The sequence below is a fragment of the Cetorhinus maximus genome, chromosome 32, assembly GCF_964194155.1.
Source record: "Cetorhinus maximus chromosome 32, sCetMax3.hap1.1, whole genome shotgun sequence".
Taxonomy (NCBI): domain Eukaryota; kingdom Metazoa; phylum Chordata; class Chondrichthyes; order Lamniformes; family Cetorhinidae; genus Cetorhinus; species Cetorhinus maximus.
The window spans coordinates 9,990,644-10,043,169 of NC_135910.1; the positions used below are offsets into that span (position 1 = coordinate 9,990,644).

At 45.4% G+C, this 52,526-nt stretch overlaps 1 protein-coding gene and 3 pseudogenes across 1 annotated transcript; 3 read left to right on the forward strand and 1 right to left on the reverse strand.

Annotated features, from left to right (window-relative positions):
- Positions 1-266: 266 nt before the first annotated feature.
- LOC144671496 (thioredoxin pseudogene) lies at positions 267-1,937 on the forward strand (annotated as a pseudogene).
- Positions 1,938-10,952: 9,015 nt separating this feature from the next.
- Positions 10,953-11,674, forward strand: LOC144671313 (thioredoxin pseudogene; annotated as a pseudogene).
- Positions 11,675-20,427: 8,753 nt separating this feature from the next.
- Positions 20,428-20,803, forward strand: LOC144671377 (thioredoxin pseudogene; annotated as a pseudogene).
- Positions 20,804-30,345: 9,542 nt separating this feature from the next.
- Positions 30,346-42,739, reverse strand: blvrb (biliverdin reductase B). The gene is made up of 5 exons (XM_078533349.1): positions 42,552-42,739; positions 37,677-37,838; positions 36,537-36,626; positions 34,248-34,379; positions 30,346-30,610 (listed from the first exon to the last, which is right to left on the reverse strand). Exons 1-5 carry the CDS (start codon positions 42,625-42,627, stop codon positions 30,450-30,452), a joined length of 621 nt encoding a protein of 206 aa, XP_078389475.1. The 5' UTR covers positions 42,628-42,739; the 3' UTR covers positions 30,346-30,449.
- Between the last annotated feature and the right edge of the window lie 9,787 nt (positions 42,740-52,526).

Consider the following 52,526-nt stretch of genomic DNA (forward strand, 5'->3'; position numbering starts at 1 on the left):
ACACTTTCCTCTCGGGGCGGCGTGAGTCGGATTGGGGGAGACCGCAAGCAGGGTGAAACCCACTTGGGAAGCCTGCCTGATCCATCAGCCCCATTGCAGCCAGTGGAGCTGCCACCTTTCTTACCCATTCACTAAAAAAAAAGTAGCAATCTGTAGTGGCCAATGAGAACCAGCCAATGGGAGGTTGACGTCGGCCCTCGTCACAATGGGGTGCGGGTTGAGGGCGGGGCCAGTGGGTGGGGGGGTGGCACGGAGCAGGAAGCAGGATGGTGGTAAAACACGTGGAGGACGCCAAACAGTTCCAGAACCTATTGAGCCAGACCGAGCAGCTTGTGGTGGTCATGTACTCGGCCGAGTGGTGCAGCAACTGCCGGATGATCCGGCCGCACTTCTACAACCTCTCCGAGCAGCTGATCAACGTCGTCTTCGTGGAGGTGGACGTGGACGACGCGGAGCCCTTGGCCCGGTCCGCCGGCATCACCTGCATGCCCACCTTCCACTTCTTCAAGCGCTCGATCAAGATTGGAGATTTCTCGGGGACCAAGAGGGAGAAGTTGGAGCGCCTTTTGGACGAGCTGCAGTGAGGGACCTGTTAAAAGCTAAAACGAAGAAGAGAAATAGGCAGAGAAACACAAACGAACAAAAATTAACTTAAGTTTGAATTTTCTGAATAAATAAAACTGCAACTAAAAATATACAGCCAGAGAAAGTAAGGGAGGCAATTTTCAAAATTCATTTTTGCTATGTGCCCATCCCCAGTTGACCTGGGAAGGTGATGGTGGGAGGTCTTTTTGAACACTGTAATTATGGTGATTTTGATGCAACTTGCTTGGTCATTTCAGAAAGCAGTTAAGAGGCAATCACAACGGCAATGGGCATCAAATGGGGTTTTTAGAAAGCTGTGGATTGGAAAGGGAAGCATATACACCAGTATTTTGGATCAGGACTGGTTTATAGTGGAGCTTGTATTACACATTAAGAAAGAGTTAGCATTTATATAGTATCTTCCACGTTCTCAGGATGCCCCATTGCACGATATTGGCTGTGGTTCAATGGTAGCACTCTTGCCCCTTTGTCCTGTTTCTTATGTATGAGAAGGTTGTGCGTTCTGGTCCCATTCCAGAGAAGTTCCAGGCTAATACTCTAGTGGAGTGCTGAGGCAGTGCTACACCATGACTTTCAATTAAACGCTAAACCAAGACTTGGATGTGAAAGTTCCCATTGCACTGTTTTGAAGAAGGGAGTAGGGAAGTTCTCCCTTGTGTCCTGGCTGATATTTATCCCTCAAGTAACATCAATGAAACAGATTATCCGGTCATTATCACCCTACCGTAATGGGAGCTTGCAGTGAGTAAATTGGTTGTCATGTTTCCTACATTGGATGCACTTCAAAAGTACTCCATTGGCTGTTAAGTGCTTGATGTGAAAGGTGCTATATAAATGCAAGTGCTTTCCTCTCATTATTAATTTATTTTTGAAATGTAATCTAAGCTTGTATCTGCCTAAGTATCAATGTTGCCTGGTGATTTGTAATCTTTGGATTTAGAATAAAAATGTTGTTCCATCATCCCCACTCACTCCAAATAAGTATCTTAATAGTCTGATATTTAGCTAACAAGTAGGAACAAAGGAAATAGGAAGAGGAGCATGAAATATGAAATTTTGGAACCATTCATGGCTCAGATTAGTCCAGTAGAGTGCAGGACAAAGAAATTCTGAGGTGAAAATGTGTGGTGAGGTGGTACTCTCAGCCCCTTCCTTCATGCTGTCCTAATTTTCTCCTGAAAACATTGCCCCTTGAAGGTGTACAATTTCCCCAGGAACTGGTAGGTATTCAGAAACCTGCGCAAGTCACCATCCTTGATGTGTGAGTTGGTGAGGCATTTCACTTGTGGAATGTCATAATTCTGCCCTCACCTGACATCCACACGCTTATCCAGCAGGGATTAATGGATAGCAGTCAGCAGGAGTACGAACCCCTTACTGATTTTTCTCTTTAGCCCATGGTTATAAGGCTAATTGTAGCTTCCCCACAAACGCCCTGGAATTGAGCAGGCTCATTCTTAACTGTATGGTTAAGGTAGTGTCTTTATCGCATTATCGGGGAAGCTCCGCCGTTTTATTCATTCATTATCAAGTGCTGACCCAAGTATGCGACTGATCTTTGATCTAGTTTCTTTGTCAACATGTTTCTTCTGAAAATAGGAAAAGCCCCTCAAGGCTGTTCTGCCATTCAGTTACATTGTGGCTGATTTGTTCCGTGCCTTCATCTATCATAAAGGCCTGCTAATTGAAAAAGGAGAAACTCTTTATAGACCGCAGGCAGGATGATGCCTAATGGGACCAGACTCAGTAATGAAGGAAACAACTGTACCCATCTACCTTATTGCAGTAGAAAACACCATTATCCTCTTTTCCATATACATCTAAGTTCCACAGCAGCGATCTCCAAGTTTCTGCCTCACCATCTTTCCAGGTATCCATTCTGGATAGCAATCACTCCAAGTGACAAAATGTTTCCTGTTCTCAGTCTTGGACTCACCTTTAGCCAACTTGTGATTTAACTTGTAAAATTGCTCCAGATTACGGTTTTTAAAAAATATATATTTTCAGTATCCCTATAAGGACCTCTCTCCTTTGCCTCCTTTTAGTACTGAAAGAGTTTTCCTTATTATTTTGACTCTAGAAATCAGCTTTGTGGTCCTTCTCTCCACCATTGCCAGAGTCTGGATCCTCCTCTGTGCCATGCTGACTGGCACTGGACACAGTTTTCAAGGTCTAGCCTAAATACAGCACTCTACACCTACAACATATAAGAATGTAAGATATATGGCCATTTGGTCCTCCACCATTCATTGGTTGATCTTCTAAGTCAACTCCGTCTTCCCGCTATCCCCATATCCCTTAATTCCCTTAGGAGCCAAAATTTTGTCGACCTCCGATTTAAATATACTCAACAACTAAGAATCCGTAGCTTGCTGCAGTAGAGAATTCCAATAGTTCAGAACCCTTTGAGTGAAGAATTTGTTTTCATCTTAGTCGTTAATGGCTGACCTCTTACTCTGAAACTGTGACCCCCCTAGTTCTAGACTCCCCATCCAGGGGAAACATTCTTCCTGTCAAGGTTTTTAAGAATTACATATGATTCATTGAGATAACTTCGCTTCCTTCTAAACTCAGTCTCTCCTCATAAGACAATCCCTTCATTCCAGGAATCAGTATAGTGAACTCCCTCCAAGACCAGTATATCCTTCCTTAGGTATGGCAACTGTATGCAGTATTCCAGGTATTGTTTCACGAAGGACCAATAATTGCAGTAAAATTTCTTTGCTCTTTAATTCTAATCCCTTTTTAATAAAGGCAAACGTACCATTTACCTTCCAAATTGCTTGTTGTACCTACGGGGCAACTTTCTCTGATCGGCATACAAGGATATCTTAGTCTCTGAGCCAGGTAGTTTTTATCTGCTCAGAAGTAAATTTGCGTATTTAAAATTTAACCTTTTCACAAAAAAACTTTAACATATCCCTTGCATGTTTTGAAAGGAGGACTAGTAACTCTCACATCAATCCACAGCAAAAAAAAAAGCAGCAGTCTGTTAACAGAGAGATGGAACTAACTGTCACTTTACAGACCCACAGCAGTTTATTGGTGGCTGTTTGTAAAAGAAGATGTTGGGTGTTTAATTTACAGTGAGTAGTGTTAAAACATTTATACAAGGTGCCAGGTTGGTGTTATTGTAAATTAGAGTGTAGTTTATGGCTGATACATTCAGGCCAACACATACATCAAACCAGTCGCAGCCATGTCAGAATTTTTGTAATTAAAAACGTATGTAAATGAGAGCCTGTATGGAGATTTTATTTCCAGCCTATTTGTGGTTTACATCCCCGGGATTTCCCTGAAAAGGTTCAGATTCAGCAAGGAATATGTTGTATTTGCCAATGAGTATTGAATATCAATAATGTGTAAAGACTAGAAAAGCCTGCATTGTTCTCCTTTGAAGGTTAAGGGAAGAGTTGATAGAGGCGCTCGGAATTACAAGGGGATTTTGATAGCGTAAAAAAACGGGAAACTTTCCACCGGCAGGAGGGTTGGGAACCTGTTATACAAATTATAATTGTTGTTGACATAGGTCGTTGACAAAAGAAACAGAAGGAAGATGAGATATTTTTATGCAGAGAGTTGTTCTGATCTGGAATGCATTGCCTGAAAGTAGATGCAATAGTAATTTTCAAAGGGAGATTAGATATATACTTGAAAAGGAAAAATTTGCAGGATTATGGGGAAAGAATGGGACCAAATGGATAGTTCTTTTAAAGCTGCTGAGTTTATAGGTTTCCCTTTGTTTTATTAAAGGAAAAAGATTTGTACTGTGTGATGCACTATTCAGTTAGGCCTGCCAGCTTTATTTTTAGGAATATCATAAGCAATAATATGTTTTTAAAAAAGACCAATTTATTAGAGTGATGGTTATGGCTTGGTTCTTTATGTGAGACAGTGACTATTGCCTTTTGCTCATCTCTCTCACCAGGTCAGACTGGCTGTTCCTGTAGCCTTTCTCGCAGTAGAGATGATCACAGTGGAAATGATTTACACAGTGACCAGTTAATCTGTTGCTGGTGGTAAAAGAAAGATCTTGTATTAATGTAGCATCTTTCACAACTTGCTGAACAAAAAAAATATCAAAGCAATAAATTGATAATTTTTTTAAAATGAGTAATAAATAAAAATGAGCATTAGCATGTGAGAGGGTGTGTGTCCAGCTCACTCCCAGTCTCAGGGTGCTCACTCACCCACCTTCACCCACTGTGAGAGTGCTTGTTGGTGTTTAGGGTGAGGTGAATGAGAACCCTGAGACTGGGAGTGAGACAGACAGACACAAACACACACACATTTTCTCACTCACATTCTCCCCTCTCACACACACTTTAGGAAAAGTGATGCTGATTGGACAATAAGTATTGGCCAGAACACCAGGGAGAACTCTCCTACTCTTCTTTGAAATCGTGTTATGGGCTCTTTTATGTCCACCTGAGGGGGTTAACATCTTATCTGAAAGATTGGCCCCCCTGACGATGCAGCACTCCTCAGTACTGCACTGAAGTAGCTGCGTCCATTGTGTGCTCAAGTATCTGGAGTGAGGCATGAACCCATGACTTTCTGACTCAAATGAGATTGCTATCACTGAACCAAGGCTGACGCTGTATTTGATGAACTCAATGCAGTGGAACTAGTTGACAGATACCCTGATTAATGACTCGTCTGAAAGACGGCACCTCCAACAATGCAGAATTGCACGTGAATAGGGAGGAAGTGGGGCTGGTGGACACATCACAGGCTAGAAACTCAAATAAAGCACAACTGTTCCAGCTCCCTGGTTCTGGATGTGACATGTCTTGAAGAACACATTAATTATGGATGTAGCATGTTATTCAGGAAAAATGGCTTTTCTACCCAATACATTATCACATATTCCACACTGACATTAATTGCAGTATTTCCTGGCCAATCTCACTTAGGAACGACAAACTCTAATTTGAAAACCAGTGGCAAAGGTGCACCTCTAAGACGGAGAGGTTTAGGGAAGGAATTCCAGAGCTTAGGCCCTAGAAGGAGAAGTCAAGACTGCCAAAAGTTGGTTGAAGGAAATCAGGGATGCACAAGAGGAGTGTAGAGATATCTAAGTGTGGTAAGGCTGGAGGAAGTTATAGAGATAGGGAGAAAGGAGGCTATGCAGGGATTTAAAAACAAGGATGAGAATTTTAAATTTGAAGCTATGGTAAACCGAAACCAATGTATATCAGCAAGCACAGAAAGTTGATATTTAAGCTTCAATTGAGTTAAGTCTGAATCTCCACCCCTTACCTTGGATACAAAAATACTGTTAAACCCCATAAACCCAGAGTCATCAGATACTGAGATTCAAATATCTCACATACACTTTGCCCTTATAGCACAGGGAGTAAACTGTTTCATATTGATGGGGATCATCAATCATCTGCAACATGTACATTGTACCAAATTTTTGAAGGAGAGGATTCTGTGACCCTTTTTGTTTTATACTTTGAGACATTTGTATGGGTTTATTATTAAATACTCTTTATCTGTTCCTTTCCAAAGTATTACTGATTAAATCCAGACTGACAAAAATTAAAGCTTGACTGAATTTACTAAGTTATGGAAATTATAAGGACTAATACAGGTTGAGTATCCTTTGTCCGAAACCCTTGTGGCTGATTGCATTTCAGTATTCAGATATTTTCGGTTTTCAGATCTATATATGTTAAGCCTATGCCGAATAGCCTAAGCCTAGGCTAGCTATAGTCACAAATACTAGGTTGTTTCTCCATTTGCCAACTCTACACACCCTACTCATTGCCTGTTAACACTTATTACACCTGTAGTGTAATATTACATTGCTTTATTAACATACAAATTAACTGTACAGCCGTTCAAAAACATGTTCGGTTTTTGGATGTGTTCAGATGTATGGATAAAGGATATTCAACCTGTAATTGTTTTGAAAATTGGGAGAGGAAGGGCAGCCCGATTGATGATTTTGTTATCCCCAAGCCTGACTATATCCATTGCTCTCCTTGCTGGCCTCCCATCTTCCACCCTCTATAAACTTGAATTCACCTAAAGTTGCCCATATCCTATTGCATAAGTCTCCCTCACCTAAAACCCCTGTGTTGATCCACCAACGCTTCTTGTGTTTAAATCAATTCATTCATTGTCTTACCCCCTCCCTATCTCTGTAGCCTTATGTGTCCCTATAACTGTCCTCCAACAGCTCTGTTTCCTTCACTCCAGAATTTATAGCAGTGCTTTTAGTCACCTGGCCCAATGCTGTGGAATTCCCTCCCTAAACCTCTCTGCATAATCTCTCTTGCTTTGAAACTCCATTAAAACCCCTTTTAATTAAGCTTTTTAATTATCCTTCCTAATATCACCTTTGGTTTGGTGTCAATCTTTGTCTCATTATGCTCCTATGAAACCATGGGGAGTTTTAATATGTTAAATGCGCTATATAAAAGCAAGCTGTTTATTTGTTAGCTACAATAAGATTCCACCACAAGTGAATCATCCCCTCCTTTCTTTGGGGTTTATTTTTGCGCTACTGTGACTTCCAGTGCCACTCTCCCATGTGAGCACAATAGATGGAAAATCTGTTCATTCTCCTCTTCCCTGACCCATTGTCAAGGGTCTCAAGCACCCTGTGTGTAAAAGACAGCAACTTACATGCACTTCCTTAAATCGAGGATACTGAATTTATTCCTCAGCAGGAGACCAAAAGCAGACGGGGTGACTGGCTGAGCACGCTCTGCCTGCAAGTGTGATTAGGAGATAAGGTTGATAAAGGAAAGCTATTCCCATTAGCTGATGGTGCAAGTTAGGGTACACAGATTTAAGGCTTTGGGAAGAGACGTGGGGGGAATGCGAGGAAGAAAGTTATTATGTAGCAAGTGGTAATGACCTGGAACTTGTTGCTATGAGGGTGGTGGAAATGGAGAAAATCAATGATTTCAGGGGATGTGGGCTCCGCTGGCTGGGCCAGCATTTATTGCCCATCCCTAATTGCCCTTGAGAAGGTGGTGGTTAGCTGCCTCCTTGAACCGCTGCAGCCCATGTGATGTAGGTACTCCCACAGTGCTGTTAGGGAGGGAGTTCCAGGATTTTAGAACTTGCAGATAGTGGTGTTCCCATGCATCTGCTGCACTTCTTCTAGCTTGTACAGGCTGCAGTTTTGGAAGATGCTGTCAAAGTTAGTGAGTTTGGAGGGGCACTTGAGTGAAATAAACTTGCAGGGCTATGGGGATAGAGCAGGGGAATGGGACTGACTGGATTGCTCTGCAGAGAGCCAGAATTGACTTGGACTGAAAGGCTGCTTTCTGTGCTGTTAGGACTCTATGTCACCACTGTGCTACTTTAATTTTATCTTCTACCTCTTTCCACCTTTTGGCCTCCTACAGTATTCAAGCCAGTAATGAATGCAACAGCATAGTGATTATGTCACTGAAACAGTAATCCATTGCCCTGGACTGATATCCTGGAGAATCTGAGTTCAAAGATCGTCATGGCAGTTTGAGAGTTGGAATTCAGCTTGAGGAGGAAAAAACTGGAAGACACAAAAAACTGGTCTGTTATGGTGACTATGCAGCTGTTGTATTGTTGTGAAAAGAAACAGTTTCCATATTGTCCCTTAGGAAAGGAAGCTTTGCCCAGTCCAGCCTATATGTGACTCTAGTCTCACATCCATGTGTTTAACTCTTAGCTGCTGTCTTAGGTGGTTGACAGCTACTCTGTTGTATTAATTCCCAGTCCCACCTCCTCAGGGCAGACAAGATGGGCCGAATAGCATCCTTCCGCGCTGTAACATTCTGCGATACTGTGAATGGGAGATGGGAAATAAATGCCAACCTTGTCAGTGATGCCCACATCCCAAGATGGAATTTTTAAAAACTCCAAAGCAAGCTTCAAGAATACTGTCTCATCTTCCTGCAGTCTGCATTCCACTGGATTGAACACTGACCTGAGTGAATCCTTTTTTAAAAATCAGAGTGAGAAGGTGCTGGGAAGCACGGTGGGTTTATTGGAATCTGGGAAGGGGTGGGGAAAAGCGAATCAACATTTTTATTCGGACTGTGTGAGAGCACAGTTGACCTGTCTTTTCTCATTCAAGTACTGATGTGCAGTTTTACATTCTTCCATTTTCTTTCTTACTCTTCCAATTTCCTATTTTATTTGTCTATAGTTGTTTTATTTCCGCTGTGCAACTCTCTCGTGCCTTTCACCCTCACCTCGTTCTTTTTAGATGAGCCTTTTGATTTATTGGGATGATCCGATGTCATCCACCCAGTTTTGACCTCTTCCTGGCTTTTGAAAAGAACATGTAAACCTTTTGTGACTCAGGTCAGCCATCCTGATACTTGCTGTTCTGTTTAGCTCTATAAAGCAACAGTTTTAATTTTTGCGGTTCTGGCCAAGGGTTTACACCGAAAATATTACCTTGTCCTTTTTCTTTATCAGGGATTACGTCCGTCCAATTATTTGCGGAGAATATTTCTACTGCTTGTCCCATCCAGAGAGAAATTTATACAGTTATACGTTTATAAAGTGCCTTTCAAGACCTCAGGGTGTCACTACTTTTTGATGTACGGTCACTATTGTAAAGCAAGTCATTATATCCAACATGTAAAAAGTCGCCCAAACCTGAAACTCCTGCAGACAAACCTCTGTTCTAAGATAAAAGCAAAAAAACTGCGGATGCTGGAAATCCAAAACAAAAACAAAAATACCTGGAAAAACTCAGCAGGTCTGGCAGCATCTGTGGAGAGGAGCACAGTTAACGTTTCGAGTCTGCATGACTCTTCGACAGAACTGAGGAAAATTAGAAAAGGGGTGAAATATAAGCTGGTTTGGGTTGGGGGGGTGGTGGGGGGTGGGGGTGGAACAAGAAGAGCTGGATGGAGGGCCAGTGATAGGTGGAGATAAGCAAAAGATGTCACAGACAAAAGGACAAAGAGGTGTTGAAGGTGGTGATATTATTTAAAGGAATGTGCTAATTAAGGGTAGAAAGCAGGACAAGCAAGATACAGATAGCCCTAGTGGGGGTGGGCTGGGGTGAAGGAATCAAAAAAGGCTAAAAGGTAGAGATAAAACAATGGATGGAAATACATTTAAAAATAATGGAAATAGGTGAGAAAAGAAAAATCTATATAAATTATTGGAAAAAACAAAAAGGAGGGGGAAAATCGGAAAGGGGGTGGGGATGGAGGAGAGAGTTCATGATCTAAAATTGTTGAACTCAGTATTCAGTCCGGAAGGCTGTAAAGTGCCTAGTCAGAAGATGAGGTGCTGTTCCTCCAGTTTGCGTTGAGCTTCACTGGAACAATGCAGCAAGCCAAGGACGGACATGTGGGCATGAGAGCAGGGTGGAGTGTTGAAATGGCAAGCAACAGGGAGGTCTGGGTAATGCTTGTGGACAGAACGAAGGTGTTCTGCAAAGCGGTCACCCAGTCTGTGTTTGGTCTCTTCAATGTAAAGGAAACTGCATTGGGAGCAACGAATGCAGTAGACTAAGTTGAGGGAAGTGCAAGTGAAGCGCTGCTTCACTTGAAAGGAGTGTTTGGGCCCTTGGACGGTGAGGAGAGGGGAAGTAAAGGGGCAGGTGTTGCATCTTCTGCGGTTGCATGGGAAGGTGCCGTGGGAGGGGGTTGAGGAGTAGGGGGTGATGGAGGAGTGGACCAGGGTGTCATGGAGGGAACGATCCCTGCGGAATGCTGCCAGGTGGGTGAAGGGAAGATGTGTTTAGTGGTGGCATCATGCTGGAGTTGGCGGAAATGATCCTTTGAATGCGGAGGCTGGTGGGGTGATAAGTGAGGACAAGGGGGATCCTATCGTGTTTCTGGGAGGGAGAAGATGGTGTGAGGGCGGATGCGCGGGAGATGGGCCGGACACGGTTGAGGGCCCTGTCAACCACCGAGGGTGGAAAACCTCTGTTCTAAAGCTGTTATCAAACAGTTTTTACAAAGCTTGTTAATAGTGCTCTTGATTCTAACTTTAAATTCTTCTTGAGCACACTAAGATGCCTCAATCCCCTGTTTACCCTGGATTGAAACTCTTTCGAGTTTTCAACAGTCACAGATTGCAACTCTTTCGAGTACAATCACAGTTCTTGGTTTCCGGGAGTGGGACATGAACCCACAACCCTCTGATTCAAAGGCGAGGGTGCTATGAACTGAGCCACAGATGACACCTGCCAGACCAAACCTTGACACTTAACTGGCCAATGAGCCTCCTCGCATGACGTCATAAAGGGAAAGAATCCAGCAACCAGTCAAGCGCAGCTTTGGCAACCAGAAGCGCGAGTGCGCGTTCCAATTGGGCCGTCAACCGGCAACGTGGAGCCAATCAGAGCTGGGGCGGCTCTGACTTGTTCCGGTCTGCGGTCAGCCGATACTTTCATTCATTGATGAAACCTCCCGGTTTGTCGTGGCACCAGGTTCGCGCACCCGGCCGACCCCGGGCTCATTCCCATCCAAACCGAGTTGCGACGAGGGGTGAACCCGGCCACTGACGTTTGGGTTCTTCCGGTTGACCAGAGGGAGATGTGGGCTGCAAGTCGGAGGTGCCGCTTACATGACGTGGACGCGCGTCACTATCGGGGCGGGGCAGAAAGTGAGACATGTGGGCCGCCCTGAACAAACTACACGGTGGACCGGAGGGGGCAGGTATGGTCCTGAGGCGCATCAAAACACGCAAGCAGTTCGAGACGTTGCTGCGGGAGGAGGAGGAGACCCTGGTCGTGGTCTTTTTCGCGGCCCGATGGTGTAACAATTGCGCCAACATCAAGCCCTTCTTCCGGATGCGGTCCGACCAGCACCACGACGTCATCTTCGTGGAGGTGGACGTGGACGAGTCGGAGGATCTGGCCCGGGCTGCGGGCATCACCTGCATGCCTACCTTCCACTTCTACAGCTGCCAGGAAAAAGTTGCAGAGTTCTCCGGGACCAAGAGGGACAAGTTAGACCGTCTGCTAATGCGACTGAAATAACTCTCGCGTGTTTCAAGCAAAGAATAATAATTAAATGCACCTGTCCTGTGAGTGGTTGCGTTTATAGAGTCTTACAGCGCAGGAGGTCGTGCGGCCCATCGAATCTGTGCTAGAATACTGTGTCCATAATTTAAGGAAGGATATATTTGCATTGGAGGCAGGACAGCAGAGGTTCACTGGATTGGTCCCTGTGATGAGAGTTTAGAAGAACGAGAGGTGATTTTCATACAAAATTCTGAATAGGCTTGATAGGGTAGACACAGAGAGATTGTTTCCACTGGTTGGGAATCTAAAGTATGGGGGCACAGTCTCAGGATAAGAGGCCAATCATTTAGGACTGAAATTTAGAAGAGAGATTACTTCACTCAAAGGGTTGTGAATCTTTGGAATTCTCTACCCCAGAGGGTTGTGGATGCTCGATCGTTGAATACATTTCAGGCTGGGATGGACAGATTTTTGGTCTCTCAGGGAATGAAGGGATATGAGGAGCGGGCGGGAAAAATGGAGTCGAAGCCCAAGATGAACCATGATTGTATTGAATGACGGAGGAGGCTCGATGGGCTGAGTGGTCTACTCCTGCTATTTCTTGTGACATTTTGAAAGAGTTATCCAATTAGTCCCACTCCTGCTCAACCCCCATAACCCAGCAATACTTAAATTGTATCTTAAATAATATTAAACAATATCACATTAATGCTAAATTGTATTTTAAATAGTATCAATCAATGTCTCGTTGATGTAACATTGGGCAGAATTTTCCCATCCCCATGGAGATGGGGATGGAGGCAGAGCTGACAAGAAAAGTTTGACAAGCCACATCAGGAATTCCGGGCGCCATGGAAGTTTCCAGGGGCGGGCCAGGATGCGAGTTGGTGCTTGCTTTATGGAGGTGGGCAACCAATTTAAATAAATGAGACCCCAATTAGGGGCAACATTTCAGCCTCGCTTGCATTTGGTCACCATTGAAGTGGCTTCCCGAAGCATATGCAGGCCAACAGTTCTGTGTAGGCAGAGCCCGGGGGGGCGGGGGGGTCATCGAAGTAGGATGCTCCACGCACCACTGCGGAACCACAGGTAGGAAAGGCAGTTACCAACTCCCCCACACCGACCCAAACTATTCCCTCTCCATTCCATGGAATCTGCTGCCTCCTCTCCTCTCTAAAATATTCAGTTATTTTCACCCATCCATCTTGAGGTGTCCTCCCATTCTTAGACCTGCCTGCAGCACCTACCTCTACCGTATGGATCTGACAAGACTCCAGAGATGGGGTTGGCTGCATAGAGTCCACCCACTGTCCTTAACAGGGCAGCGAATGTGGAAACACAACATTTTATTTATATTATTTTGATATTATTCTGATATTATATATCATTTTGGTGTTATATTGTTTTAATTATATATTTTGATGTTACTTTATATTATTTAAGATACAATGTTATAATGATTATATTATTTTACACACTGTAAGATTCTATGTTATGTTAATCCAGGGATGAGGAACTTAAGCTATGAAGATAGATTGGAGAAGCTAGGATTGTTTTCCTTGGAGAAAAGGAGGCTGAGAGGAGATTTGAGAGAGGTATTAAAATCTTGAGGGGTCTGGACAGAGTAGATAGGGAGAAACTGTTCCTACTCATGAAAAGATCGAGAATGAGGGGACACAGATTTGAAGCGATTAGTAAAAGAGGCAAAAGCAACCTGAGGAAATTTTTTTTCATGCAGTGATTGGGTAGGGTCTGGAATGCACTGCCTGAGAGGTGGAGGCAGGTTCAATTGAAGCATTCAAAAGGGAATTAGACTGTTATCTGAAAAGGAAGAATGTGCAGGGTTACGGGGAAAAGGCGGGAGAATGGCACTGAGGGAACTGCTCAATCGGAGAGCTGGTGCAGACACAATGGGCTGAATAGCTTCCTTCTGGGCTGTGACAATTCTGTGATTTTGAAAGCTACAATATCTACTTTCAGCTTCCTTGCAGAACAGTGTGTGTTCCAGATCACAGCAACTTGCTGCATAAAACAAAATCCCTGTGCTCACTAACCTACATTGGCCTGATTGTTAAAATTCCTCTCCATAATCTCACCCCTCACTATCAATAGCCTTCTCCAGTGCTACAATCCTCCAAGATATCAGCACGCCTCTTAGCGTAGCCTCTTGAACATCCCTGATTTTAATCGTTCCACCATTGGCAGCTATTCCTTCAGCCGCAAGACTCTAAGCTCAGGAATTCCCTCCTTACAACTTTCCACTTCACTTTCATCCTTTAAGGAGCTCCTTAAAACTTGCCCCTTTGACCAAGCTTTTGGTAATTTGGCCCAATTTGTGGCTCAGTGTCGAATTTTGTTTGATAGGTCTCCTCTGAAGCATGTCGCAATGTTTTGCTACATTATAGGCACTAATTAACAGCAAATTGTTGCCATTTCCCTTTGGTTCTTTAGCCAAGTGTCATAAGTTATTAAATGACTTGGTTGTAAAGTCTGCTACTGTGCAGACAAATGATGTCCTATCCAGGTACAATAAGGGAACCCAAGTGGATTCTGATGGTTTGCTTGTATACCTTACATATATAGGACCGCATCAGATATAGGGCACAGAAACAGGCCATTCGGCCCAACCAGTCTATGCTGGAGTTTATGCTCCACTCGAGTTTCTTATTTTTCCTCATCCATCACTGTAACCATCCAATCCCTTCTCCCACATATCCTTGTCCAGCTTCAGCCACTCTCTGTGATAGTGAGTTCCACATGCTCACCACTCTCTGATTGAAGAATTTTCTTCTGAATTCCCTATTTCTTGGGGACTCTCTTATATTGATGGCCTCTAGTTATGCTCTTTCTCACAAGAGGAGACATTCTCTCTGTATCCACACGATCAAATTTTAAAAACCTTTATTAGGTCACCCATTGGCCTTTCTTTACCAAAAGAAAAAGTGACCCAGCCTATCAGTTCTTTCCTGATGTGTCCTCTTCTTCTTCAGTTCTCTGCCCACAGGAAGGTCCTTGGCAATTAGTCGCCGAACCGCAGCAAAGTGCCCTTAATTTTTTACTACGGGTAGTGAGGGTGCAGGCCCTGAGTCTACCTCAGCTAAAACAGGGATCAAACCCTGTGCTGTTGCCATTAATCTCATCCACACGATAGCTGTCAGGCCAACTGAGCTAACCTGTTCCCTCCTGATAGGTATACCCATGCGTTCCAAGTATTATCTTTGTAAATCTTCTCTGCACCCTCTCCAGTGCCTCCATATCCTTTTTATAATATCGTGACCAGAACTGCATGCAGTACTCTTAAGTGCAGTCTAACCAAGGTTTAATACAGCTTTGGCACAAATTCCCTACTTTTCAATTCTAACTCTTTAGAAATAAAGTCTAGTCCTTGGTTTGTAGCTGTACCATGACTTCTACTACTTTGTATTCTATTCCTCTAGATATAAAGACAAACATTTCACTAGCCTTGATTTATTTTTTATACCTGTTCATGACACTTTAATGATCTGTGTTCCGGATCCCAAGTCCCTTTGAATCTTTTCGTATTTGATGTATTTGTACTTGTTCCTCTACTCCACCTAGACTTGTATTTTCTATGCAATAAGTGTCTTCCTATTCTACCCACCAAAATGTGCTACCTCACATTTATCTGTGGAACTTCATTAGGTAATTATTTACTCATTCTGCAAGTTTATTAATATCCTTCTGTAATTTGTTGCAGAGTCCACTTCAGTATCAACCATCAGCTCTCCAGTCATCCCTGTTGCCCCCCAATTTAATGTCATCCTTGGTCTATATAGTCTCACCTTTGCATTAGTTAATCCTCACAGAAGATTGGAGCCTCTTGGATGATGCAACTCAATGGCAATCTCGGTTACTTTTCCATCTAGTGCCTCCCTACGTTGCGCAATACATCCTGACCTAAGGGGATAATAGCTGAGCTACTGCTGCTTCATAAACATAGCTTGCATAGGGTTGTGGAATATGACTGTGTATGGCCTGCCTCTCTCCTCAACTCCCCCAAGTGCTGAAGAGAGGGGTGGTCTCTCACTGCAGCAGAGATTGTACTGTGATGTAAAAGCATGTCCTACAAATCTGCCACAGTAGGGTAGCAGCTTTAAATGATGTATCTGAATGTTTGGTATACTGTTTCAATTCGGAAGTTATTTTGGAACAACTGTATGACATTCTAATGTCAATTCTCCACTTGCTACTGATATATCTATTTCATTCTTTAGCGATTTCATTGTTTTAGGAAATTCAGCCATGCCACAGGTTAAATGTCCCCCTCCTTTCCTGTTTGAAGCCTCTCATCAGTTTATTCCATGCCCAAATCATTTTCCTCCTCATGTACCACAAGTGTTCGAGTTCAAAATAGAAGTTTGACTGGAAACACTCAATAATTTTGACGCTATGTTGACAGTATTGCAGAAATAGGGGTACGCCATGTAGCCCTTCAAGCCTGTTCCTCCATTTAATCACATCATGTCTGATCTAATATCTCAACTCTCCTCTTTGCCTTAATTCCATGACCCTTAATACCCTTTGTGAAAATGATCAGTCTCAGGTTTGAGTTTTAATTGACCTCCCCATTCCACTGTACCCCCACCCCAAGCCTCAGCAGCTTTCCCACTACCCTTTCTGTGAACAAGTGCTTCTGACATCATCACCCATCAACCTCCTAGCTCAAATTTTAAATTTGTGTCTCTTGTTTTCAAGTTCCCCACCAAAGGAAATAGATTTCAAGTTTTTCTTTGTAAAAGCTCGACATTCATTCTGCTTTTGTGACTAAAATAATGAGACAAAGTATGGTGCTGGACACAAAAGCAGCTCAAAAACTGGAAACAATAGTTGTTAACAGCAACTTTTCAAGCTGGAAAAATTAGCGAGACACACACAACCGGAGTCAGTTCGCAAACCCTTACCATTTTTTATATTTAATCTGTGACTGGTCCCAAGTTATGGGAAATCTCCAAAGCTCTTATTTTTTTTCTTTAATTCATTCATGGGATGTGGGTGTCACTGGTTAGGCCAGCGTAAGGTGGCGGTGAGCTACCTTCTTGAACCACTGCAGTCCATGTGGTGTAGGTACACCCATAGTGCTGTTAGGTAGGGAGTGCCAGGACAGTGCCCAGCGACAGTGAAGGAACAGTGATATATTTCAAAGCCAGGATGATGAGTGGCTTGGAGGGGAACTTCCAGAGGTTCCCATGCATCTGCTGCCCTTGCCCTTCTAGATGGTAGTGGTCGTGGGTCTGGAAGGTGCAGTCTGAGGAGGCTTGGTGATTTCCTGCAGTGCATCTTGTAGATGGTACACACTGTTCCCACTGTGCATCAGTGGTGGAGGGAGTGAACATTTGTGGATGAGGTGCCGATCAAATGGGCTGCTTTGTCCTGGAGTGTTGTTGGAGCTGCACTCATCCAGGCAAGTATTCCATCACATTCCTGACTTGTGCCTTATAGATAGATGGACAGGTTTTGGGGAGTCAGGAGGTGAGTTACTTGCCACAGGATTCCTAGCCTCTGACCTGCTCTTGTAGCCACAGTTTTTACATGGCTAGTCCAAATCAGTTTCTGGTCAATGGTAACCTTCAGAATATTGACAGTGGGGGATTCAGTGATGGTAATGCCATTGAATGTCAAGGGGCGATGGTTAGATTCTCTCTTGTTGGAGATGGTCATTGCCTGGCACTTGTGTTGCACAAATGTTACTTGCCACGTGTCAGCCCAAGCTGGATATTGTCCAGGTCTTGCTGAATTTGGACATGGAACTGCTTCAGTATCTGAGGAGTTGCGAGTGAGTTGAACATTGTGCAATCATCAGTGAACATCCCCACTTCTGACCTTATGATGGAAGAAAGGTAATTGATGAAGCAGCTGAAGATGGTTGGGCCTAGACCACCACCCTGAGGAATTCCTGCAGTGATGTCCTGGAACTGAGATGATTGACCTCCAACAACCACAACCATTTTCCTTTATGCTAGGTATGACTCAAGCCAGTGGAGAGTTTTCCACTTGATTCCCATTGACTCCAGTTTTGCTAGGGCTCCTTGATGCCACACTTGGGTCAAATGTGGACTTGATGTCAAGGGCAGTCACTCTCACCTCACCTCTGGAGTTCAGCTCTTCTGTTAATGTTTGAACCAAGGCTGTAATGAGGTCAGGAGCTGAGTTGCCTTGGCGGAACCCAAACTGAGCGTCAGTGAGCAGGTTATTGCTAAGCAAGTGCCGCTTGCCAGCACTGTCGATGACCCCCTTCCATTACTGATGATCGAGGGTAGACAGATTGGGCAGTAATTGGCCTGGTTGGATTTGTCCTGGGTTTTTGTGTACAGGACATATCTGGGTGATTTTCCACATTGCTCGGTAGATGCCAATTTTGTAGCTGTACTGGGACAGCTTGGCTAGAGCTTTTCATATCAAAATGTGAAATAGAACAATTGATAACAGACAATGGCACTATTGGATATTTCAAGCAACATCCAATAGATGGTAAATGTGGAAAAATGCCAGATAATTATTATAGGAATTAACAGAGTGTGTTAAATTGAACAGTGACACAGAATGCTGACTGTAATGCTTACATAACCAGATAAAGAAACACTTTCATTGACAGCAGACCCCATTTTGTAACCCATTGGTGAAGGTTTCTGGCTCACACAGCATTATTAACAGACAAGGACATGCAGCAATAAAAGTGGGGAGATAAAACAGAAACAGGAAAGAAGGACTAAGGAGGTGCAGAATTAGAGAGGCAGATACCCCAGAAATGGAGAGGAGAAAAAAGTCCTTGAGTCTCAGCCACTAGCAGCCTATCTCCAATAATCCAATTCGCAATGAAATATCTCTGTTTGCCCATAATGCTATATCTGTTTGGAAAAGTCTGGAACCTCTGAAAGGTTTTGATATGTCAATCAGAGACAGACCATTTCCTCCAACCAAAGAATTGATAAAAACAATCACTAAAAAAAGAGCAAAGTAGTAGAAATTATTTTCTGCAGGGTTTTTAGACAGCATGAAATATTTTTTCCACAGGAAATACTGTGGTGAAGCCCATTACATCTGTGAATTAGAAAAAGAAATAGAGATATGTGGAGCAAGGCAGGTCAGTGAGATTTGTCTTCGATCGATATGGTAAGGAGCTGGCAAAATACAATGGGCCAAATGGCTTTGTGTGCTTGTAAATGTTCTGTGATATTCTTCTTACTAGTTTTTTTATAAATTAACACAGCCCATATTTTTCATTGAGTCTTACAAACAGAAACTGGCTATTCATCCCACCGTGCCTGTGCGCATTCATTGAAAGAACTATTAATTAGTCCCAATCCCCTGCATTTTTTTTCTTTTTTAAAGGAGATATCCAGTTCTTTTTTGAAAGTTACCATCTGCTCCCACCATTCCGTCAATGCAGTCTACATAATAACAGGCTGTGTAAAATAAATTCTTATCTCCCTCTAGATCTTGTTGCATAACTGAAGTTCTGGTACCAGCTCTCTTATGCATTCCTCTCCAATCCTTCCTAAAAGTGTGTTACCCAGAATTGGACAAAATGCTCCCTAGTTGAGGTCTAACCAGTAATTTTGACATATTTGCCATAACTTTCTTGCTTTCGCATCTTGTGCCTTTATTTTAGAAGCGCAGTATCCTGTAATCGTCAATCAACTTGTCCTGCCACCCTCAATGCGAACCTCTGGGTCTTTCTGATCCAGGCCCCTTCTAAAATTGGACCATTAAGTTCACATTTGTCTGCCTTAAATTTTTTTCCTCCAAAGTGCATCACCTCACACTTACTCTGCATTGAATTTCATCCGCCTCGTGTCTGCTCATCTTTGTTTGGTTTTAACGTGGTGAAATTCCTGCGTTACCTCGCCCGCCCGCCCTCCAATTCCTTCCAACCTGAGGTTGGTCATTGACCTCCTCACACGGGACTTCAATGATGGCCGATGCTCCTCTCCTGTCGCATAGATACGGTAACTAGGGCGCTGCTGTGACGCCACATGGGGGCGCGGCCGTCCATTTCGGCGCGGTCCAATAACGTCACCCCTCCCTCCCTCCCGCCCGCCCCCTCTTGAGAACCGGCCCAACTGCGCATGCTTTCGGCAAATTTCCCGCTCTCGCGCCTCTGCCCACCGCGCACGCGCGTCACCGTTCCCTCAAGGCGCAACGGGATTCCGGTCACGGTACAACCTTCCGGAGCTTTCCCAGCGACAGCCACTTGCCCCATCTCGGCTGCTCACTTCACCTCCTCGCCTTCAGCCTCGGCTCATTGAACTCGAAGCGATCGGCCCTCCGCCCCCCTATTGGCTGACCATGAACAAACGTTCACCATTGATTGGGTAATTGACAGCAACGTTGACCAATCACGAAGAGGTGAAAGAGAAATGATTGGCTCTCAGCCCAGCGGCGCTGAATTTAAATCCTGCTAGTGGCAAATGGCATTCAACTGTTGTTAGCTCAATTCCGATTGGCGGGTGGGGGAGGCGGCTCTTTCAGTTGGCCAATCGCGAGGTTTCTCCTGCCGGCTGGGCGGGGACCTGTGGGTGACGTCACAATGAAGGGGGCGTGTCTGATGGGCTGGGGCGGAAGCGGCTCGGGTGCACGTGCCAGAGAGAGCGGCCGGGCACATGGCGGGCGCGGGCAGTACACTGGGCAAACCCAAGAAGGCGCAGGGCAAGAGCGCGCCGCCGGCCTCCGAGAAGGTCAGGGCCTCGCAGCCCAAGGCCAAGGCCGAGTCGCCCGGCGAGGTGGGGCCATCCCGCGCGAAGGTCGGGCAGCCGCCGGCCAAGGCCGAGCCGGCCTCCATCGACCGGGCCAAGCGGCGCCGGGACTCGGTCCGGTCCTCGGACAAGGGGACCCCGCAGCCGCAACCGCAGCCGCAACCGGCCCGGGCCCCGGCGCCGAGCAAGGCCGCGGAGGGCGTCCCCCTGAGGACCATCAACAGCATGACCCAGTTCGACAAGTCCATCAAAGACGCCGGCGAGCGCCTGGTGGTCATCTTCTTCTCGGGCACCTGGTGCGAGACGTGTCAGCTGCTGAAGCCCGTCCTGCGGGAGATCGCCCAGATCAACACCGTGGTGCAGTTCTACGAAGTGAACGTCGACGACTCGGAGGACACGGCCGAAGCCTGCGACATCATCCACATCCCGACCTTCCAGTTCTACAAGATGGGCAAGAAGGTGGCCGAGGTCCTGGACGACAGCCGGGAGTCGGTGGAGGACAAGATCAAGGAACTGAAATAAGACCTGTCCCTTTAAATAATAAATAAAATAAAAAACCCAGAAGGAATGCAAACTCTTTTTCCAACCAAACTGCCTCCAATGCTAATGTCGAAACGTTTTCCTGGCTGGTCCCCATCCTTGTTTCCAGAAGCAACCCCACACTTTTATTTTGATTGATGCCCCTGCAGAGCATGAACTTTGAACAAATTGTAGGTGATGATTTACATTTTGTAAGCCATTCACCCCCCAGGGCAGAATAACCTCATGGAAGCCACATGTTTTTTTTTTCCTTTGCCCTCTCTCTGCTGTACCCTTGAAAATGTATCAGAAAGCAAGTATGAAGACAAAGATGTCCCAACGTTCAAAGCTACGATCTAAACCCTCATCTAAGAGTGTTGGTGCTGTGGGTTTAATGGAAGGGACACCACTCCTCTTGGAATAGTGCTCAATAACAATTTCCTGCTATTGAGAATGTGGGGAATTGGCCCCAACTTATTGGGAAATCCAGTAACATTTTGTTCTATTTCTCGTCTATAATTTTGCTTCTCTCTAAAACATTTTTTTTTTCATTCTGCTGTGAGAGAAGGCTCTTCCAAGAGCATTTGATTTTGATCTAAAAAAAATGAGGTTGGCTTGTGGTACATCAGCAATAAGAGCAGGAGGAGGCTGTACAGCTCCTTGAACCTGTTCCGCCATTCAACAAGATCATGCCTGTTCTGATCTTTAGCCTCATCTCTATTTTCCTGCTTGTTCCCCATAACCCTATAGTTCAAGAATCTGTCAATCTCATCCTTGAATTCACCCAACAACTGAGCATCCCCAGCCCTCGGAGACAGCGAATGCTAAAGATTCACAACCCTCTGAGTGAAGACATTTGTCCTCATCTCAGTCCTAAATAGCCCTTATTCCTGAAACTGCGCCCCCTAATTCTAGGTTCTCGAGTCTTTCAGCATCCACTTTGAAACTCTCAAAATCTTGTGAATGGCTTTTGATTTTCCACTCATCCCTATGGATATGCTACCTATTTGGGATGGCATGACCAACATCAGGTAGTCTCAGCCCACCATTGCCATGTGTAGTGTATTAGATCACAACAACAGGCAGCTAATCTTAAGAATCAATCATGCGAAGCATTTGTGCATATATGGGCCATTAGTATACCACATTCTGGCTAATAAAAACACTGTTACATGGGTGAGTGTGAAACTGGGAGATGACTGCGGACCTCCAATGAGAAGTCTTTTATTAATTCCCAGAAAATAAATATTTACTATGTTCTTCACTCACTGGAGATAGATAAATAAATCAATTTATTCCCATCACATAGTGTATTACTTAAATAGTTAAGTCTCTACATGCCTTATCAGAATCAGTGGCAGGATATCTCGAGCAGTTTAGAACATCGGTTCTTATAGTCAGGAGCAAGAAAAAAACATTTCACCTTTCTTCAACATGGCAACAGGAATTTGTAGTGTGAAAAATTCCTGCTTAAATCAACTTATTTCAATGTAAAACTTTTATTCAGATCCTCTCGACAAACTTGAACCTTACTTTCAGAACATGGCTGCCTGGATTCTGTTCTTACTGATTACTTGGCATTCTCATTCAAATACACGTTAATAAAATAATACAATCATTTGTATAGCATTTTGTATAGTTGGACAGGAAAACATTGTGTATATGTGTGCTTCCTGTCCGACTTCCTGATTTGTGATTGCCCTTTTATGTCAACCTTTAACATTAAAACTGTCTATGTAAACATTTAATAGAATTCCTGTATGTGAAATTACCTAATTTTTTCCTGTGGCCACCAGGCAGTGCTATCGAGCAATGATCGAGCACTTTGGCAGGAAGAATAAAAAAGCAGAGTATTACTTGAACTGAGAAAGACTGTAGAATTCTGGAGTGCAGAGGGATCTAGGTGTTTTAGTGCATGAGTCACAAAAGTTTGCAGGTACAGCAAGTAATTAAGAAAGTTAATGGAATGCTATCCTTTATTAAAAGAGCAATTGAACATAAAAATCAATGGTATGCTTCAATTATATAGGACATTGGTGAGCCCACATCTTGAATACTCTGTACAGTTTTGGTCTCCTTATTTAAGGAAGGATGTAAATGTGTTGGAGGCGGTTCAGAGGAGGTTTACTAAACCGATACCTGGAATGAGTGGGTTGTCTTATGAGGAAAGATTGGACAGACTGGGCTTGTTTCCACTGGAGTTTAGAAAAATGAGGGGTGATTTGATTGAAGTAAATAAGATCCTGAATGGTCTTGACAAGGTGGATGTAGAAAGGATGTTTCCTCTTGTGGGTGAGTCCAGAACTGGGAGGGGGGGAGGTGGTGGCATTGTTTTAAAATTAGGGGCCGCCCTTTTAGGACAGAAATTAGGAGAAATTTTTTTCTCAGAGAGTTGTGAGACTTTGGAACTCTCTGCACCTGAAGGCAAGGTCATTGAATATTTTTAAGGCAGAGATAGATAGATTCTTGTTAGGCAAGGGAATCAAAGATTATTGAGGGTAGTGAGGAATGTGGAATTCAAACCACAAACAGATCAGCCATGAAATTATTGAATGGCGGAGCAGGCTCAAAGCGACGAATGGCCTACTTCTGCTCCAAACTCCGTATGTTTGTATGTAATGATGTGTCTCAGCTTTGTCATCACTGTCATCACCTGACTGTAATACCACAAGGACATTACTAGTAAATAAAAATGCTAGATTTGAAAATGCAAAGTTTCATTTGTTGCACATAACTAACTGTGATTGCTAAATAGACAAACCATTGCGCATAATAATGTACATTGTTTTCCACCCCGTAAATTTGCCTAAACTAGGTCGTGCTTTAACTGAATTTAACTTCATCTGATTTTTCCTGCAAAAGAACAATCTCGTTACATTTACTGCTCTTAAAATAGTTCAGCTGGCTGTTATCTCTGTAGCCGGTTCTTAATTGATGTACCGAGGAAGTAAGACTTTGTAGGCAAGAATTGCTGCCACATTCTGTCAATGGCTTTTCAGGGCTTCTTGTAGGAACATAGAAATAGCAGTAGGAGTAGGCCATTTGGCCCCTTGAACCTGTTCTACCATTCGAAGATATAGCTGATCTTCTACCTTAACTTTACTTGCCTGCACTATCCTCTGTTCTCCTTAACATCTGAAAATCTGAGTATTGCTGAAAAAAGAGACACGTTGAAGCTTTTTGTCTTGTACTGATCAGGACACCACAAGAATACCAATATAAGGGGAAAACAACAATTTATACTGTATGTGAAGAGAGTGCTGATTGGTTGGCAAGTGGACTCTGATTGGTAGAGACGCTGCCATGGAGAACGCACCAGCGATGGTGACTGGCAGTTAACTGACAAGCATTGTTTGAAATTTAAACCAGGCAGCTTGAGCCTGATTGGTCAAGGCATTGACCTGAGGAATGAGTCAGCGAATGGCTGTCACCTATTTTGTTTAGCTGAAACAGCTGCAACGTGTGTACATGATTTTTTCTCTCTGCAAAGAACAGGGCCCTGTGTATTAATACACATAGCCTCCACTACACGCAAATGTGCCACACTACAAGCCCGACTGACAATCTTAAATTAGTTGTCAGAGTAATTCTTAGCACATTGAGGATTATTCAGCAAATGTTGTCCAATCGCAGAATCACATATAATGTTGGACACTGTGTTTTGGGTTAAGCGCACCAAATTACTGCTGCTGGATGCTCTTAAAGCTGTTCCTTGTAATTGTTGCAATGATTTATAATCTTTATCCTGTTGCTGTCTTGACCTCCAATTCTACACAGCCTGCTAGGAGATCCAAAAAGTATTGGTTCCTTTTGCTGGTAGATTACTTACTTTCATTCATCCTGAACTGCTCCTTATGGTTGCTCCAGAGGCTTTGCCTGATTTAATTAGTCCGGCCACTAGCAGCCCTCAGGGTTTCTGCGATGGTTCTTCTATTTCACCTTCAGAGGGAGATTGGCAGAAATGGTTTCTTCATCAGGTGTCAAAGATTATGCTATTCTCGCGTGTTGGTGCAGACTCGATGGGCCGAAGGGCCTCTTCTACCACTGTGTGATTCTGTGACTGACTGTTAGAATATTTCTGCTGCTGGTTTGCTAGAGACGTCACCTGCGAAAGTTTGATGGCTCAACCTAGTTGTGATTTGCTGCTGGTTGAAAGTGAAATTTGAATCAAGCAAGAAATTTGCATGCATTAGGTGTGTCCCAGGCAGTGTGATGGGTGAAGGCTACTAGAGCAAACCTTAATTTAGGTACCATAATCAGATAATTAACCCTCACAAGCATCTGACAGCCAATAAAATACTTTTGAAGTATAGTCACTGTTGTAAGGTAGGAAATGTGGCAGCCAGTTTGTGTTCAGCAAGCTCCCACAAACAGCTATGTGACATCACGATTAGATAATCTGCTTTGGTGATATTGGTTGAGGGATAAATATTGACCAGGGAAGCAGGGAAAACTCCCCTGCTTCTTCTTCGAATAGTGCCATGGGATCTTATACATCCATCTAAGAGGGTAGACAGGACCTTGGTTATGCGTCCCATCCTGAAGACAGCACCTCTAACAGTGGGAGTGTCAGGATTAGCCTTTCTACACAAGTCCCTGAAGTGGGGTTTGAACCCACCGTTTTCTTTTGAGTCAAGAGCTTTCTTCATCAGGTGTCAAAGATTGTGCTATTGCAATGGGAGGAGGCACTGGGGGTGGGGTGAATGAGGAGCATTTTAGTTGCGAGAAACGATTGTATGGGCTAGGGTTGTTTTCTTTGGAACAGGGGAGGCTGAGGGAAGATTTCATTGAAATGTATAAAATTATGAGGTGTCTAGATAGAGTGGATAGGAAGGCCCTATTCTATTTCCCTTGGGGTCTGTAACCAGGGGGCATAGATTTAGAATAAGATAGGAGGTTTAGAGGAGATTCAAGGGGTAATGTTTTTGCTGGAGGTGGTGGTGGGAGGAGTCTGGAACACATTGCCTGTAAAGGTGGCAGAGACAGAAACCCTCATCACATTTAAAACATACTTGAATATGCACTTGAAGTCCCGTAACCTACAAAGGTTATGGACCAAGAGCTGGAAAGGAGATAGGTTGGATGGTTACTTGTCAGCTGGTGCAGCTATGATGGGCTGAATGGCCTTCTAGTGTGCTCTAAATTTCCATGATTTTATGATTGTTAATAGATGGGAGGTGATGGTGTAGTGGTATTATCACTGGGCTAGTAATCCAGAGACCCAAACTAATGCTCTGGGGACCCAGGTTCGAATCCTGCCATGGCAGATGGTGGAATTTGAATTCAATAAAAATCTGGAATTAAAAGTCTATTGATGACCATGAACCTATTGTCAATTGTTGTAAAAACCAAGTGGGCTCACTAATGTTCAATGCCCTTTCGGGAAGGAAATCTGCCATCCTACATGTGACTCCAGAGGTCAACTCTTAAATGGCCTAGCCACTCAGTTGTATCAAACCGCTACAAAGCCTCGAAAAAGGAATGAAACTGGGCAGAGTGCCCAATATTGACCTAGGCACTGGAAACGACAATGGCAAACTCAGCCCTGTCGACCCTGCAAAAAGACCTCCTTACCAACATCTGGGGGGCTAGTGCCAAAATTGGGAGAGCTGTCTCACAGACTAGTCAAGCAACAGCCTGACATAGTCATCCTCAGGGAATCATAATGTCCCAGACACCACCATCACCATCCCTGGCAGCACAGTGGTATACAGTCAGGAGGGAGTTGCCCTGGGAGTCCTCAACATCGACTCTGGACCCCATGAAGTCTCATGGCATCAGGTCAAACATGGGCAAGGAAACCTCCTGCGGATTACCACGTACTGCCCTCCCTCAGCTGATGAATCAGTGCCCCCCCATGTTTAACACCACTTGGAAGAAGCACTGAGGGTGGCAAGGGCGCAGAATGTATGGGGGAATGGGGGACTTCAATGTCCATCACCATGAGTGGCTGGGTAGCACCACTGCTGACCGAGCTGGCCGAGCCCTAAATGACATAGCTGCTAGACTGGGTCTGCGGCAGGTGGTGAGGGAAGCAACAAGAGGGAAAAACACACTTGATCTCATCCTCACCAACCTGCCTGCCGCAGATGCATCTGCCCATGACAATATCGGTAGGACTGACCACCGCACAGTCATTGTGGAGACGAAGTCCCACCTTCACATTGAGAATACCCTCCATCGTGTTGTGTGGCACGACCGCCGTGTTAAATGGGATAGATTTCGAGCAGATCTAGCAACGCAAGACTGAGCACCCATGAGATGCTGTGGGCCATCAGCAGCAGCAGAATTGTACTCGAACACAATCTGTAACCTCATGGCCTGGCATATCCCCAACTCTACCATTACCACCAAACCAGGGGATCAATCCTGGTTCAATGAAGAGTGCAGGAGGGCATGACAGGAGCAGCACCAGGCATACCGAATGAGGTGTCAACCTGGTGAAGCTATAACACAGGACTACTTGCGTGCCAAACAGCATAAGCAGCAAGTGATAGACAGAGCTAAGCAATCCCATACCCAGCAGATCAGATCAAAGTTCTGCAGCCCTGCCACATCCAGTCGTGAATAGTGGTGGACAATTAAACAACTCACTGGAGGAGGAGGCTCTACAAATATCCCCATCTTCAATGATGGGGGAGCCTAGCACATCAGTGCAAAAGATAAAGCTGAATCATTTGCTACAATCTTCAGCCAGAAGTGCCGAGTGGATGATCCATCTCGGCCTCCTCCGGAGGTCCCCAGCATCACAGATGCCAGTCTTCAGCCAATTCGATTCACTCCACATGATATCAAGAACCGGCTGAAGGCATTGAATAGTGCAAAGGCTATGGGGCCTGACGATATTCCGGCAATAGTACTGAAGACTAGTGCTCCAGAACTTGCCGCGCCCCTAGCCAAGCTGTTCCAGTACAGCTACAACACTGGCATCGACCCGGCTATGTGTACAATTGCCTAGGTATGTCCTGCACACAAAAAGCAGGACAAATCCAATCCAGCCAATTACCGCCTCATTAGCCTACTTTCGATCATCAGTAAAGTAATGGAAGGGGTCATCAATATCAAGCGGCACTTGCTTAGCAATAACCTGCTTAAAGATGCCCAGTTTTGGTTCCGCCTGGGCCATTCAGCTCCTGACCGCATTACAGCCTTGGTTCAAACATGGACAAAAGAGCTGAACTGCTGAGGTGAGGAGAGAGCAACTGCCCTTGACATCAAGGCTGCATTTGACCAAGTGTGGCATCAAGGAGCCCTAGCAAAACTGGGGTCAATGGGAATCAGGGGAAAACTCTCCACTGGTTTGAGTCATACCTAGCACAAAGGAAGATGGTTGTGGTTATTGGAGGTCAGTCATGTCAGCTCCAGGACATCACTGCAAGAGTTCCTCAGGGTAGTGTCCTCGGCCCAACCATCTTCAGCTGCTTCATCAATGACCTTCCTTCCATCATAAGATTAGAAGTGAGGATGTTTGGAGTCTCACTTTACAGGCTTCAAAAAAATAATCTCACCATTTTCCACCAGTTTTCAATAAAACCACAATGTCACTTTGGCTGATGATATTATTCATAATTAGCTTACAGCTTTGAAGACCCCTCCAACATGACTCCTGATTCCACTTTGCAATGACTGCAAGGGTACCGAATGGAGCAAAGGAAGGTGAGTAACACGTGTGGAACCACAGCTTGGACCGAGCCACATAGCCAACTTGCCCAGCGTCGAGGCACTAATCACTCAAAGCCAGCTCCACTGGACGGGACATGTTGTTCATGTGCCTGACACCAGACTCGCGAAGCAACTGCTCTACTCGGAACCCAGTCGCAGCAGGAGACTCCCAGGAGGACAGAGAAAACACATTAAGCAATGTCCTCAGAGCATCCCTGAAGAGGTCAAATATCCCAGCCGACTCATGGGAATCCCTGGATTGGGACCGATCAAAACGATAAAGGTTCAGCTGGTCCAAACACATCGAGAAAATTTGTCGAGAACATGCAGGGATGAAGTTGGGGGAGGGGAGTGCAAAAATCTCCAAACAACTCAACCCTTCAGACACCACCTGCCCACATGTGGCAGAGTTTGCAGATTGTGCATTGGACTTATCGGCCATCTCAGAACTCATCAAACCGGAGTGGAAGCAAGTCACCCTCAATCCCGTGTGACTGCCTAAGAAGACGACACAGACCAGTTGAAACTTTGAATTCGTCCTTTGCATTTTGGCTTCTGGGTGGTTGGCCCATGTTCCTGGGCTAGGGAAGGGATTTGATTCCTGCTCCAGATCTCCAGCTCCTCACCTCAGGTGGAAAGCCCCTGTGTCTGTGGCCACAAACAACTAAGCAACTACTGATATAAGAAAGATTTCCCTGGTACCCCCCGCGTAGCTGAACCACTCCTTTATAAATGAACTCAAAATGTTGCCAAAGCTAATGAAAAATAGTCCCAAATCTGCTCCCACTTTACCACCACCTCCCCAGACTCTCCTCCACCTAGCCACTGTACTTCTAGGTGCAGGAACCCGGTCTGCTTTTTCACCAACCTTGGCTCAGCGGGTAACACTTGCACCTCAGAGTCGGAAGATCATGGGTTCAAATCCCACTTCAGAGACTTGAGCGCACAATCTTGGCTGACAGCCCTCTGCAGGACTGAGGGAGTGCTGAACTGTCTGAAGTGCGTTGCTTTGGTGAGACCTAAAACCAAGGCACTGTCTGTCCACTAGAAGAGCGGGGGGGAGTTCTCCCCAGTATCCTGGCCGATAATTATCCCGAAAATCAACATCAGCTGAAGACAGATCCTTTGATCATCACATTGCTGATTGTGGGAGCTTGCTGTGTGCAAATTGGCTACCGTGTTTCCTACAACAATTATTACACTTCAAAAGTGCTTCATTGTTTGGAAAGCGCTTTGGGGCATCCTGTGGTTGTGAAATTTGAGCCTCCTTTTTTTCTTTTCACTGTTAACATTTCTAATCCTTGAAATGTTTGCCTGCTTCCTAAAATGAAAACAAAATTCTGCGGATGCTGGAAATCTGAATTAATCTGAACCTGTCCTTTTCCTTGTTTTCTTCACCCTGTCCCTGAACAGGGTTCCAAGAGGATCAGGTCCCTTCTGGTACCTCAACCCTGAACAAAGATAGCAGGGTCTCCGTATAGGGATGGTGGCGGGGGGTGGGTGGACAGGGAGTTCGGGTGTTCATCATAACCCATTCCTCACCTGACCTCCTAACTGAAGTCGGTGGAGAGGGAGCAGGAGAAGGTTTTTTTTTTAAAAATCCCATGTTACAATTTCAGAGAAGAGCAGGTGACTTCTCCCCGGTGTCCTGGCCAATACTTGTTCCTCCAATCAATATCTAGAACACATTGCTGTTCGTGGGATCCTGCTGTGCATAAATTGCTCAATTCCGCCCCAACCCCCACCCCAGAATTGTTGAGGCAGGTTTGCAGCACCCCATCACTACCTCAGCTGAACCTGGGAAATTCTTGGTCTGTCCAGTTTAGAAACACTCTTGGCAAACAATTTAAACGCTGGGCCACTTGACCACTCAGTCTTTCAGGAACTTTCAAGGAGAGCTGCAGATTTACATCATTTATTTATTACCCTGGCTCCTGATAATTAGAGAGAGAGGTGTTGACGTGGGACAGCACCGCCCATTCTCTGCTCAGTGTAAACTCTTCTTGGTGTCACGAATGCGTGTAGTCCCCCGACACACAGACAAACTTCCCATCATATTCCGAAGTGGTCAGGCACTTGAGGAAGAAATGTCCCAGGTCGTGTTTCGAGATCACCCGGCCTCCCTTTTCATTAACTGATATGGTGTAAGTCCCGGTCAGAGGATGTTCATCTGTGGGAGGGCAAAGGGAAAGCACTGTTAAACGGACGATCGGGATTAAGGAGGACACAAACAGGAATACTGGGATAGCGAAGGTTCAAACCGGAACACGGTGAAAAGGAGGATGTAAACAGGAATATCGGGATAGGAGTGAAAAGGGATACTGATAGGGAGGATAAAAAACAGGGATATTGGGATAGAGAGGACACATGGGAATATCAGGATAGGGAGGATACAAACGAACACCAGGATATGGAGGATTACAACAGAAAATACTGGGATTGGATGCAAACAAGAGTTAGGATAGAGAGGAGACACAGGAATATCAGGATGGAGACAATACGAAGAGGAAGAGTTTCCGGTCCGATGTGTCGCCTTCACTCCATCCCAATTAGAATTTCTTTGAGATAGTTTTCCTGGGCATTTGTTAAAATAAAGGCTTTCCTCGTGATAGTTCAAAAAGATAAACACAATAAAACCGACATCCTTCCCTAACCCTCTGTGCCTCTCCTTCCCTAACCCTCTGTGCCTCTCCACCTCACTCTCTTCCTTTAAAATGTGCCTTAAAACCGTGAATCTTTGACCAAGCTATTGATTATCTGTCCTGTACGGTTACCTCCTTACGTGTCCTATCTCCTCATGTAGCTTGGTGCCAAATGTTGTTCGATAGCACTCCTGCAAAGCACCTTGGGATGTTTTACGACATTAAAGGTGCTATATAAATGCAAGTTGTTGTTGTTGATGGGAGACCATGAATGGACATCAATGCCTTCCATTACAGAACAGCCCGGTGACACTATCGGCTCACACTTCTAGAATGGTCACCGCGGGGAGATAACTGAGGATGGCTCCCCACCCCCCTTTCCCGCCCCCATCCCCATCCCCCCCAGCAAGGATATAACCTTAAAATTAGAACCAGGCTGCTGAGGGGTGATGTCAGAAAGCACTTTTTTTGCACAAGGGGTAGTGGAAATCTGGAACTCTCTCAGCCCCAAAAAGCTGCTGAGGCTTGGGGTCAACTGAAAAGCTCATACCTGACATTGAAAGATTTTGGTTAGGCAAAGATATTGAAGGTTACATAGAACCAAAGTGAGTAGATGGAATTAAGACGCAGACCAGTCATGATTTTATTGAAAGGTGGGTAGGCTTGAGGGGCTGAATGACCTCCTCCTGTTCCTATGTAGGGGGCAGAATGGGTCAGGCACTGGCCTTTCACCGCTGTGACCTGAGTTCAGATACAGGAACTGATGGGTTATACCTATCCAGGCTGCAGTACTTACCTCTAGAAAAGAGGAAACTGATGGGTGACCCAACTGAGGTCTTTACAATTATGAAAAGGTTTGATAGGGTAAACGTGGGAGAAGATGTTTCCACTAGTGCCGTAAACACAGGGCAGAAACTTCGCTCGGTGGGCAGATGCGCGCCCGACCCGCTTGAGCGTGAAATGAAGTGCGTTGCTGTCGGCCGAGTGATGCAATAGTTCAGTCGGCGGGCACGTGCTGGAGCTGGCAATTAAAAGGCTTGTTAAGGCCATTAAATAATCAATTAACGCAACGTTCTCAGGCGAAAAGGCCAAGCGGCCTTTGCATCTTTTTGGAAACCTCATCCACGGGCAGGATGAGGTTTCCGACAGCAAATAAAAATAAAATAAAAACTTGAATTTCTCATTTAGAACACGTCATGTGGCAGACGCACAAGATTTATTACATTTACTTGTTTTATTACGTTTTTATTTCAAAAATTAAAAAAAAAACTCTTCACCTCCCTGAGGCAGCTCCGTGCCTCAGGGAGATGATGCAGCGCTCACTCGCGTGCATGCGCGATGTTCACGCTCGGCCAACTCGCGTTCCCTCCCCCACCCACACAGGCAGCGGTGTTGCATGCGTTTCCTGCTGGGTGGGCATGAAATCGCAGTGCGGTGCCGATTGCGGGCAGCGATCGTCTTCCCGAGCACCCCCGCCGAGGGCAAAATTCTGCTCATAAGATAATTCGGGGGGAATTTCTTTACCCAGTGCTGAGTGTAAAACTTGCTACCACATGGAGTAAAAGCAAAATACTGCGGATGCTGGAAATCTAGAAAAACAAAAATACCTGGAAAAACTCAGCAGGTCTGACAGCATCTGCGGAGAGGAGCACAGTTAACATTTCCAGTCCGAATGACTCTTGATGTTCTGATGAAGAGTCATTCGGACTCGAAACGTTAACTGTATCCCTCTCCGCAGATGCTGTCAGACCTGCTGAGTTTTTCCAGGTATTTTTGTTTTTGTACCACATGGAGTAGTTTAGGTGAATAACATTGATGTATTTAAAGGGAAGCCAGACAAACACATGAGGGAGAAAGGAATAGAGAGATATTATTAACAGGCTAGATGAAGAGAGGTGGGAGAAGGCTTGTAAGGAACATAAGCACCAGCATGAGTTAGTTGGGCTGAATGGCCTGTTTCTGAACTTTTAATACTTTGTAAATACAATGCAGACTGTCTGCCAGGGCGTAGAGTCCGAAACGTAAGCTTGGTTCAGTGGTAGTGCCCTTATCTTTGAGTCAGAAGACGATGTGCTCAAGTCCCACTCTAGAGACTTGAGCACAAAGAACAGGCTGAGGTGTTGTCTTTTGAATGAGACATTAAACCAAAGCCCCATCTGCCCTCTCAGGTGGATGTAAAAGATCCCACTGGTACCATTCAAAGAACAGCAGGGAAGTTTTCCTGATGTCCTGGCCAATATTTATCCCTCAATCAACATCAATAAATTCATCATCTCATTGCTGCTGGCAGGTTCCAGCAAGGAACACAGAGGCCCATGTAACAACAGTGATCACATCGCACAGAAGTATTTCATTGGCTGTGAAATGGTTTGGGACATCCTGAGGTTGTGGACGGTGGTTTTAAATGCAAAATGCTTTCTTTGTAAGTGTGAAGATGAGTACAAACTTCGCCCCAATTCGAGAATGTTTATTTAAAAGAAAAAGTAGCATTTAAACCAGCTCTCGAATAACACACTCTTAAAAAAGTGTAACTCTGGTCCAAATACCTTCAGCTGCCACTAGAGGTCTATAGCAGAGTTTAATCTGCTGTACCGTATTGGGTTTAACCACAGCTACTGGTGCCGCCTGGTGGCTGAAATTGGATTGTACAACAAACTGCAGAACAGAATCTCAGCCACCAGTGGGCACCAGTGAGTAAAAAGGAATTAGTTAATACGCTCAACATCAGTGTTGTCATAAAAATCTACAGCACAGAAGGAGGTCATTTGGCTTGTTGAACCTCTGCTGGCTCTTTGGAAGAGCAGTTGTGCTTAGTCCCAGCTCTCCCCACTTTGTGTTCTTCACCCTGTAAGTTCCTCACCTTGAAGTACTTGTCCAAATCACTTTTAAAATTACTTTTTCATGTAAAGCGTTCCAGATCCTGATAACCCCCTGTGTGAAAATATTTCTCCCTATTTCCTGCCCCAGATCTTTCGCCAATGATTTTGGATCCATGACCTCGGGTTTATTATCTGGTGTATTCCCATTCGCCAGTGGGAATAATTTTTTCTGTATCTGCACTCCGGGAACTTTCCATCATCAACTTCATTATGCTTCATTTAGATTGAATGCCACTGCACTGAGATCTGCAGTAATTTTAGCCTAACATAGTAAAGAAGATCTAACCGGCAATATGAGGTGGAAATACAGCCACATAGTCCAGCCCAGACTTCTTCAGTACTTCATACATCCTCTGGTGGTCCTTCGTCAAGTCCAACAATCGTGGTGGGATCTTGGCTTCATCCCATACAAGGAACGCTGTAGAAATAGAAGTGTCACTTTAACTGGCTGCGTCTCTCCCCTGCCCTCAGTGTGCTCTAATACACGATAAAGGATTGGCACCAACCCCCCGCTAGGTTCTCTAGATAAAGGCTCTGCCCTGTGTGGTAGTGTGTGATACAGGGCCCCCGGCTTGCCATAAGGTCTCAGCCTTTTTACCCCTGCTGTGCTGAGTCGGTTGATCTAAGCTGGGCCATTGGTTATCTCTGGAACTGTATCCCAACAGGAGTGAGCAACCCTGGAACTGTACCCCACTGGGAGTGAGCAACCCTGGAACTGTACCCCACTGGGAGTGAGCAACCCTGGAACTGTACCCCAACAGGAGTGAGCAACCCTGGAACTGTACACCAGTGGGAATGAGCAACCCTGGAACTGTACCCCAACAGGAGTGAGCAACCCTGGAAATGTACCCCAACAGGAGTGAGCAACCCTGGAAATGTACCCCAACAGGAGTGAGCAACCCTGGAACTGTACCCCAACAGGAGTGAGCAACCCTGGAACTGTACCCCACTGGGAATGAGCAACCCTGGAACTGTACCCCAGTGGGAGTGAGCAACCCTGGAACTGTACCCCACTGGGAGTGAGCAACCCTGGAACTGTACCCCAACAGGAGTGAGCAACCCTGGAACTGTACCCCAACAGGAGTGAGCAACCCTGGAACTGTACCCCACTGGGAGTGAGCAACCCTGGAACTGTACCCCAACAGGAGTGAGCAACCCTGGAACTGTACCCCACTGGGAGTGAGCAACCCTGGAACTGTACCCCAACAGGAGTGAGCAACCCTGGAACTGTACCCCAGTGGGAGTGAGCAACCCTGGAACTGTACCCCAGCAGGAGTGAGCAACCCTGGAACTGTACCCCAGCGGGAGTCAGCATCTCCGTGACTGTATCCCAAAAGGCCTTCGGTCATTCATTATACAATAAATTCAAAACGAAGACTATCTCTTAAACCTAAGATAATGGGTTAGGAGATGCTTTGCCTGTCTGGAACCAACTCGTTCCATCACCATAGCTTTCAAAACTGAGTACAGTTGTCTGATCCAGTGTTGAATTGTCCGTGCTGCAATTAGATTGAGTAATTCTTCTCTCAGTGGCTCTCTGAATATTTTACTGAAGTGCAGAGTTTTCTGACCCTCTTTGCTTCCTTATTAAGACTATTAAATTGTATGTTAAGTATCACTTAAGTATCACGTTCAATGGCACTCCCATCCCTGAATCCCCCACTATCAACATCTTGGAAGTTACCATTGAACAGAAACTGAACTGGACTAGCCATATAAATACTGTGGCTACAAGAGCAGGTCAGGGGCTGGGAATCCTGTGACAAGTAACTCACCTCCTGACTTGGAAATATATCGGCCGTTCCTTCACTGTCGCTGGGTCAAAATCCTGGAACTCCCTCCCTAACAGCACTGTGGGTGTACCTACATCACAGGGACTGCAGCGGCTCAAGAAGGAAGCTCACCACCACCTTCTCAAGGGGCAATTAGGGATGGGCAATAAATGCTGGCCCAGCCAGCGAAGCCCACATCCCACGAATGAATTTAAAAAAAAACTCGGTGCAATAGTCCCAGCAGTTAGCCAGAGGGACTGTGGGGAACAGAAAACCCCCAACTTAGACATTTCGATATTGTGTTAAACACCATCAAACAGCAAAGCATTAACCACTTATAGAAGGCGAAACAAGTGAACAAAGGGTCAGCTGTGGCTCAGTTTGTCGCATTCTCACCTCTGAATTGGAGGGTGGTGGGTTCACTGGAGAGACTTGAGCCCAGGGGCTGACGGTCCCAGAGAGACAGTGAGGGAGTGCTGCACTGTCAGAGCCACCGTCTTTTGGGTGAGAGGTTAAACCTGCCCTCTCGGGTGGGCAGGAAAGATCCCACATTGGAAGAGGAGCTCCGGAGTTTTCCTCAGTGACCTGGACAATGTTTGTTCCTCAACCAACATCTGGTTATTATTACATCACTTTGTGGGATACTGCTGTGCACAATCTGGCTGCCAGATTTCATACATTATAATGGTGGCTACACTTCAAAATTGGCCTTAAAGTGCTTTGGGATGTCCTGAAGTTGTGCAGGGTGCTATATAAGTGCAAGTCCTTTTTTTCCTTCTTTTGGATGCTGGCCTTAAACTTACTTGACATGCAGGCCACCACCTTGCTCACATGATGGGCCTTCATTGCCTCGATAATGTTCTTGGTTCCCTCGGACATCATAGTAGTGGGGCCTGTGGGAGGCAGAGACATACAAGAGAGACATCAAACAGTGAGTTTTTACACCAAGTCCAAGGGCCACTTATAGGCTTTACGCTCCCAGAAGCTCAGAGGTGCATGAGACTCCCCGCAAGGAGTGTGTAGAGAGCACTTGAGTTCTAGGCTCGAGGCCCCACTATACAGGGGATGAGGAAGCAAAGTCAGTAGCTCAATGTGTGTGAGTGCCGTCCCCAGCAAATCACACAAAACCCCCCCTAAGTCACAATTTGAAACACCCAGAAAAAGTCACCCAAGAAAAAAAATCAGGAAATGGATCAAAAGGGCCGGTTTGCCACGACAACACTCACCACAACACCACTTAGCGGAGGGAAGGCCTGTCACCACAGGGTGATCTGACTTTGTCTGGGTTTACACCCAAACCGGGTGTGAAGTCAACGATGCCATCACTCTGTGCCCATCCATTGGACTCAACTAGAGGCCTAAAGCCTTTACAGGGTGGGGCCTTATTGGGTTACAGCCAGTCAGTCACCCAGCCCTCAGCGAGTGATAGTGGGCCCCTCGCCAAAACACGGGAAACAGAAGTTCAGTCGCTCCATAAGCGAGCCAGTAATCAGCACATGGTCAGGAAAGGGAAACTACCTTTGTAATCCTGTCAATGTTAGCACCTCCACTGGCTGACACAGGAAGGTTCTAGTAGTAATGTTGACATAGGAATTTATAATAGAGAAAGCTATGTGCTGACCAAATTTTTTTTTCATTTATCAATGGATGGATAGATAGTAAATCCATCCAACAAGTCAATTAGCACCTCAGGAACCTGGGTGACTCATGTGGACAATGAATTTACACCATAGAAACAGGTCATTTGACCGAACAGGTTGATGCTCTGGATCAGCCGCCTCCCATTTTAAGTCATCTCACCTCATCAGCATATTCTTCGATTCCTTCCTCCCTCATCTGCTGATCTAACTTCCCCTTAAAACCCATCTGTACTATTCGCCTCAAACACGCCACATAGTAGTGAGTTCCGCATAGCTACCCCACAGCCTGGCAAAGAGACTTACTCAGGTCCTTCCCGGTTCCCAGGATAATGATGACTCCGTCCTGTCCTTTGACTGCCTTCTGGACATCTTCCTTATTGAGGACGTCACCGACGATGACCTTTACCCCTTCACGTTCAGCCGGCAGTCTGGCTGGGTCACGGACCAGAACGGTGACCTCATGACCTACAAGAAAATGGGCATGTGTAAGGGGCAATGATTCTGACGTGAGAACCACAGTGACTAAGGATAACCCCAACCCGAATAACCTCTCCAAGTCTGGGATGTTCTCCTCTCTTGACACTTTGTAGCAGGTATCGCAGATTATGGTGAGGGATTATGTTACTCTAAAATTTAACCCCTGGGCTACATATGTTATCAACTGCAACTAATGGGGGTTTAGGAATCTGTTCAGTGTAACTCTGCTCCAACCCTTTAGTTTTATTCTGTTCCATGTTTCCTCCCAGCCTCTCCCAAAGGTACAAAGTGTTAGGAATCTGTACAAAGAAAATGCCTTTTAGCCTGAAACCATTTGATAGTGTCTCTGGTCATTCGGAAGTTGTAGATTGTATATCAATTGCATTTAATTATATGCAGGTGGAGGGCACTGATTCAGGTTTCACTTGAGTGGATGCAAAGAGACACTGACTGTAACTGAGGTGTGGTTGAGGTAGGAGGTGTATGCTTGTAATGTCCTACTCTGTAAATAAACATACTGAGTAAAAATTTTATCCTTTGCCAACTGGCTTTCTTGAATATAACCGCAGTGTTTAACGAAAAGCTCAGATTGAGGGAAGGTAAGTTTTCTGGAGGCGGTTTGATTTACTCGATGATAGAAGTAGGAGGAATTCCTCCCATACTGATCTGTGATCCATCTTTAAAAATCTTTCATGGGATTTGAGCATCACTGGCACGGGCTGCATCTAATGCCCATTAGTAATTGCCCTTGAGAAGGTGGTGGTGAGCTACTTTCTTGAAACATTGCAGTCCATGTGTGTATGTACACCCAAAGTGCTGTTAGGGAGGGAGTCCCAGGATTTTGACCAGTGACAGTGAAGGAACGGCGATATATTTCCAAGTCAGGATGGCGAGTGCCTTGGAGGGGAACTTGCAGGTGGTGCTTCCGCTGCCCTTGTCCTTCTAGATGGTAGTGGCTGTGGGTTTGGAAGGTGCTGTCAAAGGAGCCTTGGTGAATTCCTGCAGTGCATCTTATAGATGGTACACACTGCTGCTGCTACTGTGTGCCAGTGGTAGAGGGAGTGGATGCTGAAGGTAGTGGATGGAGTGCCAATCAAGTGGGCTGCTTTGCACTGGATGGTGTTGAGCTTCTTTGTGTTGTTAGAACTGTACCCATCCAGGCAAGTGGAGAGTATTCCATCATAGAACCACAGAATTGTTACAGTGCAGAAGGAGGCCATTCGGCCCATCGTATCTGCACTGGCTCTCCAAATGAGCATTATGACTTAGTGCCAATCTCCTGCCTTTTCCCCGTAACTCTGCACATTGTTTCTATTCAAATAATCATCTAATTCCCTCTTGAATGCTTCGATTGAACCTGCCTCCACCACATTTCCAGGCAGTGCATTCCAGACTCCAAACGCTCGCTGTGCAAAGGTTTCTTTTTCACATCACATTTGCTTCTTTTGCAAATCACTTTAAATGTGTGCCCTCTGGTTCTCGATCCTTTTACGAGCGGGAACAGTTTCTCCCTATCCACTCTATCCGGCCCCCTCATGATTTCGAACACCTCTATCAAATCTCCTCTTAGCCTTGTAGATAGTGGACAGGCTTTAGGGAGTCAGAAGGTGAATCACTCGCCTCTGACCTGCTTTTGCAGCCACAGTATTTATATCAAAAACAAAAATAGCTGGAAAAGCTCAGCAGGTCTGGCAGCATCTGTGGAGAGGAATACAGTTAACGTTTCGAGTCCGTATGACTCTTCATCAGAACACAGTATTTATATGTCTGGTCCAGTTCCGTTTCTGGTCAATGGTAACCCCAGGATGTTGATAGTGGGGGATTCTAATGACATTGAATACAAAGGGAGACAGCCAGGCTTTCCCTTGTTAGAAATTATCATAGCCTGACTCTTTTGTGGCACGAATGTTACTTGCTGCTTAACGGTTCAGCCTGAACATTGCCCAGATCTTGTTGCATTTGGGCACTGACTGCATCAGTATCTGAGGAGTTGCAACTGGGACTGAAACACTGCAATCGTTAACAAACATCCCCACGTCTGACCTGATGTTGATAAACCTCCCTCTCTGTCACGGGGAGGTAGATAAGAAAGTGAAGCCAGTAGTCCCCCTACTTATCTGCCAGTTACAGGCTGGCCTTGGCAGCCAAGTGCTATGTTGTTTGATCTACAGAACAAGGAACCAACTAACGACCAGCAATGCTTGTGAGAATGCATCAGCAAAAACCCTTCCCAGCATGTGAGTGTGAGTCAGCAAAGAGAGACTGCAAAGGAACTAACTATTGGGTGGAAGGTTGTCAAAGTCTTGCACAAAGCAATGTCTTTTTCATCTGTGGAAAAGAAAGGTCTTGCATTTATATAGCACCCTGCTTATCCCCAGAATGTCTAAAGGTGCTTTTCAGTCAATCAAGCACTTTTGGAAATGTTGGAAGGAATATAGAACATGATGAAGCCATTCAGCCCCTCAAGCCTGTTCCGCCATTCATGGCTGACCTGTGACCAGACTCTATACCGACCTTTGCCCCGTATCACTGATAAACTTTGGTTAACAATCTCAGTTTTAAAATTAACAATTGATCTGGCATTAATTATCCTTTGCAGAAAGGGAGTTCCAAACTTGATTCACCTTTTGTGTGCAGAAGTACTTTCTACTTTCATCCCTGAAAGGTCTGGCTTTAGCTTTTAGACTCTGCCCCCTCCTCCAAGAATCATTAACCAGTGGAAACCGTTTCTCTCCATCTACCCTATCTGCTCCCCTTAATATCTTGAAAATTTCAATCAATTCACCCTTTAACCTTCTAAATTCTAGGGAATACAACACTAGTTTGTGGAATCTCTCCTTGTGGCTGGTAGCTAGCTCCCTGCCTCTCTCTCTGCTGCATGGTCGATTCTCTGTAGGATTGAGTGTCATACTGGTTGGTTATCGGGTATATAATAGACAGTGCCCATCAGAAACTGAGCCTCAGGCCTCTCTGTGGCAACAGCCAAGTTGTCGTCTCCCATGACTTCAACTGCAGTGGTCCCCTCTACCACCCTCCCCAGCCCCAATGCCCTCCCTCTCCCCACTACAACCCCCACCCCTCCTGGGTATCTCCAGGAAAGGGTATGGGAGAGAGAAAAAAAGAGAATGGGGCGGGGGGTTGGGGGTGTGTGAAGAGGGGGCAGTGGCAATGCTCCAGGATTTAAGCACATAATGTAGGACTGACACTCCCAGTGCAGTACTGAGGGAGTGCTGCACTGTCAGAGGTGCTGTCTTTCAGTTGAAAGGTTAATCTGAAGCCCCCTCTGCCCTCTCAGGTGGATGTAATTTCAAAGAGGAGAAGGGGAGTCATCCCTCCCCCACTGCTCCCCTCACCCCACCCAAATGCCCCTCCCAACCCCACCGTGTCCTGGGCCAACAGTTATCCCTCAACTTACATCAGAGAAAAAAAACAATTATCTGGTCGTTCACTTCATTGCTGTTTGTGGGATCTTGCTCTGCGCAAATTAGCTGCCGCTTTACATAACAACAATGGCCACACTACAAAAAGCCCCTCCTTTGTTGTTTGGGACATCTTGAGGCTATTTAAATGCAATTCCCACTCTCTTTTAAACTTTCGAGACTGCATACAGAAATGGTACGAAATACTGATGGTTGTTTACATCAGGGTAGCACATGCAGCAAGAGCAGAATTGACCCTTCTGCCACCCATCGTGAACTTAAAATTACATTTGGGTCTTGGAAATGAAACTTTAACCAGCGTCAAAGCGATAGATAAGCACGATATAGCTGGACAATGTAATATTAAACAGAGATGAATCATCCCCTCAACGCCAGAAATAGCCAAATGCCCTTGACTTGCTCGCTGGTCGATTGGTCCCTGTACATTCCCCCCTCACAAAGAGGAGCCAGAGAATGAGATAGAGACAAGTGTCCGCTTAACTAGCAGACTGAAATAGATTCCCAGGCTGCGACTGAGTGAAGCTGCACTTACTGGTCATTTTCCCCTAATCGTCACTGGTCAGTTTCCCGGGTCTCACTGGTCAGTGTCTGGTCAGTTTCCCAGTCCTCACTAGACAGTGTCTGGTCAGTTTTCCGGGTCTCACTCGTCAGTGTCTGGTCAGTTTCCCAGTCCTCACTAGACAGTGTCTGGTCAGTTTCCCAGTCCTCAGTAGACAGTGTCTAGTCAGTTTTCCGGGTCTCACTGGTCAGTATCTGGTCAGTTTTCCAGGTCTCACTGGTCAGTGTTTGGTCAGTTTCCCAGGTCTCATTGGTCAGTGTCTGGTCAGTTTCCCAGTCCTCACTAGACAGTGCCTGGTCAGTTTCCCTGGTCTCACTGGTCAATGTCTGGTCAGTTTCCCTGGGGGGGCGGGGGGGGGGGGGGGGGCGGTCTCACTGGTCAGTTTCCCGGGTCACATTGGTTAGTGCCTGGTCAGTTTCCCGGATCACACTAGTCAGTATCTGGTCAGTTTCCCAGGTCACATTGGTTAGTGCCTGGTCAGTTTCCCGGATCACACTGGTCAGTTTCCTGGGTCTCACTGGTCAGTTTCCCGGATCACACTGGTTAGTATCTGGTCAGTTTCCCGGGTCACATTGGTTAGTGCCTGGTCAGTTCCCGGATCACACTGGTCAGTATCTGGTCAGTTTCCCGGGTCACATGGGTCAGTTTCCTGGGTCTCACTGGTCAGTTTCCCGGGGAGGGGTGGTCCTCGCTGTTTCTCACCTGCACCGATTGCCTGCCGGAGGGTAGCGAGTCCCGTCATCCCGGTGGAGCCGAAGATCGCCACCTTTTTGCCCATGGTCGCGGCCCTTGGGAGCTTCTCTCTCCCTGTGTCCCGCTACCGCGCACCGACCCGAATGTTTCCCTCTCCGCGATTTGTCACTTTCTCTTCGGCTTCCGGGTGAGACTCCGCCCAGCAGCCGGTCAACACCCCCATCCCCACCCCCCAACCAATCAGAACCGGGAGCCCCTCCCTCCCAACCAATCAGAACCGAGGGCCCCTCCCTCTCTCTCTACCCTCTTCACTCTCATCTCGGCACCCCTCCCTCCCTCCCACCCTCAGGAGAGACAGATGCAGAGTACTGATTTACTTTCTTTATGGAAAAATATACTTTATTCATAAAATATCTGAAAAAACATTACAAAACATTTCAAAATGGCCATCACAAAAAGTGCAATCACATTCCTGTTTCCCACATAGACCGTGTCGCACCCTGAGGTGCTTCAATATGATGGAGGAACATTACAGACATTTGATAATGGTTATAACAGACAATGGTATTTTTGTTATCTATGCAGATCATGTTGCCCTCTAAGGCGCAATTGTGCTTCATGTAATATTCACTGCATACATTCATTATGAACCGTACAGCCCGAGGGGTCTATACAATTCCCAGACCCTCGGTGCACTATGGCTTAAAGGTCTTAGACAGTGACCTTTCCCCATTGCGCCTTTGCGGCAGCTGCCCCAAGCTTTTAGTGCGTCCCTCAGCACGTAGTCCTGGACCTTGGAATGTGCCAGTCTGCAACACTCGGTCAGGGACAACTCTTTGCGCTGGAAGACCAACAAGTTTCAGGCAGACCAAAGAGCGTCTTTCACCGAGCTGATGATCCTCCAGCTGCAGTTGATGTTTGTCTCGGTGTGTGTCCCTGGGAACAGCCCGTAGAGCACAGAATCCTGTGTCACAGCACTGCTCGCGGTGAACCTTGACAACAACCACTGCATCTCTCTCCAGACCTTCTTTGCAAAGGCACATTCCACAAGGAAGTGGACAATAGTCTCTGCCCCACCACAGCCACCTCGAGGGCAATGTGCAGAGGGGGTGAGATTCCTGGTGTGATCTGACAGAGAGGGCCGTTCTCACCACCAGCCAAGCTACGTCTTGATGCTTGTTGGAAAGTTCTGGCAATGAGGCATTCTGCCAAATGACTTTGGCAGTCTGCTCGGGGAACCATCTGATCAGGATCCACCCTCTCCTTTTCCCCCAGGGCCTCAAGAACGATATGTGCCAACCACTGCCTGACGGACTTGTGGTTAAAGGTGTTTCTCTGCATGAATTTTTCCATGAGGGACAGGTGGTGCGGCACGGTCCAACTACTTGGAGCGTTCCGTGGCAGCGTGGCCAGACCCATCCTTCGCAACACCGGGGACAGGTAGAACCTCAGCACGTAGTGACACTTGGTGTTTGCGTACTGAGGGTCTACGCACAGCTTGATACAGCCGCACACAAAGGTGGCCATCAGGATGAGACCTCCCTGTCGCTTGCCATTTCAACACTCATGTTCTCATGCCCACATGTCCGTCCTTGGCCTGCTACAATGTTCCAGTGAAGCTCAACGCAAACTGGAGGAACAGCACCTCATCTTCCGACTAGGCACTTTACAGCCTTCTGGACTAAATTTTGAGTTCAACAATTTTAGATCATGAACTCTCTCCTCCATCCCCACCCCCTTTCCGATCCCCCTTTTTTCCAATAATTTATATAGATTTTTCTTTTCCCACCTATTTCCATTATTTTAAATGTATTTCCATCCATTGTTTTATCTTTGCCTTTTAGCCTATTTTGATCCCTTCCCCCCACCCCACCTCCACTAGGGCTATCTGTACCTTTATTATCACATTCCTTAGATAATATCACCAGCTTCAACACCTCTTTGTCCTTTTGTCTATGACATCTTTTGGTTATCTCCACCTATCACTGGCCCTCTATCCAGCTCTACCTGTCCCACCCCCCCTGAAACCAGCTTATATTTCACCTCTTTTCTATTTTTCCTTAGTTCTGTTGAAGAGTCATATGGACTCGAAACGTTAACTGTGTTCCTCTCCGCAGATGCTGCCAGACCTGCTGAGTTTTTCCAGGTATTTTTGTTTCGGATGAGGGTGATGTTGGGCACATTTTTTCTCCCTTTATCTGGAGGTTTAAACATCGTTTCCCTGCGAACACGGTCCTTTTTCGACCTCCAGACAAAGTGGAAGGTGGCTTGGGTGATCGCCACAGTGCAGGAGTGAGGAATGGGCCAGACCTGCACCATGTACAGCAACACCGAGAGTGCCTCGCATCTGATGACCAGGTTCTTACCCACAGTGGAGAGGGACCGTCGCTCCCACATGCCCAGTTTTCTTTTCACCATAGCCACTCGCTCCTTCCAGTTTCAAACGCATGCAGAGTACCCCAATTACTAGCTCAGTCACCACCACCCCCCACCCCAAGCCTAAATCCTTTATGAAGGTCTCTAATCGGCCCTACTCCTCCTTTTACCACCCGTTTACTATTTATATGCCTATAGAACACTTTGGGATTCCCTTTTCTGTTAGCAGCCAGTCTCTTTGCATACTCACTCTTTGTTTCTCATTTGGTTCTGAATTTCCCTCTGAATCTTTATATTGGACCTGGTTCTCAATTGTATTATCCACCTCACATTTATCATATGAATCCTTTTTCTGCTTCATCTTACTCTCTATCTCTTTCGCCATTCAGGGAGCTTTGGATTTGTCTACCCTACCTTTCCCCCTCGTGGGAATATATTTGGACCTGCACTATCTCCTCTTCAAAGATAGTTCATCGATCAGTTACTGTTTTTCCTGCCAATTTTGTTTCCAGTTTATCTGGGCCGATTTGTTCTCATCCCATTGAAGTTAATTATTCTTACTCTGGACTGTTCCTTGTCCTTTTCCAAAGCCAACCTAAACATTATGATACAATGATCAATACCCCTTAATGTCCCTGTAATGACACTTGATTCACTTCTCTCACCTCATTCCCCAGAACCAGATCCAGCAATGTCTCCTTTCTTGTTGGACTGGAAATATACTGATGTCAAAATTTTTCCTGAACACACTTGAGAAACTCTTGTCCCTCTCTGCTCTTTACACTATTAATATCCCAGTCTATTTTTAGGTAATTAAAATACTTGATTATAACTACCGTATAATTCTTGCACTTCTCTGTAATTTCCTCGCAGATGTGTTCCTTTATATCTTTCCCAGTAGTTGGTGGCCTATAAACAACACTGAGCAATGTAATTGTTGCTTATCTCTAACCAAACAGATTCTGTCCTCGGTACCTCTGGGCCATCTCTTTCCAGGATTATAATGTTCTCCTTAATCAATACTGCTACCCCCTACCCTGTTCTTTCTTTCCAGAACACCTAGTATTTTTTAGGAAGTAAGGATAGTTTAATTAAGTTATATGTGTATTTGGGTGTGTTAAGGATAAGTTTACCGTTAAGAAAAGGAGAAGTTGAGTTTTAGTTTCACTTTAAAAGATGCCTGCATTTTAAATGAAGATTTTATGAATCTTGAAGGGAGAAAACAAACAAGGTAGAAATAACTATGCTGTTGCCTAGCAACAGGAGTCCAGAGAGGGAGGCCCCACCCCCACACACAGAGACAAAGGAAACAAAAAGCAGCAGTTTGAGTTCAGTTGTAATATAGTTCTGTTGAAGGGTCATGTGGACTCGAAACGTCGATTCTTTTCTTCTCCACCGATGTTGCCAGACCTGCTGAGTTTTTCCAGGTAATTCTGTTTTTGTTTTGTAATATAGCTCACCCTTGTTTAATAAATGTTTTATTCTTTTGTTAAAAGTTCATCAGCTGACTCCTGTGACTCTGTTCAGTAGCCTCCCTCCATCTTTCTAAACAAAAAAATAAAAGTTAGGATCTATCAAGTTGGGATCCAATTTGTCCAGTAGTAACATCAGCTGGGATTGTAACAGATCCAAACACCAGTGAGGTAACATACCATCCTGGATTCACATCTGTGGCTGCAGAAATGCTTGGCTATTGCCGTAACTATAGAATTCCCATCACTATTGCTTTTCTAATCTTGCTCTGTTTCGCCCCTCCCACACAGAGCTGAGCTGGCCGTGATACTGAGGACTAGGCTTTGGCTGTACTCCCCAGAGGAACCAGCACTAATCCCCATCAGTATTCAGAACAGAATACTACTGCTTGGAGAGGCAGATGCACTCAGGGGACTCCTGCACTATCTGCCTGGTCTTTCTCAAATGCCCCTCAGTCACCCATTCCCTCCCTGCCTGCAAAACCCCTAAGCTTCCCTGAGTGACCACATCCATGAATGTACTGTCCGCGAAATTCTCAACCTCGCAGATGCACCACAGTGACACCAGTTGCTGCTCAAGTTCTGGAACCCAGGGTTGGAGTTGTTGCGGGTGCGGACACTGTATGCGACATGTATTGTTAAACACGGTGAGCTGTTGTGATCCGGAATGCGCTGCCTCAAGGCATGGTGGAAGCAGATTCAACATCTGGCTTTGAATCCCATGACAGCAGATGGTGAAATCTGAATTCGGTAAGAATCTGGAATTAAAAATCTGACGATGATCATGAAACCATTGCCGACTGTCATAAAAACCCATCTGGTTCACTAATGCCCCTTTAGGGAGGGAAATCTGCTGTCCTTACCCGGTCTGGCCTATATGTGACTCCAGACCCACAGCAATGTGGTTGACTCTTAAATGCCCCCGAATGAGGGCAATAAATGCTGGCCTCGCCAGCGATGCCCACACCCCATGAACGAATTAAGAAAACAATAACTTTCTAAGTGGAATTGGATAAACACTTGATGGGGAAAAACAATTACTGAGCGAAAGGGGAAAAACAATGGAATGGGATTAATGAGCCTTTTCAAAGAGCCAGCACAGGCGGGATGGGCAGAATGGCCTCCTTCTGCGCTGTATGATGTTTACAGGTTCCTCTCCCTCTGTCCCCGACTAGAAAGGGTTATTGTTTCGTTACTAACGTTCCTTCCCCGTACGTTCCGACCGACCAACCGCCCCCACCCCCGTCCGACACATCCCTCCCTCCCTCACTGGGACAATGTCTGGGGAAACCGACCGAGCGGGAATGGGAAGCCATCCGAGGAGGAGCCCCACCAAGGGTCAAGGGGACCAGGGCCGAGCTCAGGCTGGCGAAAAAGGTTTGGACTTCACCCTCTCACTCTGTCCGTCAATCCATGATTTAAGCAAATTTCCCCCTCAGTTTCTTCTTCTTCTCCTGAAGGAACTGGTCTTCACTGGCTCCCACTGATTCTCTCATTCACTCTCACCCATTCACTGATTCTCACCCACTCACTGATTTTAACTGGCCCTTATTCTCCCTGAATCTTATTCTCACTGACTCCCACTAATTCTGTGACTTGCTCATTCTCACTGATACTCCCAACTCTGATTGTTCCAATGACTCTCACTGGGCTCCTTTAAACGCTGTGCAAGCATCTCTAACTATTTTCCTCATGCGCCCCTATCCAGGCAGCTGTTTCCAACTGGGTATACAAGGAAGAAACCCCTGCCCTATAAGGTCAGGCCATTTAACCACGTGAGGCATTCCAACCAAGCTGAGTCCTCATTCTCATCAGCAGGACCTATAGGCTTTTTGAGGAACACAGCTTAATTTATTCCACCCCCCCCCCCCCCCACTAACCCAGAGAAGCTAATTACAGAGTCTGATGCAAAGTGCGGGTCTGCCTTAGATTTTCTTTTGGGTTCAATGGTGATGGTCACTCACCAAGTGGCCCCTGCATCTCATGTTCAGGACCGTACCTTGATATCCATGCAGTGGTGAAAGCTGGGGGAGGGAAGGGTTGATAGCATTTCCTGGTGAACTGGATATTTTGTCTTCCACAATTGCCTTCACACCAATGTCACCACTTCACCATTTTTCCCAATGTGCGGCAAGATCTTCCTTTAACAAATCCATGCTGACCATCCCTGACTAGTCCATGCCATGACAGTTAATCCTATCTCTCAGGATTGATTCGACTAATTTGCTCACCACCGATGTAAAACTCCAGAACCTCAGGCACAGACTATAAATGTGTCTTTTAGGAGGCAGCAGAGCTCGGCAAGTGGTAGAATCATTATTGTGCCAGAATCATCCCCTCACATCAAATTTACCACCCACATCATTATCACCCACATCAATAGCAACTACCAAGTTGCTGGTAGAGGCAGAAACTCCAAAATCTTTTTAAAAAGTACCTGGATCTGCACCTTAAGTGCTGTAAGCTGCAGGGCTATGGTCCGGGTGCAGGAAGGTGGGATTAGAAAGGGCACCTGGGTGTCCTCGGGCTGGCATGGACAAGACCGAATGGCTTCCTTCTGCGCTGTAACTTTTCTATGGTTCTAAGGTTCTATTTGATGACACGTTCATCACTTGAGTGGGCAGAAAAGCTTCAGAGGCCCAACTCCAAACATGTCAATGGAGCTGCTGCTGAACAATCTCAGCTGCGGAAGAATGCTCATTTTTGACAAGCTTTTCCAAGTGCGTGGCCGCTTCCCTCACACCCCCTCTCCCCACCCTCTACCATGTGCTTCCTTCAGTCTGTGCTGCCTTGGTCCCCCTCCCCTTGCCCTGGCACCGCACTGAAAGCCAGCCGGGAGAAAGCGACTTGCCTGTGCCTCGCTTGATGCCCTCCAGGCGATGCTCGTGAGTACAGCACAAGGTTGCTTGCACTCACCTCTGAGCTCCCACCAAAGTTCAGATTGCCAGGTGTACGCCTCTTAAAGGCAGTCATGAAGCATGCCGCTCTGAACTCACGCTGACGTGGGTGGTAAATTTGACGTGAGGGGATGATTCTAGCGTGAGGGCACAATAATGAAATGCAGATTCATTAAAATCTAGCTCCCAACCTTGAAGGCCACAGAGATCATTCCTGGGGCCTCAACTTTTTACAATTCATATAAATGATTTGCACGAAGGGACCAAAGATATGGCTGTTAAATTTGCTGATGATACAATGATAGGTAGCAAAGTAAGTTGTGAAGAGGACATAAGGAGGCTGTAAAGGGATATAGGTAGGTTAAGTGAGTGGGCAAAGATCTGGCAAATGGAGTATAATGTGGAGAAATGTAAACTTGTCCATTTTGGCTGGAAGAATAAAAAAGAAGCATATTATCTAAATGGTGAGAGAATGCAGAGCTCTGAGATGCAGAGGGATCTGAATGTCCTAGTGCATGAATCGCAAAAGGTTAGTATGCAGGGACAGTAAATAATTAGGAAAGATAATAAAATGTTATTATTTATTACAAGGGGATTTGAAATCAAAAGTAGGGAGGTTATGCTTCAGTTATACTGGGTATTGATGAGACCACATCTGGAGTATTGAGTACAATACTGGTCTCCTTATGTAAGGAAGGATATAAATGCATTGGAAGCAGTACAGAGAAGGTTTACTGGGCTAATATGGGAGGGTTGTCTTATGAGGAAAGGCTGGACAGACTAGGCTTGTATCCACTGGAGTTTAGAAGAGTAAGAGAAGAACTTGATTGAAACATATAAGATCCTGAGGGGCCTTGACAGGGTGGATGTGGAGAGGATGTTTCCTCTAGTGCGAAAATCTAGAATTCGGCATCACTGTCTAAAAGTAAGGGGTCGCTCATTTAAGACATATATGAAGAGAATTTTTTTCTCTCAGAGGGTTGTGAGTAATTGGAACTCTTCCTCAAAAGGCGATGGAACAGAGCCTTTGAATATTTTTAAGGCAGAGCTAGATAGATTCTTGATAGCAAGTGGGTGAAAGGGTTATCTGGGGTAGATGGGAATGTGGAGTTGAGGTTACAATCAAATCAGCCATGAACTTATTGAATGGCGGAGCAGGCTCGAGGAGGTGAGTGGCCTACTCCTGCTCCTAATTCATATGTTTGTATGTACTATCAGCTAATAAGAACAGATTTTCCTTGTCTACTTTATCTAAATTCTCCACACCCCTTGATTCCCTCAGGGATCAAAAATCTGTCTGAGCCTTGAATATACAGAACGACTGAGCATCTACAAGCCTCTGGGCTGGAGAATTCCAAAGATTCATTACCCTCTGAGTGACGATATTTTTCCTCGTCTCAGTTCTAAATGGCCGACCCCTCAACCTGAGTCCGCCTGCCATGTTCTAGATTCCTGAGCCAGGGGAAGCAACCTCTCAGTGTCTATCCTATGAATCCCCTTCGGAATCTTGTACGTTTTGTCAATTACTTCGTGTGGTCGAATTTCACATTCTCACCACTCTCAGGGTAGTTTCTCCTGAACTCTTTATTGGCTTTTTAATGATTATCTTATACTTATGGCCCCTAATTTTCGTCCTGCCCACAAATGGGAACATTTTCTCCATGTCGACCTGATCCATATTTTTCGCAATCTTGAAGATTTCCAACAAGGTCACCCTTCAACCTTTGCTTTCTGAAAGAAAAAATCCCCGGTCTGTTCAACCCTCCCTGGTCATAAACAGACTAAGTAAGTGGGCAAAGTTATAACAGGTGGAGTTTAATGTTGGCAAATGTGAGATCCTCCACTTTGGACTTGAAACCGGTACATCAGAGTATTTTATAAACGGTGAGAAACCAGGATTAGTGGAGGAGCAGAGATACTTTGGTACCCAAATACACAAATCATTAAAAGCTAGTAACCAGGTACGAAAACGCTTTATCACAAGTAATCTGGATTACAGAGGGGAGGAAGTTGAGCTTCAGTTGTGTGGTTCACTAAGTTCAGTTCTGGACAATGCACTGCAGAAAGGATATATTAATCCTGGAGAGGGATGCAGCATATATTCATCAGAATGATACTGGGCCTTGGAGGGTTCAGTTACAAGGCCAGATTGCATAAACCTGACTATATTGCCTTGAGTTCAGGGAATTTGAGGGGTGACCTGATTAAGGTGTTCAAAATGATAAAAGGATTTCGTTCGGCGAGACAAAGAGAAACTATTTCCTCTTACGCAGGAATCAAGAATGAGGGACCATAATCTTAAAATTACAGATGGACCATTTAGGAGGGAAATTAGGAAATACTTTTCACACAAAGAGAAATAGATGCTGGGACAAGTGGAGTTTTCAAAACTAAGATGGATATATTTTTGTTAGTTAAAGGAACAAGGGATATGGAACAAGTAGAGGCAATGGAGTTGAGGTATAGATCAGTCATGATCCAATTGAATGGCAGAACATGCTTGAGGGGTTGACTAGCCCACTCCTGTTCCTATGGCTTAAGGAGAATTTTAAACTGCTGAAAATCCACGATAAATGTAAACACCACTTAAATGTAACTCATTTCTAAGTTCTTCCTACGGGTAAATGGTGAAAAATCTTCAAATTCTGTGGACCTCCAGTCTATGAAATGATTTGCCCACCAATAGGTACATTGGTACAGGGGTAATCTGGGACATTGAGCCTGTACCTTCCCTCTGTGGCATGACTGTGCATTTAGCAGTCACTAATGTCACAGACTGCCCCAGCAATTCATAAAGTCACACAACACAGGAGGCCATTTGTCCCATTGTGCTTATGCTGGCTCTTTGAAACAGCTTTCCAATTAGTTCCACTCCACTGCCCTTTCCCTACAACCATGTACGTTTTTCCTTTTCATGTATTTATCTAACTCCCTTTTGAAAGTTGCTGTTGAATCTTTTAAGGCAGTGCATTCCAAATTGTAGCAACTCACTGCATAAAAAAAAATTGCGCCTTTTCTTCTTATTCTTTTGCTAATTACCTTTTAAATCTGTGTCCTCTGGTTACTGATCCTTCTGCCCCTGGAAATATCTTCTCCTTATTTACTCTATCAAAACCCTTCATGATTTTGAACATCGCTATTAAATGTACCATAACCTTCTCTGCTATTAGGAAGACTACCCCAACTTGTCCGCTCTCTCCACATAACTGCATTCCCTCATCCCTGGTACCATTCCAGTA

Bases quoted from the DNA above. Each gene is read 5' to 3' on its own strand.
- blvrb (XM_078533349.1), bottom strand. From the start codon at position 42,627: ATGGGCAAAAAGGTGGCGATCTTCGGCTCCACCGGGATGACGGGACTC. The intron at 37,839-42,551 runs GTGAGAAACAGC...ATTTTCTTGTAG, and splicing joins CCGGCAGGCAATCGGTGCAG to GTCATGAGGTCACCGTTCTG. The intron at 36,627-37,676 runs GTAAGTCTCTTT...TGCCTCCCACAG, and splicing joins GGGAACCGGGAAGGACCTGA to GCCCCACTACTATGATGTCC.